General features: G+C 47.4%; 2 pseudogenes; both read right to left on the bottom strand.

The window, feature by feature from the left end:
* Positions 1-32,650: 32,650 nt before the first annotated feature.
* On the bottom strand, positions 32,651-40,555 carry LOC132237641 (small ribosomal subunit protein eS10-like; annotated as a pseudogene).
* Positions 40,556-49,820: 9,265 nt separating this feature from the next.
* Positions 49,821-57,725, bottom strand: LOC132237640 (small ribosomal subunit protein eS10-like; annotated as a pseudogene).
* Positions 57,726-72,089: the final 14,364 nt, after the last annotated feature.

The following is a 72,089-nucleotide window of genomic DNA, read 5'->3' as shown; positions in this document are numbered from 1 at the left end:
TTCATAGACTGGATTGTGTTTCATAGACAGGTTTGTTACTTCATAGACAGGGATGTTACATCATAGACAGGACTGTTACTTCATAGACTGGATTTGGACTTCATACACTGGTTTGTTACTTCATAGCCTGTATTGTGACATCATAGACAGGATTTTGAACTCCTTGAGTGGATTCTTACTTCATAGACTGGATTGTGACTTAATACACAGGATTTTGGCTTCATAAAAAGGATTGTTACTTCATCGATTGGATTGTTACTTCATAGATAGTGTTGTTACATCATAGACAGGACTGTTACCTCGTAGACTGGATTACTTCATAGACTGTATTGTTACATCATAGAGAGGATTGTGACTTCATAGAGGCGATGGTTACTTCATAGACTGGATTTTGACTCCATAAGGAGGATTGTTACTTCATAGACTGCATTTTGACTCCATAGGGAGGATTGTTACTTCATAGACTGGATTGTGACTTCACAGACAGGTTTGTTACCTCATAGACTTTATTGATATAACATAGAAAAGATTAAGACTTAATAGAAAGTATTGTTACTTCATAGACAGCATTGTTACACCTTAGACTGGATTGTTACTTCATAGACAGGATTGTTACATCATAGACAGGATTGTCACTTCATAGCCAGTTTTGTTACTTCATAGACAGAGAGGTTACATCATAGACAGGACTGTTACTTCATAGACTGGATTTGTACTTCATAGACTGGTTTGTTACTTCATAGCCTGTATTGTGACATCATAGACAGGATTGTGAATTCATTGAGAGGATTCTTACTTCATAGACTGGATTATGACTTAATACACAGGATTGTGGCTTCATAGAGAGGATTGTTACTTCATAGATTGGATTTTTACTTCATAGACAGGGTTGTTACATCATAGACAGGACTGTTACCTCATAGACTGGATTGTTACTTCAGAGACTGTATTGTGACATCATAGAGAGGATTGTGACTTCATAGAGATGATTGTTACTTCATAGACTGGATTTTGAATCCATAGGCTGGATTGTCACTTCATAGAATGCATTGTTACTTCATAGACAGTTTAGTTACTTCATACACTGGATTGTTCCCTCATAGAATGTATTGTCACACCATTGACAGTATTGTGCTTTCAGAGAGGATTCTTTCTTCATAGACTTGATTGTGACTTCATAGACAGGATTGTGACTTCATAAACAGGATTGTTACTTCATAGACGGGATTGTTACGTCACAGACAGGCTTCTTACATCATAGACAGGACTGTTACCTCATAGACTGGATTGTTACTTCATAAACTGTATTGTTACATCATAGAGAGTATTGTGACTTCATAGACACGATTGTTACTTCATAGTCTGGATTCTGACTCGATTGGGAGGATTGTTACTTCATAGAATGCATTGTTACTTCATAGACACTTTAGTTACTTCATAGACAGGATTGTTCCCTCATAGAATGTATTGTTACACCATTGACAGTATTGTGATCTCATAGAGTGGATTCTTACTTCATAGACTGGATTGTTACTTCATAGACAGGGTTGTCACATCATAGACAGGATTGTCACTTCATAGCCAGTTTTGTTACTTCATACACAGAGTTGTTACATCATTGATAGGATTCTTACTTCATAGACTGGATTGTGACTTCATAGACTGGTTTGTTACTTCATAGCCTGTATTGTGACATCATAGACAGGATTGTGACATCAATGAGAGGATTCTTACTTCATAGACTGGATTGTGACTTAATACACAGGATTGTGGCTTCATAAAGAAGATTGTTACTTCATCGATTGGATTGTTACTTCATACAAAGGGTTGTTAAATCATAGACAGGACTGTTGCCTCATAGACTGGATTGTTACTTCATAGACTGTATTGTTACATCATAGAGAGGATTGTGACTTCATGGAGGCGATTATTACTTCATAGACTGGATTTTGACTCCATAGGGAGGATTGTTACTTCATAGACTGGATTGTGACTTCACAGACAGGATTGTTACCTCATAGACTTTATTGATACAACCTAGAAAAGATTAAGAGTTAACAGAAAGTATTGTTACTTCATAGACAGCATTGTTACACCTTAGACTGGATTGTTACTTCATAGACAGGATTGTTACATCATAGACGGGATTGTCACTTCATACCCAGTTTTGTTACTTCATACGCAGGGTTGTTATATCATAGATAGGATTCTTACTTCATAGACTGGATTGTGACTTCATAGACAAGTTTGTTACTTCATAGACAGGGATGATACATCATAGACAGGACTGTTACTTCATAGTCAGTTTTGTTACTTCATAGACAGGGATGTTACATCATAGACAGGACTGTTACTTCATAGACTCGATTTGGACTTCATAGACTGGTTTGTTACTTCATAGCCTGTATTGTGACATCATAGACAGGATTGTGAATTCATTGATAGAATTCTTACTTCATAGACTGGATTGTGACTTAATACACAGGATTGTGGCTACATAGAGAGGATTGTTACTTCATAGATTGGATTTTTACTTCATAGACAGGGTTTTTACATCATAGACAGGACTGTTACCTCATAGACTGGATTGTTACTTCAGAGACTGTATTGTTACATCATAGAGAGGATTGTGACTTCATAGAGGCGATGGTTACTTCATAGACTGGATTTGGACTTCATAGACTGGTTTGTTACTTCATACCTGTATTGTGACATCATAGACAGGATTGTGAACTCATTGAGTGGATTCTTACTTCATAGACTGGATTATGACTTAATACACAGGATTGTGGCTTCATAAAAAGGATTGTTACTTCATCGATTGGATTGTTACTTCATAGATAGGGTATTTACATCATAGACAGGACTGTTACCTCGTAGACTGGATTACTTCATAGACTGTATTGTTACATCATAGAGAGGATTGTGACTCCATAGGGAGGATTGTTACTTCATAGACTGCATTTTGACTCCATAGGGAGGATTGTTACTTCATAGACGATTGTGATTTCACAGACAGGATTGTTACCTCATAGACTTAATTGATACAACATAGAAAAGATTAAGACTTAATAGAAAGTATTGTTACTTCATAGACAGCATTGTTACACCTTAGACTGGATTGTTACTTCATAGACAGGGTTGTTACATCATAGACAGGATTGTCACTTCATAGCCAGTTTCGTTACTTCATAGACATGGAGGTTACATCATATACAGGACTGTTACTTCATAGACTGGATTTGGACTTCATAGACTGGTTTGTTACTTCATAGCCTGTATTGTGACATCATAGACGGGATTGTGAATTCATTGAGAGGATTCTTACTTCATAGACTGGATTGTGAATACACAGGATTGTGGCTTCATAGAGAGGGTTGTTACTTCATAGATTGGATTTTTACTTCATAGACAGGGTTGTTAAATCATAGACAGAACTGTTACCTCATAGACTGGATCGTTACTTCAGAGACTGTATTGTTACATCATAGAGAGGATTGTGACTTCATAGAGATGATTGTTACTTCATAGACTGGATTTTGACTCCATAGGCAGGATTGTTACTTCATGGAATGCATTGTTACTTCATAGACAGTTTAGTTACTTCATACACTGGATTGTTCACTCATAGAATGTATTGTCACACCATTCACAGTATTGTGATTTCAGAGAGGATTCTTTCTTCATAGGCTTGATTGTGACTTCATAGACAGGATTGTGACTTCATACACAGGATTGTTACTTCATAGATGGGATTGTTACGTCACAGACTGGCTTCTTACATCATAGACAGGACTGTTACCTCATAGACTGGATTGTTACTTCATAAACTGTATTGTTACATCATAGAGAGGATTGTGACTTCATAGACACGATTGTTACTTCATAGTCTGGATTTTGACTCGATTGGGAGGATTGTTACTTCATAGAATGCATTGTTACTTCATAGACACTTTACTTACTTCATGGACAGGGTTGTTCCCTCATAGAATGTATTGTTACACCATTGACAGTATTGTGATTTCATAGAGTGGATTCTTACTTCATAGACGTGATTGTGACTTCATAGACAGGATTGTGACTTCGTAAACAGGATTCTTACTTCATAGTCTGGATTGTTACATCATAGACAGAATTGTTACATCATAGAGAGGCTTGTTACCTCATAGACAGGTTTGTTACTTCATAGATAGGATTGTTACTTCATAGACTGGATTGTTAAGTCATAGACAGGATTACTTCATAGACTGTATTGATACATAATAGATAAGATTAAGACTTAATAGAAAGTATTGTTACTTAATAGAGAGTATTGTTCCTTCATCGAAAGGCTTGTAACATCAGAGACTGGATTGTTACTTCATAGACTGTATTGTTACATCATAGAGAGGATTGTGACTTCATAGAGATGATTGTTACTTCATAGACTGGATTTTGACTCCATAAGGAGTTTTGTTACTTCATAGACTGGATTGTGACTTCACAGACAGGATTGTTACCTCATAGACTTTATTGATACAGCAGAGAAAAGATTAAGACTTAATAGAAAGTATTGTTACTTCATAAAAAGTATTGTTACTTCATAGACAGCATTGTTACACCTTAGAATGGATTGTTCCTTCATAGAGAGGGTTGTTACATCATAGGATTGTCACTTCATAGCCAGTTTTGTTACTTCATACACAGGGTTGTTACATCATAGATAGGATTCTTACTTCATAGACTGGATTGTGACTTCATAGAGAGTTTTGTTACTTCATAGCCTGTATTGTGACATCATAGACAGGATTGTGACATCATTGAGAGGATTCTTACTTCATAGACTGGATTGTGACTTAATACACAGGATTGTGGCTTCATAAAGAAGATTGTTACTTCATTGATTGGATTGTTACTTCATACACAGGGTTGTTACATCATAGACAGGACTGTTACCTCATAGACTGGATTGTTACTTTATAGACTGTATTGTTGCATCATAGAGAGGATTGTGACTTCATAGAGGTGATTTTTACTTCATAGACTGGATTTTGACTCCATAGGGAGGATTGTTACTTCATAGACTGGATTGTGACTTCACAGACAGGATTGTTACCTCATAGACTTTATTGATACAACATAGAAAAGATTAAGACTTAATAGAAACTATTGTTACTTCATAGACAGCATTGTTACACCTTAGACTGGTTTGTTACTTCATAGACAGGGTTGTTACATCATAGACAGGATTGTCACTTCATAGCCAGTTTTGTTACTTCATACGCAGGGATGTTACATCATAGATAGGGTTCTTACTTCATAGACTGGATTGTGACTTCATAGCCTGGTTTGTTACTTCATAGCCTGTATTGTGACATCATAGACAGGATTGTGAACTCATTGAGTGGATTCTTACTTCATAGACTGGATTGTGACTTAATACACAGGATTGTGGCTTCATAAAAAGGACTGTTACTTCATCGATTGGATTGGTACTTCATAGATAGGGTATTTACATCATAGACAGGACTGTTACCTCGTAGACTGGATTGTTACTTCATAGACAGGATTACTTCATAGACTGTATTGATACATAATAGATAAGATTAAGACTTAATAGAAAGTATTGTTACTTAATGGACAGTATTGTTCCTTCATAGAAAGGATTGTAACATCAGAGACTGGATTGTTACTTCATAGACTGTATTGTTACATCATAGAGAGGATTGTGACTTCATAGAGATGATTGTTACTTCATAGACTGGATTTTGACTCCATAAGGAGTTTTGTTACTTCATAGACTGGATTGTGACTTCACAGACAGGATTGTTACCTCATAGATTTTATTGATACAGCAGAGAAAAGATTAAGACTTAATAGAAAGTATTGTTACTTCATAAAAAGTATTGTTACTTCATAGACAGCATTGTTACACCTTAGAATGTATCGTTACTTCATAGAGCGGGTTGTTACATCATAGACAGGATTGTCACTTCATAGCCAGTTTTGTTACTTCATACACAGGGTTGTTACATCATAGATAGGATTCTTACTTCATAGACTGGATTGTGACTTCATAGAGAGTTTTGTTACTTCATAGCTTGTATTGTGACATCATAGACAGGATTGTGACATCAATGAGAGGATTCTTACTTCATAGACTGGATTGTGACTTAATACACAGGATTGTGGCTTCATAAAGAGGATTGTTACTTCATCGATTGGATTGTTACTTCATACATAGGGTTGTTACATCATAGACAGGACTGTTACCTCCTAGACTGGATTACTTCATAGACTGTATTGTTACATCATAGAGAGGATTGTGACTTCATAGAGGCGATGGTTACTTCATAGACTGGATTTTGACTCCATAGGGAGGATTGTTACTTCATAGACTGGATTGTGACTTCACAGACAGGATTGTTACCTCATAGACTATTTTTATACAAAATAGAAAAGATTAAGACTTAATAGAAAGTATTGTTACTCATAGACAGCATTGTTACACCTTAGACTGGATTGTCACTTCATAGCCAGTTTTGTTACTTCATACTCAGGGTTGTTACATCATAGATAGGATTCTTACTTCATAGACTGGATTGTGTTTCATAGACAGGTTTGTTACTTCATAGACAGGGATGTTACATCATAGACAGGACTGTTACTTCATAGACTGGATTTGGACTTCATACACTGGTTTGTTACTTCATAGCCTGTATTGTGACATCATAGACAGGATTTTGAACTCCTTGAGTGGATTCTTACTTCATAGACTGGATTGTGACTTAATACACAGGATTTTGGCTTCATAAAAAGGATTGTTACTTCATCGATTGGATTGTTACTTCATAGATAGTGTTGTTACATCATAGACAGGACTGTTACCTCGTAGACTGGATTACTTCATAGACTGTATTGTTACATCATAGAGAGGATTGTGACTTCATAGAGGCGATGGTTACTTCATAGACTGGATTTTGACTCCATAAGGAGGATTGTTACTTCATAGACTGCATTTTGACTCCATAGGGAGGATTGTTACTTCATAGACTGGATTGTGACTTCACAGACAGGTTTGTTACCTCATAGACTTTATTGATATAACATAGAAAAGATTAAGACTTAATAGAAAGTATTGTTACTTCATAGACAGCATTGTTACACCTTAGACTGGATTGTTACTTCATAGACAGGATTGTTACATCATAGACAGGATTGTCACTTCATAGCCAGTTTTGTTACTTCATAGACAGAGAGGTTACATCATAGACAGGACTGTTACTTCATAGACTGGATTTGTACTTCATAGACTGGTTTGTTACTTCATAGCCTGTATTGTGACATCATAGACAGGATTGTGAATTCATTGAGAGGATTCTTACTTCATAGACTGGATTATGACTTAATACACAGGATTGTGGCTTCATAGAGAGGATTGTTACTTCATAGATTGGATTTTTACTTCATAGACAGGGTTGTTACATCATAGACAGGACTGTTACCTCATAGACTGGATTGTTACTTCAGAGACTGTATTGTTACATCATAGAGAGGATTGTGACTTCATAGAGATGATTGTTACTTCATAGACTGGATTTTGACTCCATAGGCAGGATTGTCACTTCATAGAATGCATTGTTACTTCATAGACAGTTTAGTTACTTCATACACTGGATTGTTCCCTCATAGAATGTATTGTCACACCATTGACAGTATTGTGCTTTCAGAGAGGATTCTTTCTTCATAGACTTGATTGTGACTTCATAGACAGGATTGTGACTTCATAAACAGGATTGTTACTTCATAGACGGGATTGTTACGTCACAGACAGGCTTCTTACATCATAGACAGGACTGTTACCTCATAGACTGGATTGTTACTTCATAAACTGTATTGTTACATCATAGAGAGTATTGTGACTTCATAGACACGATTGTTACTTCATAGTCTGGATTCTGACTCGATTGGGAGGATTGTTACTTCATAGAATGCATTGTTACTTCATAGACACTTTAGTTACTTCATAGACAGGATTGTTCCCTCATAGAATGTATTGTTACACCATTGACAGTATTGTGATCTCATAGAGTGGATTCTTACTTCATAGACTGGATTGTTACTTCATAGACAGGGTTGTCACATCATAGACAGGATTGTCACTTCATAGCCAGTTTTGTTACTTCATACACAGAGTTGTTACATCATTGATAGGATTCTTACTTCATAGACTGGATTGTGACTTCATAGACTGGTTTGTTACTTCATAGCCTGTATTGTGACATCATAGACAGGATTGTGACATCAATGAGAGGATTCTTACTTCATAGACTGGATTGTGACTTAATACACAGGATTGTGGCTTCATAAAGAAGATTGTTACTTCATCGATTGGATTGTTACTTCATACAAAGGGTTGTTAAATCATAGACAGGACTGTTGCCTCATAGACTGGATTGTTACTTCATAGACTGTATTGTTACATCATAGAGAGGATTGTGACTTCATGGAGGCGATTATTACTTCATAGACTGGATTTTGACTCCATAGGGAGGATTGTTACTTCATAGACTGGATTGTGACTTCACAGACAGGATTGTTACCTCATAGACTTTATTGATACAACCTAGAAAAGATTAAGAGTTAACAGAAAGTATTGTTACTTCATAGACAGCATTGTTACACCTTAGACTGGATTGTTACTTCATAGACAGGGTTGTTACATCATAGACGGGATTGTCACTTCATACCCAGTTTTGTTACTTCATACGCAGGGTTGTTATATCATAGATAGGATTCTTACTTCATAGACTGGATTGTGTTTCATAGACAGGTTTGTTACTTCATAGACAGGGATGTTACATCATAGACAGGACTGTTACTTCATAGACTGGATTTGGACTTCATACACTGGTTTGTTACTTCATAGCCTGTATTGTGACATCATAGACAGGATTGTAACTTCATTGAGAGGATTCTTACTTCATAGACTGGATTGTGACTTAATACACAGGATTGTGGCTTCATAGAGAGGATTGTTACTTCATAGATTGGATTTTTACTTCATAGACAGGGTTGTTACATCATAGACAGGACTGTTACCTCATAGACTGGATTGTTACTTCATAAACTGTATTGTTACATCATAGAGAGGATTGTGACTTCATAGAGATGATTGTTACTTCATAGACTGGATTTTGACTCCATAGGGAGGATTGTTACTTCATAGAATGCATTGTTACTTCATAGACAGTTTAGTTACTTCATACACTGGATTGTTCACTCATAGAATGTATTATCACACCATTGACAGTATTGTGATATCAGAGAGGATTCTTTCTTCATAGACTTGATTGTGACTTCATAGACAGGATTGTGACTTCATAAACAGGATTGTTCCTTCATAGACGGTATTGTTACGTCACAGACAGGCTTCTTCATCATAGCCAGGACTGTTACATCATCGACTGGATTGTTACCTCATAAACTGTATTGTTACATCATAGAGAGGATTGTGACTTCATAGACACGATTGTTACTTCATAGTCTGGATTTTGACTCCATAGGGAGGATTGTTACTTCATAGACTGGATTGTGACTTCACAGACAGGATTGTTACCTCATAGATTTTATTAATACAACATAGAAAAGATTAAGACTTAATAGAAAGTATTGTGACATCATAAACAGTATTGATACTTCATAGACAGCATTGTTACACCTTAGACTGGATTGTTACTTCATAGACAGTATTGTCACTTCATAGCCAGTTTTGTTACTTCATATGCAGGGTTGTTACATCATAGGATTCTTACTTCATAGACTGGATTGTGACTTCATAGACAGGTTTGTTACTTCATAGCCTGTATTTTGACATCATAGACAGGATTGTGAATTCATTGAGTGGATTCTTACTTCATAGACTGGATTGTGACTTAATACACAGGATTGTGGCTTCATAAAAAGGATTGTTACTTCATAGATTGGATTGTTACTTCATACATAAGGTTTTTACATCATAGACAGGACTGTTACCTCATAGACTGGATTATAACTTCATAGACAGGGTTGTTACATCATAGACAGGATTGTCACTTCATAGCCAGTTTTGTTACTTCATACGCAGGGTTGTTACATCATAGACAGGAGTGGTACCTCTTAGACTGGATTATTACTTCATAGACAGGGCTGTTACATCATAGACAGGATTGTCACTTCATAGCCAGTTTTGTTACTTCATACTCAGGGTTGTTACATCATAGATAGGATTCTTACTTCATAGACTGGATTTCGACTTCATAGACTGGTTTGTTACTTCATAGCCTGTATTGTGACATCATAGACAGGGTTGTGAATTCATTGAGAGGATTCTTACGTCATAGACTGGATTGTGACTTAATACACAGGATTGTGGCTTCATAAAGAGGACTGTTACTTCATTGATTGGATTTTTACTTCATAGATAGGGTTGTTACATCATAGACAGGACTGTTACCTCGTTGACTGGATTGTTACTTCATAGACTGTATTGTGACTTCACAGAAAGGATTGTTACCTCATAGACTTTATTGATAAAACAGAGAAAAGATTAAGACTTATTCGAAAGTATTGTTACTTCATAAACAGTATTGTTACTTCATAGACAGCACTGTTACATCTTAGACTGCATTGTGACTTCATAGACACTGTTTTACTTCATAGACAGGGTTTTTACATCATAGACAGGACTGTTACTTCATAGACTGGATTTGTACTTCATAGACTGGTTTGTTACTTCATAGCCTGTATTGTGACATCATAGACTGGATTGTGACTTAATATACAGGATTGTGGCTTCATAAAGAGGATTGTTACTTCATCGATTGGATTGTTACTTCATGCATAGGGTTGTTACATCATAGACAGGACTGTTACCTCATAGACTGGATTGTTACTTCAGAGACTGTATTGTTACATCATAGAGAGGATTGTGACTTCATAGAGATGATTGTTACTTCATAGACTGGATTTTGACTCCATAGGGAGGATTGTTACTTCATAGAATGCATTGTTACTTCATAGACAGTTTAGTTACTTCATACACTGGATTGTTCACTCATAGAATGTATTGTTACACCATTGACAGTATTGTGATTTCATAGAGTGGATTCTTACTTCATAGACTTGATTGTGACTTCATAGACAGGATTGTGACTTCATAAAAAGGATTCTTACTTCATAGTCTGGATTGTTACGTCATAGACAGAATTGTTACATCATAGAGAGGCTTGTTACCTCCTAGACAGGTTTGTTACTTCATAGATAGGATTGTTACTTCATAGACAGGATTGTTACTTCATAGACAGGATTACTTCATAGACTGTATTGATGCATAATAGATAAGATTTAGACTTAATAGAAAGTATTGTTACTTAATAGACAGTAATGTTCCTTCATAAAGAGGGTTGTAACATCAGAGACAGGATTGTTACTTCATAGACTGTATTGTTACATCATAGAGAGGATTGTGACTTCATAGAGATGATTGTTACTTCATAGACTGGATTTTGACTCCATAAGGAGTTTTGTTACTTCATAGACTGGATTGTGACTTCACAGACAGGATTGTTACCTCATAGACTTTATTGATACAGCAGAGAAAAGATTAAGACTTAATAGAAAGTATTGTTACTTCAGAAAAAGTATTGTTACTTCATAGACAGCATTGTTACATCTTAGACTGGATCGTTACTTCATAGAGAGGGTTGTTTCATCATCGACAGGATTGTCACTTCATAGCCAGTTTTGTTACTTCATACACAGGGTTGTTACATCATAGGATTCTTACTTCATAGACTGGATTGTGACTTCATAGAGAGTTTTGTTACTTCATAGCCTGTATTGTGACATCATAGACAGGATTGTGACATCAATGAGAGGATTCTTACTTCATGGACTGGATTGTGACTTAATACACAGGATTGTGGCTTCATAAAGAGGATTGTTACTTAAACGATTCGATTGTTACTTCATACATAAGGTTTTTACATCATAGACAGGACTGTTACCTCATAGACTTGATTGTTACGTCAGAGACTGTATTGTTACATCATAGAGAGGATTGTGACTTCATAGCCAGTTTTGTTACTTCATACGCAGGGTTGACACATCATAGACAGGACTGGTACCTCATAGACTGGATTATTACTTCATAGACAGGGTTGTTACATCATAGACAGGATTGTCACTTCATAGCCAGTTTTGTTACTTCATACGCAGGGTTGTTACATCATAGATAGGATTCTCACTTCATAGACTGGATTTGGACTTCATAGACTGGTTTGTTACTTCATAGCCTGTATTGTGACATCATAGACAGGATTGTGACTTCATTGAGAGGATTCTTACGTCATAGACTGGATTGTGACTTAATACACAGGATTTTGGCTTCATAGGGAGGATTGTTACTTCATCGATTGTATCGTTACTTCATAGATTGGGTTGTTACATCATAGACAGGACTGTTATCTCATAGATTGGATTGTTACATCATCGACTGTATTGTTACCTCATAGAGAGGATTGTGACTTCATAGAGGCGATTGTGACTTCATAGACTGGATTTTGAATCCATAGGGAGGATTGCTACGTCATAGACTGGATTGTGACTTCACAGACAGGATTGTTACCTCATAGACTTTATTGATACAACAGAGAAAAGATTAAGACTCAATCGAAAGTATTGTTACTTCATAAACAGTATTGCTACTTCATAGACAGCATTGTTACACCTTAGACTGGATTGTAACTTCATAGACAGGGTTGTTACATCTTAGACAGGATTGTCACTTCATAGCCAGTTTTGTTACTTCATAGGGTTGTTACATCATAGACAGGACTGTTACTTCATAGACTGGATTTGGACTTCATAGACTGGTTTGTTACTTCATAGCCTGTATTGTGACATCATGGACAGGATTGTGAATTCATTGAGAGGATTCTTACTTCATAGACTGGATTGTGACTTAATACACAGGATTGTGGCTTCATAGAGAGGATTGTTACTTCATAGATTGGATTTTTACTTCATAGACAGGGTTTTTACATCATAGACAGGACTGTTACCTCATAGACTGGATTGTTACTTCAGAGACTGTATTGTTACATCATAGAGAGGATTGTGACTTCATAGAGATGATTGTTACTTCATAGACTGGATTTTGACTCCATTGGGAGGATTGTTACTTCATAGAATACATTGTTACTTCATAGACAGTTTAGTTACTTCATAGACAGGATTGTTCCCTCATAGAATGTATTGTTACACCATTGACAGTATTGTGATTTCATAGAGTGGATTCTTACTTCATAGACTTGATTGTGACTTCATAGACAGGATTGTGACTTCATAAACAGGATTCTTACTTCATAGACTGGATTGTTACGTCATAGACAGAATTGTTACATCATAGAGAGGCTTGTTACCTGATAGATAGGTTTGTTACTTCATAGATAGGATTGTTACTTCATAGACAGGATTGTTACTTCATAAACAGGATTACTTCATAGACTGTATTGATACATAATAGGTAAGATTAAGGCTTAATAGAAAGTATTGTTACTTAATAGATAGTATTGTTCCTTCATAGAAAGGGTTTTAACATCAGAGACTGGATTGTTACTTCATAGACTGTATTTTTACATCATAGAGAGGATTGTGACTTCATAGAGATGATTGTTACTTCATAGACTGGATTTTGACTCCGTAAGGAGTTTTGTTACTTCATAGACTGGATTTTGACTTCACAGACAGGATTGTTACCTCATAGACTTTATTGATACAACAGAGAAAAGATTAAGACTTAATAGAAAGTATTGTTACTTCATAAAAAGTATTGTTACTTCATAGACAGCATTGTTACACCTTAGAATGGATTGTGACATCATACACAGTATTGTGGCTTCATAAAGAGGATTGTTACTTCACCGATTGGATTGTTACTTCATAGACAGGACTGATACCTCATAGACTGGATTGTGACTTCATAGACAGGATTGTGATTTCATAAACAGGATTCTTACTTCATAGACTGGATTGTTATGTCATAGACAGAATTCTTACATCATAGAGAGGCTTGTTACCTCATAGAAAGGTTTGTTACTTCATAGATAGGATTGTTACTTCATAGACAGGATTGTTACTTCATAGACAGGATTACTTCATAGACTGTATTGATACATAATATATAAGATTAAGACTTAATAGAAAGTATTGTTATTTAATAGACAGTATTGTTCCTTCTTTGACAGGGTTGTAACATCAGAGACAGGATTGTTACTTCATAGACTGTATTGTTACATCATAGAGAGGATTGTGACTTCATAGAGACTATTGTTACTTCATAGACTGGATTGTGACTTCACAGAATTGTTACCTCATAGACTTTTAATACAGTAGAGAAAAGATTAAGACTTAATAGAAAGTATTGTTACTTCATAGACAGGATTGTCACTTCATTTCCAGTTTTCTTACTTCATAGACAGGGTTGTTACATCATAGACAGCATTGTCACTTCATAGACTGGATTTTGACTTCATAGGTTTGTTACTTCATAGCCTGTATTGTGACATCTTGACAGGATTGTGACTTCATTGAGAGCATTCTTACTTCATAGACTGGATTGTGACTTAATACACAGGATTGTGGCTTCATAAAGAGGATTGTTACTTCATCGATTGGATTGTTACTTCATAGGTAGGGTTGTTACATCATAGACAGGACTGTTACCTCATAGACTGGATTGTTTCTTCATAAACTGTATTGTTACATCATAGAGAGGATTGTGACTTCATAGAGATGATTGTTACTTCATAGACTGGATTTTGACTCCATAGGGAGGATTGTTACTTCATAGAATGCATTGTTACTTCATAGAAACTTTAGTTACTTCATAGACAGGTTTGTTCCCTCATAGAATGTTTTGTTACACCATTGACAGTATTGTGATTTCATAGAGAGGATTCTTACTTCATAGACTTGATTGTGACTTCATAGACAGGATTGTGACTTCACAGACAGTATTGTTGCATCGTGGACAGGATTGCAATTTCATAGAGCGTATTGTTACTTCATAGACTGGATTGTGACTTCACAGACAGGATTGTTACCTCATAGACGGATTGGTACTTCATAGACTTTATTGATAAATCATAGAAAACTTTAAGACTTAATAGAAAGTATTGTTACTTCATAAACAGTATTGTTACTTCATCAACAGCATTGTTACATCAGACTGGATTGCTACTTCATAGACAGGGTTGTTACATCATAGACAGGATTGTCACTTCATAGCCAGTTTTGTTACTTCATAGGGTTGTTACATCATAGACAGGATTCTTACTTCATAAACTGGATTTTGACTTCATAGACAGGTTTGTTACATCATAGCCTGTATTGTGACATCATAGACAGGATTGTGACTTCATTGAGAGGATTCTTACTTCATAGACTGGATTTTGACTTAATACACAGGATTGTGGCTTCATAGAGAGGATTGTTACTTCATAGATTGGATTTTTACTTCATAGATAGGGTTGTTACATCATAGACAGTACTGTTACCTCATAGACTGGATTGTTACTTCATAAACTGCATTGTTACATCATACAGAGGATTGTGACTTCATAGAATGCATTGTTACTTCATAGACTGTTTAGTTACTTCATAGACAGGATTGTTCACTCATAGAATGTATTGTTACACCATTGACAGTATTGTGATTTCATAGAGAGGATTCTTACTTCATAGTCTTGATTGTGACTTCATAGACTGGATTGTTACGTTATAGACAGGGTTGTTACATCATAGACAGGATTGTTACCTCATAGACAGGATTGTTACCTCCTAGACAGAATTCTTACATCCTAGACAGAATTGTTACATCATATAGAGGGTTGTTACCTCATAGACAGTATTGTGACTTCATAGAGAGGAGTATTACTTCATTGACTGGATTTTGACTTCATAGAGAGGATGCATACTTAATAGACAGAATTGTTATTTCATAGACTGGATTGTAACGTCATGGACAGGTTTGTTTCCTCATGAACAACATTGTGACTCCGAGGCAGGATTGTTAAATCAGTGGGGATTGTTTTTACATGAACAGGTTTGTTAATTCATACATAGGATTGTTACATCATAGACAGGATTGTTATGTCATAGGTTTGTTACTTCATAGAGAGGATTGTTACTTCATAGACTGGATTGTTACTTCATAGAATGCATTGTTACTTCATAGACAGTTTAGTTTTTTCATAGACAGGATTGTTCACTCATAGAATGTATTGTTACACCATTGACAGTATTGTGATTTCATAGAGAGAATTCTTACTTCATAGACTGGATTGTTACATCACAGACAGGGTTGTTACATCATAGACAGGACTGTTACCTCATAGACTGGATTGTTACATTATAGACTCTATGGTTACATCATAGAGAGGATTGTGCCTTCATAGAGACGATTGTTACTTCATAGACTGGATTTTGACCCCATAGGGAGGATTGTTACTTCATAGAATGCATTGTGACATCATAGAAAGTTTAGTTACTTCATAGACAGGATTGTTCCCTCATAGAATGTATTCTTACACCATTGACAGTATTGTGATTTCATAGAGAGGATTCTTACTTCATAGACTTGATTGTGACTACTTAGACAAGATTGTTACTTCATAAACAGGATTCTTACTTCATCGACTGGATTGTTACATCACAGACAGGGTTTTTACATCATAGACAGGACTGTTACCTCATAGACTGGATTGTTACTTCATAGACTGTATTGTTACATCGTAGACAGAATTTTTACATCATAGAGAGGGTTGTTACCTCATAGACAGTATTGTGACTTCATAGAGAGGATTATTACTTCATTTACTGGATTTTGACTTCATAGAGAGGATTTATACTTCATAGACAGAATTGTTACTTCATAGACTGGATTGTAACTTCATGGACATGTTTGTTTCCTCATGAACAGGATTGTGACTTCGAGGCAGGATTGTTAAATCAGTGGGGATTGTCTTTTCATGCACAGGTTTGTTACTTCATAGACAGGATTGTTACTTCATAGACAGGATTGTTACTTCATAGACAGGATTGTTACATCATAGAGTTGTTACCTCATATACAGGATTGTTATTTTATAGACAGGATTGTTACTTCATAGACTGTATTGATACATCATAAAAACATTAAGACTTAATAGAAAGTATTGTTACTTCATAGACAGTATTGTTACTTCCTGGACAGTTTTGTTACTTCGTAGACAGGATTGTGACTTCCTAGACAGCTTTGTGACTTCATAGAGAGAATGGTTACTTCATACACTGAATTGTGACTTCACAGACAGGGTTGTTACTTCATAGACTGTATTCATACATCATAGATAAGATTAAGACTTAATAGAAAATATTGTTACTTAATAGGCCGTATTGTTACTTCATAGACAGCATTGTCACATCAAAGACTGGATTGTTCCTTCATAGACAGGGTTGTAACATCATAGACAGGATTGTTACTTCATAGCAAGTTTTATTTCATGGACAGGATTGTTACATCATAGACAAGATTGTTTCTTCATAAACTGGATTTTCACTTCATAGACAGGATTGTTACTTCATAGACTGGATTGTTACATCATAGGGTTGTTACCTCATATACAGGATTGTTACTTTATAGACTGTATTGTTACTTCATTGACTGGATTGTTATGTCATAGACGGGGTTGTTACATCATAGACAGGATTGTTACCTCATAGACTGGATTGTTACTTCATAGACTGTATTGTTACATCATAGAGAGGATTGTGACTTCATAGAGACGTTTGTTACTTCATAGACTGGATTTTGACTCCATAGGGAGGATTGTTACTTCACAGACTGGATTGTTACCTCATAGACAGGATTGTTACTTCATAGACTTTATAGATACAACATAGAAAAGAGTAAGACTTAATAGAAAGTATTGTTACTTCATAAACAGTATTGTTAATTACTAGACAGGGTTGTTACATCTTAGACAGGATTGTCCCTTCATAGCCAGTTTTGTTACTTCATAGACAGGGTTGTTACATCATAGATAGGATTCTTACTTCATAGACTGGATTTTGACTTCATAGACAGGTTTGTTACTTCATAGCCTGTATTGTGACATCATAGACAGGATTGTGACTTCATTGAAAGTATTCTTACGTCATAGACTGGATTGTGACTTAATACACAGGATTGTAGCTTCATAGACTGGATTGTTACTTCATAGATAGGGTTGTTACATCATAGACAGGACTGTTACCTCATAGACTGTATTGTTACATCATAGAGAGGATTGTGACTTCATAGAGACGATTGTTACTTCATAGACTGGATTTTGACCCCATAGGGAGGATTGTTACTTCATAGACTGGATTGTTACTTCATAGACTGGATTTTGACTCCATAGGGCGGATTGTTACTACATAGAATGCATTGTTACTTCATAGACTGTTTAGTTACTTCATAGACAGGATTGTTCCCTCATAGAATGTATTGTTACACCATTGACAGTATTGTGATTTCATAGAGAGGATTCTTACTTCATAGACTTGATTGTGACTTCATAGACAGGATTGTGACTTCATAAACAGGATTCTTACTTCATAGACTGGATTATTACGTCATAGACAGGGTTGTTACATCATAGACAGTATTGTTACCTCATAGACAGGATTGTTACTTCATAGACTGTATTGTTACATCATAGACAGAATTGTTACATCATAGAGAGGGTTGTTACCTCATAGATAGTATTGTGACTTCATAGAGAGGATTGTTACTTCATAGACTGGATTGTAACTTCATGGACAGGTTTGTTTCCTCATGAACAGGATTGTGACTTGGAGGCAGGATTGTTAAATCAGTTGGGATTGTTTTTTCATAGACAGGTTTGTTACTTCATACATAGGATTGTTACTTCATAGACAGGTTTGTGACTTCACAGACAGCATTGTTACATCGTGGACAGTATTGCGACTTCATACCGCCTCACACCCCCAATGGCCTGGGGGTGGAACTGGGAAGGGAGCTTGGCTCTGATCAGCACACCCTGCCAGGGGCTCAGCACCAGCCATGGTTCTCTACCCTCACCACATGTCTTGGCCCTGAGCCCACAGCTTTCTGGCCTGGGTTTGGCCCCTAGAAGGTGGGGACGGGGCCCTGGAGCCTCCTGCCAGCCGCACCTTGTCCAGCAGATCAGCCACCGGCACCGGTAGAGAAGAGCACCTTCTGGGGGCACTCGCTTCCCTTCCCCCAGTTCCCTAACTCCTGCCACCCCCACCCCACCCCCAGGTCTATCCTGCTCTCCCTACTTCCCCTGCGTGCCTCTCCTCACCTTCAAGTTCTCTTGTTCCTGGTCAGAAGGGACCAGCCCCCAGCATCTGGAGCCCAAGCCTCCTCCCGCCCCAAAGCCCATTCTCTCTACCTTGGAGCAGAATTCTGTGGCCTGACCCCTCTCCAGGCTCCCCCCCAACCCCCAGCCACACACACACACACACACACACACACACACACACACACACACACGGTGCTTCCACCGCTGACTCCTTCCTGGGCTCTCATCCCCTCAATCCTTCAGCCCTGCTGCCAATCACCCTCCCTCAACCCCCCAGCCCCCCACTTGTTCCAAAGGCAGCCTCCATAGACATTGCCCAGCTGCCTGAGCAGGCAGCAGCTCTGCCAGCTCTCCTGGCTGCCAGGGCCTGCAGTCTCAGGAAAGGGTAGAACGGCCCCTCCAAGGGCCCTGCCTGGCTCTCCCGGCCCTGCCCCAAGCCGTCCTGGCATCATCTGTTCCACCCCCAGGCAGCTCAGAGCCAGGCCCCATCTGCCCGGTGCACTGGCCTTTGTGGCTGGCGGGTAGGACTCTGGATCTGGGCCCAGGGCCCCAGGCTCCGAGGTGCCAACCCTGCGGGGGAGTTGCTTAATGACCTTGTGAGCAGTAATTACACCCCAGGGCCCGCTCTTAATAACCACGTATTCTCCCTGTCAATGTGCCTTAATTGAAAATGAGTAGGCGATACAAGTTGCTGTGAAGTTGGCTGGCAAGGCCTTAACGTGATATTAATTGCAGTAATTAGTAGTCACTTTGTGTTGGAGTCATCTATAAATAGGGCCCCATTAGTTTAGCAAAAGAGCATGATTTAAAATGCAAATAAAAGCCCAATTATACAGATAAATCACCCGTCTTCCCCAGCAATGAAGGGGAGGGGGCACTGCAGCCACTTTGAGGATACCTTGGTCAGTTCAGGGGCTCTGGACTCAGCACCATCTGAGCAGCCCATCTGGGATGCTGTCCCTTTAAATAGGTTTGCCAGGCTCCCTCAGGAGGCTGTCACTCTTGGGGAGTCCCACTGACTCTTTCTGGGCACAACTGGTGGTCAGGCCCCCAAGTAGCTCCTCCTCCTGCCTGCTGATTGGTTCCTTTAGTAACACAGAGCAGTTTTTAAAGAGACAGTAGTGCAAGGTATCTCTGAGCCCTGGAAGAATGGGCTGTGGTGTGTAGGGGGGGCTCCCCTTTTTGAAGGCAGCTCTTCATAGTCCAGACAGATGAACCGTGGACGCCACGTACTGTCCTGTGCTCCACGTGAGCTTGAAAACAGACCCACAACATTGTCCTGGGGTGAACAACCTAATCTCCACTCCTGCCTCCCACAAAAGCATTCATGGCAGTTACTGGAGGGACAGAGGGCGGGGTGGGGGGGCAGGGTCGGGATTTCTCTCAGGCTTTGGGCAAACATTGGGGGTGGGAATGACTGAAAAGAAGAGGTGCAGCTGGGAGGTGTAAGAGGGCTCAGCTTCAGGGCGGGGGGGGGGGGGGGCGGGGGACACTGTCCGTTCAGCCTTTCTCTGAGGAAGCTGCGCTGCTCCCAGCCCCTTCTCCCCACCCCTCCCCTGCCCCCACTTCCAACCTCACCTGAGATGCCCTGGAGGCATGGGTGCTCACCCTGCCCTCCCAGGTCAGTGGAGCTGCTGGAGACCTGGTGCTCGGAGTCCGATCTGAGCTCTTCCCGGGCCCCTGCCACCTGCCACCAGCCCCTCCGCTGCCCAGAGCCATCGCCCCCTCAGGGGCAGCTGAGGTTGGTGTTCTCCTGGGATTGCATGTTAAGCAGTCAGAGCCTACGCTAAAGCAGCCATCCCCAAGAACAGCAGCTGTCCGGTCCAACAGGACGTTCCACCATTGCCCGAGAAATGAGGGGCAAGCAGGCAATCTGAGAGTCCGACCTTTTCCTTTACCCTCTATCTGATTACCCTTTGATAACACAATGCTTATCACAGGTAGAAGTGCTTGTGATTTTTAATGTCCTATTTGACAAAGTAAAATATTGGCAATCCTATGAGGCCCTAAAAATAGTTTTTAGAAATATTGCCAGAATATAAAATCCAAATGTCTGAGAGCTGCTGAGCTAAAAGACTGACTCAGGGACTTGAGGCTGATGAGTCAGCAGTGTGTGGGGAGAGCGGGAGGGGACGGTGAAATAGGGACGTGACGGGCAGAAGTTCCTCTCTCGGAAACAGCACCGGAGACGGCTAGATCCTGGCCAAGGGCCTGGAAGGAGGCCCAGGCCCGGTCCCATCGGATCTGCCTATATTACAGACGAGGCCCATTTCCTAATCTGTAAGTGACCAGGCCCAACCACGGTGAGGTGGGGCCCAGGCTCTGGCCATCACACGCTGAGGGCGCCTCTTACCTTTCCCCACCAGCCCTTCGTCTGTGTCGGCCCTAAAGCAAGAACCAGAGTAGATGTCCCAGGATAGGCGCGGTCGGTCTTGGCCCGCTGTTTCTGCTTTTTCTGCAACAGAGCTGATTTGTTTCCTCCCGAAGTGCAGAAAACAGCCCTGCTGACGATCAGACCAAGAAGTTCCCCGAGGAGCAGAGACCACGCACAGAAGAGCACACACAAGGCCACTCCAGGCCAGTCTCTGAGCGATGGCGCGTCCCTACCAGCGACAGTTCACCACTGTTTTAACCCTCCCACCTCCTCGATAGAAATGAAGGTCCCTGTGACTGAATTGCTCTCCTTCTTAAAGGCACCCAACCCCAGACTGGCCTCTGCTTCCCCACCCTCATTTACCAATCACTGAGCACCACCCCAAACCCTCCAGGCGGCCCCTCTCAGAACCTCCTCCTGAGATGCTCCAGAGCCTTCCGGGTGTGCTCTCTGCGCTGCAGCTAAATAAACCAAACTTTTTCTTTTTAATTCTCACCTGAGGGTGTTTTTCCCCATTGCTTTTCAGAGAATGGAAGAGAGAGAGAAAAACATCTACGTGAGAGACACACATTGACTGGTTGCTTCCTACATGCACCCCGACTGGGGGCGGGGAGTGAACCTGTGACCCTTCAGTCCACCGGCTGATGGTCTATGGACTGAGCAACCGGCCAGGCTAAACCGAACTTTTTTTTATTGTACATGTGTTTCTGGTGGCATTTGGCTGTTGGGCTTTGAACATCCAACAGTTACTTGAACTACACTGTTCCAGGCAATGTGGTGGTGAAGAAAAGCCATGAATATCAAAACTGTGTGGCTTAGGATAGACATACAATATGATCAGTGGAATAGAATTGAGAGTCCAGAAATAAAATGTGTCCATGATCAATTGATTTTCCCACAAGGGTGCCAAGACCATTCAATGGAGAGAAAGCATCACCTTTCAACAGATGGTGATGGAACAACTAGATAGCCACATATGAAAGAATGAAGTTGGACCCTTACCTCACATCATATACAAAAATTCACTCAAAATAGATTGAATACCTAAATCTAAAAGCTAAAGCTATAAAATTCTTGCCCTAACCAGTTTGGCTCAGTGGATAGAGCGCCGGCCTGTGGACTGAAAGGTCCCAGGTTCAATTCCGGTCAAGGGCATGTACCTTTGTTGTGGGCACATCCCCAGTAGGGTGTGTGCAGGAGGCAGCTGATCAATGTTTCTCTCTCATTGATGTTTCTAACTCTCTATCCCTCTCCCTTCCTCTCTGTAAAAAAAAAAAAAAAAATCAATAAAATATATTTTTTTTAAAAGCTATAAAATTCTTAAAAGGAAACATAGGGATTACTCTGCAGAAGCTCAGATTTGACAATAGATTGGTTGCACAAGCAACAAAAGAAAAATAAATTGAACTTAATGAAAATTAAAAACGTATGTTTCAGAGGACACTATCAAGGAAGTGAAAAGACAACCCATACAATAAGAGAAAACATTTGCAGATCAGATATCCAATAGGGGACTTGTATCTCATTAAAGAACTTCTACAACTCAATAAAAAGACAACTTTAAAATGGGCAAAATGTCTTCATAGATCTTTTTCCAAGGAAGATATACAGATGGCCAATAAGCACAAAAAAAGATGCTTGACATCATTAGTCTGCAGGAAATGCAAACCAAAACCACAATGAGATATCATTTCACACCCACTAGATGGCTATGATCAAAAGTCAGATAACAAGGGTTGATGATCATATGGAGAGATCGGAACACTCAAATACTTGTAGTGGGAATGTAAAATAGTGCAGCCACTTGGAAAGTAGTCTGGCATCAAAAGTTAAACATAGCCCTCGCCGATTTGGCTCAGTGGATAGATCATGGGCCTGCAGACTGAAGGGTCAAGATTTGATTCCGGTCAAGGACATGTACCTTGGTTGCAGGCTCCTCCCTGGCCCAGGCCCTGTTCAGGCATGTGCAGGAGGTAACCAATCAATGTGTTTCTCTCACACATCTGTCTGTCTTTCCCTCTCTCTTCCACTCTCTAAAAATCAATGGAAAAATATCCGTGGGTGAGGATTAAAAAAAAAAAGTCAAACAGAGTTGTCATTTGACCCAGCAATTTCACTCTTACATATTGTGAGCCCTGAGAAAGAAGATACCTGCTAAGAAGGGCTCCTGGTGGCTAACTGGGCCAAACTTAAAAACAAACAAACAAAAACGAGCCTAGCAGTCATTTCCATGCAGGGGCCTGTCACGCAAACTGCACTTCAGGATAAAGCCTGCCCTGACGATCTGCCTCTGCACTGAACTGCCTGCCTGCACGTGTTCCTGCCGCCTGAGCCAGCCATTATGGAAGAGTTCCTGGGATCCTATTTCAACCAACAGGATTGAGACTCTTCCTGTCCAATTGGGGCTGTGCAGCTATATCCCTGCATCTTCACTGACCAATCAGAAACACTCCATTCTGACCAATCAGAGTAGTACCTTTGGACCAATCAAGCTGCAAGGATTTGGAATCCTCATTTGCATAAGGATGCACAAATCACAACCAGGGGTGAGGGCTTCTGCCTAAGATGTCTTGCCAAAGTAAAGCAGACTAGCACAAGAGCAGAGCAGACTGCCACAGAGCAGAGCTGTCTAGTCAGAGAGCGGCCTTGCCCCAGGATCACCCAGCCCCAGAGCTGCTTCACAACCATGCTGTACCACAAATGAGGTGTTTGCACTAAATAAAGTCTCTTTCACCACACCTCAAATTGAGGACCCTGGTTGGCATTGAATTGATTAACAGTATATATCCAAGAGAAATGAACACATATCCTATATAATGAAAGCCTAATATTCTAAGTGTCTGATCAACCAGTCAGCCATTTAACCAATCAAAGTATAATATGCTAATGATATGCTAAGGCTGCTCAACCATTCACTATGATGTGCACTGACCACAAGGGGGCAGACACTTCGACCTGTAGGTTAGCATGCACCTGGGGTTCAGCCAATTGGGACTGAGCAAGACGGGTTGGACATGCCCTGGAGCCCTCTCATGGCCCCTCCCCAGCTGGCCAACCTCCCACATCCCTCTCCAGCCCTAATTGTGCACTGGAGGGGTCCGTCAGCATGGCCTGTGCCTTCTCGCAATCCCAGACCCCTCAAGGGATGTTGAAGAGCCAGTTTTGGCCTGATCCTGCAGGTCAGGCCGAGGGACCCCACTTGTGCACGAATTTGTGCACCGGGCCTCTAGTGTCCACATAAAAACTTGTACACAAATACTTACGGCAGTGTTATTTGCAATAGCCAAAGGTAGAAACAACCCAAATGCCTAACTGATAAAGGGATAAAGAAATTGTGGTAGAGGATTCCAAGATGGCAGTGGATTAAGTGGAAGCTACATTGACACTCCCCCAGGACCAAATTGGAATTACAACTATAGAAAAATCATCCTTAATAATCAACTGAAGACTGGCTGGAGAGAACCCTGACAACCAAGGATGTAAAGTGGAGACCACATAGAAACTGGTAGGAAGTGCAGACACAAGAGAGCTGGCCAGGCTCCCACAGAGAGCAGCTGAAGTCCTGGAGGGATATCTCAGCTTGGGGTGGGGGGGGTCCCACTGAGAACTCTGGGGTCTAATCCTGAAACTGGATTCCCCAGCTCAGAGCACCAGAACTGAGAAAATTGTCCATGTAACATCTGGCTGTGAAAAGCAATGGGGTTTCTGTCTGCCAGGGATAGATAGCTGGAAATTCAGGCACCCTCTTAAAATGCCAACACACAAAATTTCATGTGCAGCCATTCACCTTGGGCTGTGGCAGGGGGAGGGCAGAGTGGACTATAGCTGTGTGAGGAGAATCCAGGATTGGGGGCTCTGGAGGTAGAGCTTGGAGGGCCGCCTCCTGGATTCCTGTGCTGAGTCATTCCCCATACTGCAGAGGACATCTTTCTCAGGCAGACCTTAACCATCCAGGCAGCTTGTGCCTGGGGGTGAGCAGTTGCCCCACCCATTGGAAAACCTCTCACCCTACCCTGCGGAGTTTACGCCTTGCTATGATCTACAGCCTGATACTCATTAAGAGACTGAGCATAACAGTCAGCCTGCAGGCAAAGGCAGTTTTCTGGTTGTTTTGAGTCTTTGCCTGATCTGCTTCTGGACCAGGGTCCAGGAAAAACAAACCTTGGTGCGCATCTTGGTCCTTTCCAAATGCACCCAGTCCCAGCAGAGGGAGCCACAAGCTGTAGATTGCTGAGAGCTCCAAACGGGGCACTCAGGGGCAGTCACAAACAACGTCTGACATTGTCCTGCACCAGAGACCCTCCAAAAGACTGGGAGTTGTAGCAGATCTAATACATAGAAACAAACCCAAACAGGCAGTCAAAGTGGAGAGACAAAAAACAAGCCCCAATGAAAGAACAAGAGGATTCTCCCGAAGAAAAAGCTAAATGAAATGGAGTTAAGCAATTTTTCAGATATAGTGTTCAGAATCATGATTACAAGAATACTCAACAGCATGCAAAAAGATATAGAAACTATGAAAAATGACCAGTCGAATATAAAAATTGACATAGCAGTAATAAAGAATACATTGGCCCTAGCTAGTTTGGCTCAGTGGATAGAGCGTTGGCCTGCAGGCTGGAGGGTCCTGGCTTCAATTCCAGTCAAGGGCACATGCTCAGATTACAGGCTTAATCCCCAGTAGGGCGTGTGCAGGAGGCAGCCAATCAATGGTTCTCTCTCATCATTGATGTTTCTATCTCTCTCTCTCCCTCTCCCTTCCTCTCTGAAATCAATAAAAATATTTTTTAAAAAAGAATACATTGGAAAGAATAAACAGCAGATTAGAGGAAGCCGAGGATCAGATCAGCAAATTAGAGGACAGGGTAGAAAAAAAATCAGTCAGAGAAGCAAAAAGAAAAAGCAAAGAACATGAGGAAAGTTTAAGGCAGTGGTTCTCAACCTGTGGGTCGCGACCCCTTTGGGGGTCAAACAACCCTTTCACAGGGGTCGCCTAAGACCATCGGAAAACACATATTTTTGATGGTCTTGGGAACCGAGACACCGCTCCTCTATCCGTCTCCAGGCAGGTCCGCCCACATGCAGATACGCCCACATACGAGTACCCGGCGTGATGACATCGTCGCACCAACCCCATCACATACACCCCTCACAAATACAGGTGTATGTGACAGGGTTGGCGCCATAATGTGCTTATGCGGACCAGTCACACATGTGTAGAGAGCAGCTACTGTGTAGAAAGCAGCTGCTGTGTTGAAAGCAGCTACTCTGTTAAAAGCAGCTACTGTGTTAAAAGCAGCAGTACTGGAGGTAAAATGACACTTCATGAATTATAATTACTGGGTAAATGTAAAATCATGTACTGTAAAATCATCAACTACTGCAAAAACAAATTATCTGTACCATGGGAACTTAATCTGGATGCTGATTGGTCTTTTTATATTCAGTTGTGGTTGATGTGAATACTGCCCCCTTGTGATAGTAACAGGTAAGTAAAAAAAAAAAAAAAACACAGAATGGTAAATCATAGGAAACTTTAATGAACTGTATTGACTGAACTATGCCATGTATCATCTTTTGTATTATTAAAGCTATTGTTATATATTATTTTCATTAGCAAACCATCCCATGACAATGGATCGTGTAGAGAAGAACATTAAGAAAAGAAAATATAGTGAGGATTTTTTACAGTATGGTTTTACCTCAATAATTACAGCCGGAATTGAGAAACCGCAATGTGTTATTTGTTGTGAAGTTCTATCAGCCAAATCTATGGATCCAAACAAACTAAAACACAATTTTGATAGCAAGCATCTGAGCTTTGCCGGCAAGGATACCAACTATTTTAGAAGCAAGGCTGATCGACTCAAGAAAGCCAGACTTGACACTGGTGGCAAGTACCACAAACAAAACATAGCAGCTGTTGAAGCTTCATATTTGGTGGCACTCAGAATCGCCAGAGCTATGAAATCTCACACCATTGCTGAGGATTTACTGTTGCCAGCAGCCAAAGACATTGTTTGAGTTATGATCGGAGACGAATTTGTTACAAAATTGAGTGCAATTTCCTTATCTAACGACACTGTACGCAGAAGAATAGATGACATGTCTGCTGATATTCTTGATCAGGTAATCCAGGAAATTAAATCTGCTCCACTTCCAATATTTAGTCTCCAGCTTGATGAATCTACAGACGTTGCAAACTGTTCACAGTTACTGGTTTACGTGAGGTATATTATGATGGCAACTATAAGATGAGTTTCTTTTTTGCAAACCTCTTGAAATGACAACTACTGCACATGATGTATTTGACACCATTGGTTCTTTTCTGAAAGAGCACAAGATCTCTTGGGAAAAGGTTTGTGGTGTTTGCACAGATGGTGCTCCAGCTATGCTAGGATGTCGATTTGGATTTCGATGTTTGGTACTGAATGAGTCACCAAAAGTCATAGGAACTCACTGTATGATTCATCGGCAAATATTAGCAATGAAGACGCTGCCACAAGAGTTAAAAGAAGTAATGAAAAGCGTCATAAGTTGTGTCAATTTTGTAAAGGTGAGCACTTTAAACAGTCGACTGTTTTTGCAACTGTGCAACGAGTTGGATGCTCTGAACAATGCTCTGCTTTTTCACACTGAAGTGAGATGGTTGTCAAGAGGGAAAATTTTAAAACGTGTTTTTGAGCTTCGTGATGAACTCAAAACGTTTTTTTTAATATACATTTTATTGATTTTTTACAGAGAGAAAGGGAGAGAGAGAGAGAGTTAGAAACATCTATGAGAGAGAAGCATCGATCAGCTGCCTCCTACATACCCCCTACTGGGGATGTGCCCGCAACCAAGGTGCATGCCCTTGACCAGAATTGAACCTGGGACCCTTCAGTCCCCAGGCCAACGCTTTATCCACTGAGCCAAACTGGCTAGGGCTCAAAACGTTTTTTAATCAGAAAGCAAGACCGCAGTTCGAGGCACTTTTTGGCGATAAAAGTGAACTGCAGAAAATAGTTTACTTGGTTGACATCTTTGCCATCTTGAATGAATTAAATTTATCACTGCAAGGATGAAATGCAACATGCCTCGATTTGTCTGAAAAGATCCGATCTCTCCAAATAAAACTTCAGCTTTGGCAAAAAATATTGATGAAAATAAAATTTACATGTTGCCTACCTTATCTGTTTTCTTTGAGGAACATGACATTGAACCAGACAAAAGGATTATGATGATAATTTCTGTGAAAGAACACTTGCACATTCTTGCAGATGAAATTTCATCGTACTTTCCAAATCTACCTGACACCCCATTTGCACTTGCCAGAAGCCCATTCACAGTCACAGTTGTAGATGTTCCTGAGACAGCACAAGAGGAATTCATTGAACTTATTAACAACGATGCAGTGAGAACTGATTTCTCTACAATGCCAGTTACAAAATTCTGGATCAAGTGTTTGCAATCATATCCTGTTCTGTCTGAGACTGTGTTGCACCTTCTTCTTCCATTTCCAACAACATATCTTTGTGAAACAGGTTTTCCAGCTTGTTGGGTATCAAGTCTAAATACAGAAGTAGACTTGTTGTGGAAGATGACCTTTGTTATGCTCTTGCAAAGACTGCCCCAAGAATTTCTGATTTGGAGAGAAAGAAGCAATCTCAACCTTCGCACTGACGTTGACTTTTTACGCATACTGTCGCAAAATGTAGCAATGTAATTTACTGTTGTTATATTAAGACTGTTACCCATGCTACACCATGCTTCAAGACAAAATTTCATTTATTTGTAATTAGAAATAAATATTTCACAATATATAATTACATATTGTTTTTGTGATTAATCACTATGCTTTAATTATGTTCAATTGTAACAATGAAAATACATCCTGCATATCAGATATCTACATTACGATTCATAACAGTAGCAACATTATAGTTATGAAGTAGCAACGAAAATAATTTTATGGTTGGGGGTCACCACAACATGAGGAACTATATTAAAGGGTCACACAGCTTTAGGAAGGATGAGAACCACTGGTTTAAGGGAGCTATGTGACAAATGTAATGATATCCACATCATAGGAGTACCAGAAGGTAAAGAAACTGAGCAAGGTATAGAGAACCTATTTGAAGAAATTATAACAGAAAACTTCCCTGACCTGGTGAAGGAAAAAGGCACACAAATTCAGGAGGCACAGAGAGTGCTAAGCAAGAAGAACCAAAAAAGGCCTATGCCCAAACACATCATAATTAAAATGCCAAAGAGAGTATCTTAAAGGAAGCAGGAGAAAAGCAACCTGTTACCTACAAAGGAGCTCCCATAAGGCTTTCAGCTGATTTCTCATCAGAAACTACAGGCCAGAAGGGAAGGGCATGAAGTATTCAAGGTAATGAAAAGCAAGGATCTGAAACCAAGACTGCTCTATCCAGAAAGTCTATCATTCATTCAAAATAGATGGTGAAGTGAAGTTTCCCAGACAAAAAAAAAAAAAAAAAAAAAAAAGGCTAAAGGAGTGACCAAACCAACATTGCAAGAAATGCTAGATCAAACATTTCTGTGCCTTACTCATCAGTAGTGTTGTCTGCCCAGGGTATCCTATATAATAAAAGCCTACTATGCTAAGTGTCTGGTTGTCCAGTTGGCCATTCAACCAATCAAAGCATACTATGCTAATGATATGCTAAGGCAGCTCAACCGCTCACTGTGACGTGCACTTACCACCAGGGGGCAGACAGTTGGCCAGTTGACCAGTCGCTATGACATGCACTGACCCCCAGGGGGCCGACACTCTAACCAGTAGGTTAGCTTGCTGCTGGGGTCCAGCCAATCGGGACTGAGTGAGATGGGCTGGACATGCCCTGGAGTCTTCCTGCGGTCCCTCCCTAGCTGTCCAACCTCCCGCGTCCTTTCCCAGCCCCAATTGTGCACTGGTGGGGTCCCTCGGCCTGACCTGTGCCCTCTCGCAATCCAGGCTATGGGACCCCTTCTCTGAGTGCATGAATTTCATGCACCGGGCCTCCAATTAAGTATAAGAGCCTCTCTCACGAAATGGACCGAGAATGTGAATGGGCAATCAGAATACAAAATTCTAATCCTGGCTCTGTCATTAACAAGTTACATAATCTAGAACAAGTCATTTTTGTTTGTTTGTTTTTATTTTTTTGTGCTTTTTTATTGTTGTTGTTAATCTGCACCCGAGAATATTTTTCTATTGATTTTTAGAGAGAGAGGAAGAGAGGGGAAGAGACAGAGAGAGAAACATTTATTGGTTGCCTCCTGCACGCACCCCAACCAGGCCAGGGATCGAGCCTGCAACCAAGGTAAGTGCCCTTGGTTGCAGGAATCAGGATCCTACAGTCCATGGGCCAATGCTCAATCCACTGAGCCAAGACTGCTAGGCTTTTTTGGAGGGGAAGGGGGTTAAGTCATTTTTAAGAATTACTTTTACAGACTCAATTTTTATATCCTTTTAATAGGAGTGTTGGGCTGTAATAGTTTTGAAAGGCACTTGTCAATTCTCCAGGAATAAAGAGCTTTCTGTGCCCCAAGTATCACGCTGGGCACTTGGAATGTGCTGCTGGATGGCAGACTAGGAATCTGCCCTCATGGAGCTTACATTGCAACGGGGATGACACATTTATTTAAAATTGACATGAATTTATAGGCACAACAGATGGACCAAGAAAAAGAACAATGTGCTTTGGAGCATGTGACCAAAACTCCTTCCATGTTGTAAATACTGAGGATGATGTTTTATTTTCTCTGGGGAAAAATCCAGAATTCACTGGTTGTGGGTGAAGCTTGACAATGGGTGAAAAGCTGGTTGGCATCGCCTCCCTGACTCTCGGCTTTCCAAGGATGTAAGGTCAGATGAAGGCGCACAGACACCTGGCTAGCCCACACTGATACCCAACCGAAGCAAAAGGTGGTTAACATGGAAAGGGTCGTGGTAGGTAGGGTGGCAATTTATTCTTCTACATTCCTCCTAACACAGTGTGATTTGGGTTGAATATGAGTCAAAACTTCCTGCCTGGTGTGTACTGAGCAAGACCTGGTCCTTGGACATTCACAATAATGATGGACCATACACAGCTGGTCATCTGCTCAGAGAGTTTAGCTAGAGATGAAAAGGTGTGCTACATAACTTCTGAGGTTCTCATACACCCTCCAGGCCTATGAAAATGACTGTATATGAAATAAGAATAAATGTAGGCAATTAAAACCCCCCTGATTTATAAATGTGAAAAAAATAAAATATGGTATATTGTACAATGGAATAGGATTCAGCCCTAAAAAGGAATGAAGTATTGCTCCACGCTACAACATGGATGGACCTTGAAAACATGCTCATGAAGGAAGCCAACCAGAAAGACCACATGTTATGTGACTTACATGAAATTTCCAGACTAGGCAGGTCTGCAGAAACAAGGTCGGTTAGTGGTTGCTTATGGCTGAGGGGAGTGAGGGATGGGCGAGAGCTGACAAGACAGGGCTTCTTTTCGAGGTGATGAAAATGTTCTGAAATTGATTGTGGTGAAGGCTGCGCCTTTCTATGAATATTCTAATTCAATACTATTGGATTTTACACTTTAAGTGGATAAATCGTACGGCATGTAAATTACATCTCAATAAAACTGCTTCAAAGAAAGCAGAGCCAGGCCCTTCCCCCCGGGGGCTCCATGCTGGAGGAGAAGGTCTCAGGAATCAGATCACAAACACGGTTCCCATGGGCACGGGGCGTGGCAAAGCCCGGGGCCAGGAGACCGCACGGAGGGCGCCCTCGCAGGGGCTGGGGAGCCGGTCAGCAAGGCTGCTCTGGGGACGTGATTCTTTCAATACTGGTTTTTATTTTACAGCTTTAATGAGCTGGTTTTGTAATGTTTTGGCCATAAGTTTATTTAACATAAAATAACCCCTCCAACTTTACTAAGGGGTTGACCACGTCCATGACCAAACCCACCTGTGTGCGGAATTTGGTTGTTGACCCAGCCCCAGCCCCAGCCCCGGCCTGGGCATGCTCCTCGGCAGGTGAGGGGAGGGGCGTCACTCTCCCTCTGTGAGTATCTCTGTCAGCTTCCCCTCCTGTGAATCGCAGGTCACTCCCCTCCAGATCTTTGGGCGGCCAGTCTCAGGGCGGCTGCGGCGCAAGGTGGCGGGCACGATCTCCGGGGGCAGGTGCAGGTAATCGCGGAGATACTGGATGCCCTCGTTGGTGAGGTACCAGTAGAAGTGTCTCCAGGCAAACTGTTCCTTCACGTAGCCCCGGGACTTGAGAGACTGCAAGACAGAAAACTGCGGCTGAGACCTAACCGGAGGCTTGACGCTAGGAACAGCGGTGCAAAGGGGAGCTGGCTGCGCAGTAGGCAGGTGTTCAGGTGCATCTACCTCACGGCCCGTCAAGGCAGCAAGCAGCGCAGGCTGTCCTGACCTCCTGGGCATTGGCCTTGGGCAGCCGCCGCAAACCCCTCCATCGGCACCCACTCCAGCAGCGCCCGGCCGGCTACCTGCCTGGCCTTCATGACGTGGAGATTGGGCACGTTCTTGTCCGCCAGCTCGGGGTGCTTGGGCATGTGCACGTCCTTCTTGGCCACCATCACCCCCTCCTTGAAGAGGAGCTCATAAACGGCAACTGGTTCTTCCGGGGCATCTGGGGCAGGAGCTGCAAAGCAACAAGTTATATTTTATAGACCATAACACTCACCATCTCACATGGACAATATTTGGTGAATTTACTGTGTGCTGCCACCATCAACCACAACACAGTTTAGAACATTTTCCTCACCCCAAAAAGACTCCTTAAGCTCAAATACAGCCAATGCCATTCCCCGAGACTGCTAATCTACTTTCTGCTTCTGCTCTGCCTTTTCTGGAAATTTCATATAAACGGATTACAACACGGCGTCGGCTGTCCAGCTTTGGAGGCCCGTGTTGCCGAGGTGCCCGCGCCCAGCCTCTCTGTGGCTGACTAGCTGCCCCCTGAACGGACAGACCGCATTGTTCATCAGCCCCAGCGGGGCACTCGGGCTGCCTCCAGCTTGGGGCTCATGAATAAGCTGCTGTGAGCGTTTCACACACGTCTTTGTGCGTGTTCCTCTCTTGGGGAGATGCCTAGGAGTGGAATTGCTGAGTCATACGGGAAATTTAACTTTTTTAAAGACTTTCTTTCCATCCTGGCTGGTGTGGCTCGGTTGGTTGAGCATCGTCCCGGCCACCAAAAGGTCACTGGTTCAATTCCACATCAGGGCACATGCTCGGGTTTTGAGTTCAATCCCCAGTAGGGGGCATGCAGGAAGCGGCTGATCAATGATATTCTCTCTCTCTCCCTCTCTCTCTCTCAAAAAATTTTAATTTAAAAATAAAAAAGACTTTATTTTCCAAAGTCCCAGCATTTCTACCTTCTCTGGGGACATGACATGTAAGCTGAGGCCTCACAGGGGAGAAGGAGCGGCCTTGCAGTGAGGAACGGCGTGTGAAGGCCCCAAGGCCCGGGAGGGTAAAGGCTTACCTGGATAGAGGAGCTGGGTCCCTTGGGAAAAACGGGTGAGGTCCTTTACATTGAACTCGAAAATACGGAACTGTGAGGACACAAAAACGAGTGCGAGGACTAGCGAGAATGTGTCACAGCGGAACCTGTGGGAAGGGACCAGCAGCCACAGGCAGGGGTGGGGCTCCCAGAAGCTGAGAGCAGCTGAGGTGAGGAGCGGGGCGGCTCCTGGGGCCTGTGTCTTGGGGCTGCAACTTTACTTGCCCTGGAGGCAGTGAGAACCCCTGGGGGCCTCGCGCTGCCAGGGCTGGAGGCCCTGGGGACCGTGCAGAGACTGGGTTAGAGCAGGGAGAGACAGGGACAGTCATTCTGCTGTGACCGCAGTCATCCAGGCAAGATGCCAGGAGCTGGAGATGGTGAGGGGCGGGGCGTGGTGACGGATTGGGGGGCAGAGAGATGGAGGAGTCCAGCATGTCTCCAGGTGTCTGGCTTGGGCTGAACCCGGGGGAAGCCTGCAGACGGGACAGCACTGTCGGGGAGGAGGGGAGGTGCCGAGGTGTCCATTACAGACATGCTGGGTTCGAGAGCCTGTGCGCAGGGCCTGCCCCTGGGAGAGCAGGGTGTGGACTCCGTGTCCTCCGTAGCGGCCCCTCCTTGTGAAATACGCCCCTGACGTTGGGAACCTCCCATCTGTCTTGTTTCAAGTACGGGACAGCCCCTGAGAGCTGTGCCTTTCAACAAGCCCCTGAGGTTTGGGAAGGACCGTATCACATGACACACCAAAGGGTGTCTTCTGAGGCTGGCTCTCTGCCTCATCCCGGCTCTGCCTTCCTCCCCCTCTGGTGTCTGGGCCCAGAGATCCCCGCATCCAGAGAACAAGGGTTTCCCCCGCCCCAGAGTCTGCTAGCCCCCCACTCTCCACTGTCCTCTGCGAACTCCCGATCTGCAGCTGGGCATGTCATGCCTTCCCAACTTTGCTTGCAGCTGGATGTGGTCATAGGACTGAGTCTGGACCCTAAGTGGCAGTGTCTTTCCAAGAAGTGAAGGGGGGAGATGTGGCCTCATCGCTCCTCCTTCCTGGCAGTGGGATGCAGGTGTAATGTCTGAGCTCCAGCAGCAACCCTGGATCCTGAAGTGGGAGTGACCTCGGGAATGGAAGCCGCACACGATGGAGCAAGAAGAGAGAAGAAGCCCGACAGGACCTGCATTGCCCAACTTCACGTTCCATTCTGCGGTGAGCAGAACGCAGAACACAAAGCGAAAGGCACCCCAGCGTGTGCGAGCAGTGCCTGAGCCTGCACCGAGCGCCATGCCAGCCTCTGCCCACCTCTGGACGTCACACAGACAAGGACATGCTTCCATTGTGAGCAACCCCCTGAGGGCTTTCTGCTCCCTGCCGCTGGGTCTGCCCTAACACCCGGGTCTGAAACCCAGTCCCACCTGCTCCTCCTTTCCTTTCAGGTCCCTGTGTGGCCAGGACGGGTGAGTGTTGGTTCCCAACCCCACCCCCCACCCACCCTGAGAGTGGCCCCACAGGCAACCCACAGACATGGCAGAGCCGGGATTGCAAGCCCAGGCCATTCTGCCTTACGTCTCACCAGCTCATACTGTCCGATTGTCTATGGCCAACCCCAAACCGAGTGCTTCACACTGTGCTCTGTTTCTCATGGGCTCGCCGGGCTCACCAGGCATTTCTAACTGCGGGTCCCTCATGAGGCTGCGGTCAGATGGCGCTGGGGCAGGCGTCATCTGGAGGCTCAACGGGGCTGGACGTCCAAGGCGACTTCCTCCCCCGGCAGGTGGTTCGGGCTGGGAGCTCAGCAGGAGCCCCTATCGGCCCCTCACAGCATGGAGGCCACATTCCCAGAAGTCTCCGGGAGTGAGCACCCGGAGACCCTGCAGAAGCCGCAAGGCTTCTAAGGCACCAGCTGCTAAGCCACGCGCATGGCTGCTGCCATGTGGCCTGGGCCAGCGCAGGCCCAGGGAGGACGACACGGGCGACTACCAGGAAGCAGGGCTCACCGGGCCACCTGATCGGATAGGAGCCCAGCGCTGCGTTCAGAGGCGCAGACGGGCAGCAGCGGCGTCCACACGCTGACTGGGAGCCCGGGGATGGGTGAGCTCCATGCGCACCGAGTGTGTGTGCGGCATGCGTGGGCCTGTGCGGTGCGTGTTGCGCGTTAGGGGGATGTCTATGTGGTGTGTGCTGTGTGCAGGAGCAGTGTGGGAGTGGGGTGACATGTGTCTGCACGTGGTTGGGAGCTGGAGCTGGCAGAGAATGTGGGACTCGGGAGGGTGTGTCTAAATCAGTCTTCAGCGGTCTGGGTCCCTTGCCGGCTGCTTCCCACTTTCCTCCGGCGGAGCCTCTGCCAGCGCCAGGCAGGGAGGAAGTCACCAGAGGCCCCACGGGGGAGGGGCTGGGCTGGGGCCTCCTCGCTGCCCACTCACAGGGCAGCAGGTCTGGGTGGGGGTCCTGGTGAGGAAGACGGGGCTTCTGAACGCCCTCCTCCCCTGCAGCTCCCAGAGGCAGCTCTTGTCCCACCTCCGCCCCAAGCAGGAGGCCTCTGAGGAGGGAGTGTGGGCCCTGGGGTCCCAGATGCAGAGAGCACGGGGTTCCACTCCTGCCACACGACTGTGGGCAGGTCCCTTGCATGCTCTGAGCCCACCAGAAGGGCTGGATTGGACCCCTTAGATTTCATGCCGCCCAGCACCGAGCGGGCTCCACATGCCTCCCTTGCACTCGCTCTCATTCATGTTCTACCTGTGAACCCCGGAAGGGCCCACAGAGATAGGGCAGCACCTACGCCCAGAGGTGACCTCAGGCAGACTCCTGAGCCAGAGGCCCCCCTCCGTCAGGCAGGGCCCAGCGGTGGCAGGGGAGGGAGCAGAGGGGAGCTCATCTTCCTGGAATATTAATGGCCCATCAGGCGTGCTGGGCCGAGCTGAGCAGCAATCTGCCTTTATTAAGGAGGCAGGCAGCAGCTGGAGCCCGTGGGCCGGACAGGAGGGAGGAAGGCAGCAGCAGCTGGCAGGGCCCGGAGGGGGGGCGGGGCAGCAGGCAGACAGCTGAAGAGGTGCCTCCCCACCCCCTCCCCGCCCCTGCCACCTGCCCTCCCACCTATGCCTCAGAGCCCCCTCCCACCTCAGCCTCTGTGCCTACCCCTACCCCACACCCTCACCTCTTCTGCCCCTCGTCCTGGTAGCCATGCCTGGCTGGGAATCCACATGGCCTCCATTGAGCCGGGCTGTCACCTGCTCATCCTTCTCTAGCCTGGAGGTTCTCAGCCTACAGCGCGAGGTCACATCGGTGCCTGAGAGTCATGGTTCTGATGCCACCCCCTCGGGACCCCCCCCCCCCCGCACCCGAAGGCCTTGTCGGGATGTTAGGGTTCATTTCCCAGGTGCTCCCACATGCAGCGCTGAGACACCTGCCTGGCCGAGGGGACCCCCTGCCCGGGACCCCCTGCCCATCACCCACTGCTGCTCCTGAGTGCTGGCACTTCGCGTGCTCACGGGAAGCACAGCGCCCCCTCATCACACACTCACTTCCCAGGCACAGCGCCCCCTCATCACACACTCACTTCCCAGGCACAGCACCCCCCATCACACACTCACTGAACCTCACAACCACCCAGGGGCCCAACTGTGATGCCCAGTTCACAGATGGGGAAACTGGGGCACAGAGAGGTGCCCTAATGGGCCCAAGATCGCACCAACGCAGCAGTGCGCTCTGAGCCGGCTCTTAACCCCTCGGCCAGGTGCCTGCGGGCGGGGCCTGTGAGGAGAGAGACTCCAGCAGGTCCTCTCAGGGAGGACAGAGGCAACGGACTGGAGGCAGCGCCAGGGAGTGCAGGTCCCGGGAGAGAGCGAGAGAGCCAAGCGCTCAAGCCCCACCAAAGGCCGGGCCGCCAAGAGCTGGCCCGGGTTCCTGAGGCCCAGAGGCTGCTCCTGTGCCCACATTTCTGAGGGGCCTGCGGCTGGGCGTGGGATGGGAAGGGGCCGGGCAGCTTCTCAGGCCAGTGTGGGTAGAGGATGGGGAGGGTCCCCGGGGCTGGGTGGGAGGGCTTCCTGCTTGACGGATGCCCTGGACACTTGGGGTGCGCGGGGTGTCGCAGGTGTGGGGGCCGCCTGTGAGCTTGAGCCCACGGTGCCTGGCCACGCTGTCCCGGGCCCCCAAGGGCCTCTGCTCATGGGGAGCAGCGCGCACCGGCCGCACAGCTGTGGTTCCTCCGTTGGCTCGGGGGGCGCACCCACAGCCAGGCCAATTGCACTCATTTATTTTATTTTATTTTTTCATATTTTCATTGATTTCAGAGAGGAAGGAAGAGGGTGAGGGAGATAGAAACATCACTGATAAGAGAGAATCACTGATTGGCTGCCTTCTGCATCCCCCTATTGGGGATTGAACCCGCAACCCAGGCATGTGCCCTTGACCAGAATCGAACCTGGGACCCTTCAGTCCGAAGGCCAACACTCCATCCACTGAGCCAAACCAGCCGGGGCTGCACTCATTTATTTAAGCCGCCGCCGGACAGGGTTATGAGCCAAGATGAGCCACTGGCCTCTGGCTGGAAGCAATACATACTCCCTCCCTCTGCCTCTTTTGTTCATCAAATTGAATCAGTTTATTAAAGTTGCTCACAATCGATTGTCCTGATTCCCCAACAGCGGAGAAGAGCAATGAGTCACTGGGCCTCAGGCCAAATTCCACTCCCCACAATGAAGCCGCCAGCCAGAGGGCCCAGCCAGCCGGTCACCTGCCACCTTCACCCTCCCACCGAGCGGCCCCAGCCCCCAAGCCAAAGGCTGCCTGGCCCCACCCCAGGGCCTGGGGACACAGCCACACTCAGCTGCATCCCCACATCCTGGCCCCTGTCTCTGACCCCAAACACCTCACACTGAACCAAGCCCTGGCCCCCCTGCCTCCCCAGGGCACGTCCCACACTCCTCGGTGAGCTGTGCATCCGTCCGCCCGTCCGTCCATCCGAGGCAGAGCCCGGCAGGTCGGCGCCTCCCCCAGATGCCGCCAGTCAGGTGCCGCCACAGGGGTCATGAGCATCAGTCCTCACGAGCCGGCTAACATTCGCTGCGAATTTCCCATGTACCAGGGGCTGTGGTGTGAACTCGCCTAACGGTGTAGACCAGTGGTTCTCAACCTTCTGGCCCTTTAAATACAGTTCCTCATGTTGTGACTCAATCATAAAATTATTTTCGTTGCTACTTCATAACTGTAATGTTGCTACTGTTGTGAATCATCATGTAAATATCTGATATGCAGGATGGTCTTAGGAGACCCCTGTGAAAGGGTCATCAACCGCCAAAGGGGTCGTGACCCACAGGTTGAGGACGCTGGTATAGACGCTATGGTTATCTCCTCTTTCTCGCCAGGGACACGAGGTTAAGTGGCTTGCCCAAGGTCACGCAGCAGTAGGTGGCAGCGGCACACACAGTGGGTGAGCCATCGGAACGTTACCCCAAGCCCCTGTCCCTCCCTTCCCTGACCCTGCGGCTAGAAGGCCGAAAGGCGCCTTCCCGGCCCCTCTTGCTGCTAAGCAGCCTGGGGCACAACTGTGACCAATGAGCAGGAGGTGGGAGCCTGGGAGCAGCCGTTTCTTTCCGAGTGAAGTGGCCGCTGCAGGAGCCTTTGCCCTCCTCTTTCCCTCTCCTTTCTGGGTCCCTCCCCCTTCGCCTGGTTCGAGGGGAGCACAGATGTGGTGGCCAGAGGTGCAGCCGCCACCGTGTGACGATGAGGATGAGGTCAACATGCTAAATGTGACAGAGCCCATCCCCAGCGATACCTTTAGCCACCGCACCAGCTCAGGGCCCGTCTCCAGACTTGCTCTGGGACGAGGCAGACGCAGCCTCACCCTCCTTCCTGTCCTCACTCGGACGCTTTCCTGGGCTCGCCAGCCCTGCTCCGAGCCGGGGCCCAGCCATCTCGTCCGCCTGTCCCTGAACTTGCAGGGCCACGTTGGAGGCTCCCCTGCACCTCTTTGGGGTCCCTCCCATCGCAGGCTGGAGGGCTGTTTGTCCCAAGTGACTTGGCAGCTGCCTGAGCGCAGCCCGTTGGCTTTGGGGGGACACAGACTCTTTCTCAGGAACTTGAACAAGCCTGGGCGTGGTCTCGAGCGCTGCCCGGACCCTCCTTTGGAATGAAGGACCTGATCCTCTCCCCCCCCACCCATCTCCCTCTCCCTGCCCCACCCCACCCCGCTGCAGGAAGTGCCCACTGGAGACTTGCCCTGTCGCCCCTTGAAGGGCTGCTTCTACTGAAGAGAGCTGTCTTGCCAAAGCCACGCCCCCTTCTGGGCAGCAGAACCCGATGAGCAGGTTAAAGCCTGGTCCCCTCACATTCCAGGTCCAAGCTCCCCATAAGATGGGCGGAGGATGTTTTGGGGATCGTGTAGAACCCGACCCCTCCCTCTGTCCACTCCTGTGTCCTCCCCTCTCCCTCTGCAGGTGTTGATCCTGAGAACATTCCTGATAAACACGCTAAACTCATCTCAGTCTGCCTCCCGGGAGCCTGACAGAGACACACAGGCTGAAGAGACAGGCCGCTGGCATCCATGAACAGACGAGAAGCGGGGACCTGGAGCGCAAGGGGCAGGCAGGAGAGACCACCTGGCCCCCGGGGAGCAGGGAAGCAGGTGTCTGTGCTGAGCTCACAATCCAGCGAGACAGACGGACAAGTAAGCAGACAGTTAGCCTACAGGGAGAGAAGCTGTAAAATCACTCAGGAAGGGGGCTCACACAGGCTGGGGGCCTCCTGCAAGCTCCCAGGGGAGGTGACACCCCCGCAAGGCCCACAGGAGAGCAGAGGCCCCAGGAAGAGGGGACGGGGCGTGGAAAGGCTCAGGACTGGAAGGACGAGGTGTGTGGATCACATTCTGGTTTTGTCTGTTAGCATCGTTTCCTTGCAGGGGGTGGGGCCACAGCTCCCCTGGCAACCGTATTCTTCTGGGCCAATCACTATGCCTGTGTCCCTCGCCAGAGGGCTTGGTCCATGACCCCGTCCAGCCCAGTCAGAATCTCTCAAGAATCTGCATCGCTGGTGGAGATGGGGGGATGGGAGGTGGCAAGAACGGAGGCATCTTGTGGCAGAGCCGTGCTACTCAGGTCCCGGAGCCGCCGGGTCCTGCCCATCCTGAGGCCGCTGTCTAACTTCCCTCCATCCTGTGACCTGCTGCACTGTCCCGTCAGAGAAGCCCTGCTGCCCTGGCAGGCTGGGCGTCATCCTATGCACCAGGATGTTGCCGGTTCGATTCCCAGTCAAGGGCTGTGGGTTGGATCCCGGTGGCTGGGGGGAGGGGTCTTGCAGTAGGAAGCCGACCCATGTTGCACTCTCACATCGATGTTTCTCCCTCTCCCTCTCTCTCTCTCTCTCTCTCTCTCTACAAATGAGGTGTTTGCACTAAATAAAGTCTCTTTCACCACACCTCAAATTGAGGACCCTGGTTGGCATTGAATTGATTAACAGTATATATCCAAGAGAAATGAACACATATCCTATATAATGAAAGCCTAATATTCTAAGTGTCTGATCAACCAGTCAGCCATTTAACCAATCAAAGTATAATATGCTAATGATATGCTAAGGCTGCTCAACCATTCACTATGATGTGCACTGACCACAAGGGGGCAGACACTTCGACCTGTAGGTTAGCATGCAGCTGGGGTTCAGCCAATTGGGACTGAGCAAGACGGGTTGGACATGCCCTGGAGCCCTCTCATGGCCCCTCCCCAGCTGGCCAACCTCCCACATCCCTCTCCAGCCCTAATTGTGCACTGGAGGGGTCCGTCAGCATGGCCTGTGCCTTCTCGCAATCCCAGACCCCTCAAGGGATGTTGAAGAGCCAGTTTTGGCCTGATCCTGCAGGTCAGGCCGAGGGACCCCACTTGTGCACGAATTTGTGCACCGGGCCTCTAGTGTCCACATAAAAACTTGTACACAAATACTTACGGCAGTGTTATTTGCAATAGCCAAAGGTAGAAACAACCCAAATGCCTAACTGATAAAGGGATAAAGAAATTGTGGTAGAGGATTCCAAGATGGCAGTGGATTAAGTGGAAGCTACATTGACACTCCCCCAGGACCAAATTGGAATTACAACTATAGAAAAATCATCCTTAATAATCAACTGAAGACTGGCTGGAGAGAACCCTGACAACCAAGGATGTAAAGTGGAGACCACATAGAAACTGGTAGGAAGTGCAGACACAAGAGAGCTGGCCAGGCTCCCACAGAGAGCAGCTGAAGTCCTGGAGGGATATCTCAGCTTGGGGTGGGGGGGGTCCCACTGAGAACTCTGGGGTCTAATCCTGAAACTGGATTCCCCAGCTCAGAGCACCAGAACTGAGAAAATTGTCCATGTAACATCTGGCTGTGAAAAGCAATGGGGTTTCTGTCTGCCAGGGATAGATAGCTGGAAATTCAGGCACCCTCTTAAAATGCCAACACACAAAATTTCATGTGCAGCCATTCACCTTGGGCTGTGGCAGGGGGAGGGCAGAGTGGACTATAGCTGTGTGAGGAGAATCCAGGATTGGGGGCTCTGGAGGTAGAGCTTGGAGGGCCGCCTCCTGGATTCCTGTGCTGAGTCATTCCCCATACTGCAGAGGACATCTTTCTCAGGCAGACCTTAACCATCCAGGCAGCTTGTGCCTGGGGGTGAGCAGTTGCCCCACCCATTGGAAAACCTCTCACCCTACCCTGCGGAGTTTACGCCTTGCTATGATCTACAGCCTGATACTCATTAAGAGACTGAGCATAACAGTCAGCCTGCAGGCAAAGGCAGTTTTCTGGTTGTTTTGAGTCTTTGCCTGATCTGCTTCTGGACCAGGGTCCAGGAAAAACAAACCTTGGTGCGCATCTTGGTCCTTTCCAAATGCACCCAGTCCCAGCAGAGGGAGCCACAAGCTGTAGATTGCTGAGAGCTCCAAACGGGGCACTCAGGGGCAGTCACAAACAACGTCTGACATTGTCCTGCACCAGAGACCCTCCAAAAGACTGGGAGTTGTAGCAGATCTAATACATAGAAACAAACCCAAACAGGCAGTCAAAGTGGAGAGACAAAAAACAAGCCCCAATGAAAGAACAAGAGGATTCTCCCGAAGAAAAAGCTAAATGAAATGGAGTTAAGCAATTTTTCAGATATAGTGTTCAGAATCATGATTACAAGAATACTCAACAGCATGCAAAAAGATATAGAAACTATGAAAAATGACCAGTCGAATATAAAAATTGACATAGCAGTAATAAAGAATACATTGGCCCTAGCTAGTTTGGCTCAGTGGATAGAGCGTTGGCCTGCAGGCTGGAGGGTCCTGGCTTCAATTCCAGTCAAGGGCACATGCTCAGATTACAGGCTTAATCCCCAGTAGGGCGTGTGCAGGAGGCAGCCAATCAATGGTTCTCTCTCATCATTGATGTTTCTATCTCTCTCTCTCCCTCTCCCTTCCTCTCTGAAATCAATAAAAATATTTTTTAAAAAAGAATACATTGGAAAGAATAAACAGCAGATTAGAGGAAGCCGAGGATCAGATCAGCAAATTAGAGGACAGGGTAGAAAAAAAATCAGTCAGAGAAGCAAAAAGAAAAAGCAAAGAACATGAGGAAAGTTTAAGGCAGTGGTTCTCAACCTGTGGGTCGCGACCCCTTTGGGGGTCAAACAACCCTTTCACAGGGGTCGCCTAAGACCATCGGAAAACACATATTTTTGATGGTCTTGGGAACCGAGACACCGCTCCTCTATCCGTCTCCAGGCAGGTCCGCCCACATGCAGATACGCCCACATACGAGTACCCGGCGTGATGACATCGTCGCACCAACCCCATCACATACACCCCTCACAAATACAGGTGTATGTGACAGGGTTGGCGCCATAATGTGCTTATGCGGACCAGTCACACATGTGTAGAGAGCAGCTACTGTGTAGAAAGCAGCTGCTGTGTTGAAAGCAGCTACTCTGTTAAAAGCAGCTACTGTGTTAAAAGCAGCAGTACTGGAGGTAAAATGACACTTCATGAATTATAATTACTGGGTAAATGTAAAATCATGTACTGTAAAATCATCAACTACTGCAAAAACAAATTATCTGTACCATGGGAACTTAATCTGGATGCTGATTGGTCTTTTTATATTCAGTTGTGGTTGATGTGAATACTGCCCCCTTGTGATAGTAACAGGTAAGTAAAAAAAAAAAAAAAACACAGAATGGTAAATCATAGGACACTTTAATGAACTGTATTGACTGAACTATGCCATGTATCATCTTTTGTATTATTAAAGCTATTGTTATATATTATTTTCATTAGCAAACCATCCCATGACAATGGATCGTGTAGAGAAGAACATTAAGAAAAGAAAATATAGTGAGGATTTTTTACAGTATGGTTTTACCTCAATAATTACAGCCGGAATTGAGAAACCGCAATGTGTTATTTGTTGTGAAGTTCTATCAGCCAAATCTATGGATCCAAACAAACTAAAACACAATTTTGATAGCAAGCATCTGAGCTTTGCCGGCAAGGATACCAACTATTTTAGAAGCAAGGCTGATCGACTCAAGAAAGCCAGACTTGACACTGGTGGCAAGTACCACAAACAAAACATAGCAGCTGTTGAAGCTTCATATTTGGTGGCACTCAGAATCGCCAGAGCTATGAAATCTCACACCATTGCTGAGGATTTACTGTTGCCAGCAGCCAAAGACATTGTTTGAGTTATGATCGGAGACGAATTTGTTACAAAATTGAGTGCAATTTCCTTATCTAACGACACTGTACGCAGAAGAATAGATGACATGTCTGCTGATATTCTTGATCAGGTAATCCAGGAAATTAAATCTGCTCCACTTCCAATATTTAGTCTCCAGCTTGATGAATCTACAGACGTTGCAAACTGTTCACAGTTACTGGTTTACGTGAGGTATATTATGATGGCAACTATAAGATGAGTTTCTTTTTTGCAAACCTCTTGAAATGACAACTACTGCACATGATGTATTTGACACCATTGGTTCTTTTCTGAAAGAGCACAAGATCTCTTGGGAAAAGGTTTGTGGTGTTTGCACAGATGGTGCTCCAGCTATGCTAGGATGTCGATTTGGATTTCGATGTTTGGTACTGAATGAGTCACCAAAAGTCATAGGAACTCACTGTATGATTCATCGGCAAATATTAGCAATGAAGACGCTGCCACAAGAGTTAAAAGAAGTAATGAAAAGCGTCATAAGTTGTGTCAATTTTGTAAAGGTGAGCACTTTAAACAGTCGACTGTTTTTGCAACTGTGCAACGAGTTGGATGCTCTGAACAATGCTCTGCTTTTTCACACTGAAGTGAGATGGTTGTCAAGAGGGAAAATTTTAAAACGTGTTTTTGAGCTTCGTGATGAACTCAAAACGTTTTTTTTAATATACATTTTATTGATTTTTTACAGAGAGAAAGGGAGAGAGAGAGAGAGTTAGAAACATCTATGAGAGAGAAGCATCGATCAGCTGCCTCCTACATACCCCCTACTGGGGATGTGCCCGCAACCAAGGTGCATGCCCTTGACCAGAATTGAACCTGGGACCCTTCAGTCCCCAGGCCAACGCTTTATCCACTGAGCCAAACTGGCTAGGGCTCAAAACGTTTTTTAATCAGAAAGCAAGACCGCAGTTCGAGGCACTTTTTGGCGATAAAAGTGAACTGCAGAAAATAGTTTACTTGGTTGACATCTTTGCCATCTTGAATGAATTAAATTTATCACTGCAAGGATGAAATGCAACATGCCTCGATTTGTCTGAAAAGATCCGATCTCTCCAAATAAAACTTCAGCTTTGGCAAAAAATATTGATGAAAATAAAATTTACATGTTGCCTACCTTATCTGTTTTCTTTGAGGAACATGACATTGAACCAGACAAAAGGATTATGATGATAATTTCTGTGAAAGAACACTTGCACATTCTTGCAGATGAAATTTCATCGTACTTTCCAAATCTACCTGACACCCCATTTGCACTTGCCAGAAGCCCATTCACAGTCACAGTTGTAGATGTTCCTGAGACAGCACAAGAGGAATTCATTGAACTTATTAACAACGATGCAGTGAGAACTGATTTCTCTACAATGCCAGTTACAAAATTCTGGATCAAGTGTTTGCAATCATATCCTGTTCTGTCTGAGACTGTGTTGCACCTTCTTCTTCCATTTCCAACAACATATCTTTGTGAAACAGGTTTTCCAGCTTGTTGGGTATCAAGTCTAAATACAGAAGTAGACTTGTTGTGGAAGATGACCTTTGTTATGCTCTTGCAAAGACTGCCCCAAGAATTTCTGATTTGGAGAGAAAGAAGCAATCTCAACCTTCGCACTGACGTTGACTTTTTACGCATACTGTCGCAAAATGTAGCAATGTAATTTACTGTTGTTATATTAAGACTGTTACCCATGCTACACCATGCTTCAAGACAAAATTTCATTTATTTGTAATTAGAAATAAATATTTCACAATATATAATTACATATTGTTTTTGTGATTAATCACTATGCTTTAATTATGTTCAATTGTAACAATGAAAATACATCCTGCATATCAGATATCTACATTACGATTCATAACAGTAGCAACATTATAGTTATGAAGTAGCAACGAAAATAATTTTATGGTTGGGGGTCACCACAACATGAGGAACTATATTAAAGGGTCACACAGCTTTAGGAAGGATGAGAACCACTGGTTTAAGGGAGCTATGTGACAAATGTAATGATATCCACATCATAGGAGTACCAGAAGGTAAAGAAACTGAGCAAGGTATAGAGAACCTATTTGAAGAAATTATAACAGAAAACTTCCCTGACCTGGTGAAGGAAAAAGGCACACAAATTCAGGAGGCACAGAGAGTGCTAAGCAAGAAGAACCAAAAAAGGCCTATGCCCAAACACATCATAATTAAAATGCCAAAGAGAGTATCTTAAAGGAAGCAGGAGAAAAGCAACCTGTTACCTACAAAGGAGCTCCCATAAGGCTTTCAGCTGATTTCTCATCAGAAACTACAGGCCAGAAGGGAAGGGCATGAAGTATTCAAGGTAATGAAAAGCAAGGATCTGAAACCAAGACTGCTCTATCCAGAAAGTCTATCATTCATTCAAAATAGATGGTGAAGTGAAGTTTCCCAGACAAAAAAAAAAAAAAAAAAAAAAAAAGGCTAAAGGAGTGACCAAACCAACATTGCAAGAAATGCTAGATCAAACATTTCTGTGCCTTACTCATCAGTAGTGTTGTCTGCCCAGGGTATCCTATATAATAAAAGCCTACTATGCTAAGTGTCTGGTTGTCCAGTTGGCCATTCAACCAATCAAAGCATACTATGCTAATGATATGCTAAGGCAGCTCAACCGCTCACTGTGACGTGCACTTACCACCAGGGGGCAGACAGTTGGCCAGTTGACCAGTCGCTATGACATGCACTGACCCCCAGGGGGCCGACACTCTAACCAGTAGGTTAGCTTGCTGCTGGGGTCCAGCCAATCGGGACTGAGTGAGATGGGCTGGACATGCCCTGGAGTCTTCCTGCGGTCCCTCCCTAGCTGTCCAACCTCCCGCGTCCTTTCCCAGCCCCAATTGTGCACTGGTGGGGTCCCTCGGCCTGACCTGTGCCCTCTCGCAATCCAGGCTATGGGACCCCTTCTCTGAGTGCATGAATTTCATGCACCGGGCCTCCAATTAAGTATAAGAGCCTCTCTCACGAAATGGACCGAGAATGTGAATGGGCAATCAGAATACAAAATTCTAATCCTGGCTCTGTCATTAACAAGTTACATAATCTAGAACAAGTCATTTTTGTTTGTTTGTTTTTATTTTTTTGTGCTTTTTTATTGTTGTTGTTAATCTGCACCCGAGAATATTTTTCTATTGATTTTTAGAGAGAGAGGAAGAGAGGGGAAGAGACAGAGAGAGAAACATTTATTGGTTGCCTCCTGCACGCACCCCAACCAGGCCAGGGATCGAGCCTGCAACCAAGGTAAGTGCCCTTGGTTGCAGGAATCAGGATCCTACAGTCCATGGGCCAATGCTCAATCCACTGAGCCAAGACTGCTAGGCTTTTTTGGAGGGGAAGGGGGTTAAGTCATTTTTAAGAATTACTTTTACAGACTCAATTTTTATATCCTTTTAATAGGAGTGTTGGGCTGTAATAGTTTTGAAAGGCACTTGTCAATTCTCCAGGAATAAAGAGCTTTCTGTGCCCCAAGTATCACGCTGGGCACTTGGAATGTGCTGCTGGATGGCAGACTAGGAATCTGCCCTCATGGAGCTTACATTGCAACGGGGATGACACATTTATTTAAAATTGACATGAATTTATAGGCACAACAGATGGACCAAGAAAAAGAACAATGTGCTTTGGAGCATGTGACCAAAACTCCTTCCATGTTGTAAATACTGAGGATGATGTTTTATTTTCTCTGGGGAAAAATCCAGAATTCACTGGTTGTGGGTGAAGCTTGACAATGGGTGAAAAGCTGGTTGGCATCGCCTCCCTGACTCTCGGCTTTCCAAGGATGTAAGGTCAGATGAAGGCGCACAGACACCTGGCTAGCCCACACTGATACCCAACCGAAGCAAAAGGTGGTTAACATGGAAAGGGTCGTGGTAGGTAGGGTGGCAATTTATTCTTCTACATTCCTCCTAACACAGTGTGATTTGGGTTGAATATGAGTCAAAACTTCCTGCCTGGTGTGTACTGAGCAAGACCTGGTCCTTGGACATTCACAATAATGATGGACCATACACAGCTGGTCATCTGCTCAGAGAGTTTAGCTAGAGATGAAAAGGTGTGCTACATAACTTCTGAGGTTCTCATACACCCTCCAGGCCTATGAAAATGACTGTATATGAAATAAGAATAAATGTAGGCAATTAAAACCCCCCTGATTTATAAATGTGAAAAAAATAAAATATGGTATATTGTACAATGGAATAGGATTCAGCCCTAAAAAGGAATGAAGTATTGCTCCACGCTACAACATGGATGGACCTTGAAAACATGCTCATGAAGGAAGCCAACCAGAAAGACCACATGTTATGTGACTTACATGAAATTTCCAGACTAGGCAGGTCTGCAGAAACAAGGTCGGTTAGTGGTTGCTTATGGCTGAGGGGAGTGAGGGATGGGCGAGAGCTGACAAGACAGGGCTTCTTTTCGAGGTGATGAAAATGTTCTGAAATTGATTGTGGTGAAGGCTGCGCCTTTCTATGAATATTCTAATTCAATACTATTGGATTTTACACTTTAAGTGGATAAATCGTACGGCATGTAAATTACATCTCAATAAAACTGCTTCAAAGAAAGCAGAGCCAGGCCCTTCCCCCCGGGGGCTCCATGCTGGAGGAGAAGGTCTCAGGAATCAGATCACAAACACGGTTCCCATGGGCACGGGGCGTGGCAAAGCCCGGGGCCAGGAGACCGCACGGAGGGCGCCCTCGCAGGGGCTGGGGAGCCGGTCAGCAAGGCTGCTCTGGGGACGTGATTCTTTCAATACTGGTTTTTATTTTACAGCTTTAATGAGCTGGTTTTGTAATGTTTTGGCCATAAGTTTATTTAACATAAAATAACCCCTCCAACTTTACTAAGGGGTTGACCACGTCCATGACCAAACCCACCTGTGTGCGGAATTTGGTTGTTGACCCAGCCCCAGCCCCAGCCCCGGCCTGGGCATGCTCCTCGGCAGGTGAGGGGAGGGGCGTCACTCTCCCTCTGTGAGTATCTCTGTCAGCTTCCCCTCCTGTGAATCGCAGGTCACTCCCCTCCAGATCTTTGGGCGGCCAGTCTCAGGGCGGCTGCGGCGCAAGGTGGCGGGCACGATCTCCGGGGGCAGGTGCAGGTAATCGCGGAGATACTGGATGCCCTCGTTGGTGAGGTACCAGTAGAAGTGTCTCCAGGCAAACTGTTCCTTCACGTAGCCCCGGGACTTGAGAGACTGCAAGACAGAAAACTGCGGCTGAGACCTAACCGGAGGCTTGACGCTAGGAACAGCGGTGCAAAGGGGAGCTGGCTGCGCAGTAGGCAGGTGTTCAGGTGCATCTACCTCACGGCCCGTCAAGGCAGCAAGCAGCGCAGGCTGTCCTGACCTCCTGGGCATTGGCCTTGGGCAGCCGCCGCAAACCCCTCCATCGGCACCCACTCCAGCAGCGCCCGGCCGGCTACCTGCCTGGCCTTCATGACGTGGAGATTGGGCACGTTCTTGTCCGCCAGCTCGGGGTGCTTGGGCATGTGCACGTCCTTCTTGGCCACCATCACCCCCTCCTTGAAGAGGAGCTCATAAACGGCAACTGGTTCTTCCGGGGCATCTGGGGCAGGAGCTGCAAAGCAACAAGTTATATTTTATAGACCATAACACTCACCATCTCACATGGACAATATTTGGTGAATTTACTGTGTGCTGCCACCATCAACCACAACACAGTTTAGAACATTTTCCTCACCCCAAAAAGACTCCTTAAGCTCAAATACAGCCAATGCCATTCCCCGAGACTGCTAATCTACTTTCTGCTTCTGCTCTGCCTTTTCTGGAAATTTCATATAAACGGATTACAACACGGCGTCGGCTGTCCAGCTTTGGAGGCCCGTGTTGCCGAGGTGCCCGCGCCCAGCCTCTCTGTGGCTGACTAGCTGCCCCCTGAACGGACAGACCGCATTGTTCATCAGCCCCAGCGGGGCACTCGGGCTGCCTCCAGCTTGGGGCTCATGAATAAGCTGCTGTGAGCGTTTCACACACGTCTTTGTGCGTGTTCCTCTCTTGGGGAGATGCCTAGGAGTGGAATTGCTGAGTCATACGGGAAATTTAACTTTTTTAAAGACTTTCTTTCCATCCTGGCTGGTGTGGCTCGGTTGGTTGAGCATCGTCCCGGCCACCAAAAGGTCACCGGTTCAATTCCACATCAGGGCACATGCTCGGGTTTTGAGTTCAATCCCCAGTAGGGGGCATGCAGGAAGCGGCTGATCAATGATATTCTCTCTCTCTCCCTCTCTCTCTCTCAAAAAATTTTAATTTAAAAATAAAAAAGACTTTATTTTCCAAAGTCCCAGCATTTCTACCTTCTCTGGGGACATGACATGTAAGCTGAGGCCTCACAGGGGAGAAGGAGCGGCCTTGCAGTGAGGAACGGCGTGTGAAGGCCCCAAGGCCCGGGAGGGTAAAGGCTTACCTGGATAGAGGAGCTGGGTCCCTTGGGAAAAACGGGTGAGGTCCTTTACATTGAACTCGAAAATACGGAACTGTGAGGACACAAAAACGAGTGCGAGGACTAGCGAGAATGTGTCACAGCGGAACCTGTGGGAAGGGACCAGCAGCCACAGGCAGGGGTGGGGCTCCCAGAAGCTGAGAGCAGCTGAGGTGAGGAGCGGGGCGGCTCCTGGGGCCTGTGTCTTGGGGCTGCAACTTTACTTGCCCTGGAGGCAGTGAGAACCCCTGGGGGCCTCGCGCTGCCAGGGCTGGAGGCCCTGGGGACCGTGCAGAGACTGGGTTAGAGCAGGGAGAGACAGGGACAGTCATTCTGCTGTGACCGCAGTCATCCAGGCAAGATGCCAGGAGCTGGAGATGGTGAGGGGCGGGGCGTGGTGACGGATTGGGGGGCAGAGAGATGGAGGAGTCCAGCATGTCTCCAGGTGTCTGGCTTGGGCTGAACCCGGGGGAAGCCTGCAGACGGGACAGCACTGTCGGGGAGGAGGGGAGGTGCCGAGGTGTCCATTACAGACATGCTGGGTTCGAGAGCCTGTGCGCAGGGCCTGCCCCTGGGAGAGCAGGGTGTGGACTCCGTGTCCTCCGTAGCGGCCCCTCCTTGTGAAATACGCCCCTGACGTTGGGAACCTCCCATCTGTCTTGTTTCAAGTACGGGACAGCCCCTGAGAGCTGTGCCTTTCAACAAGCCCCTGAGGTTTGGGAAGGACCGTATCACATGACACACCAAAGGGTGTCTTCTGAGGCTGGCTCTCTGCCTCATCCCGGCTCTGCCTTCCTCCCCCTCTGGTGTCTGGGCCCAGAGATCCCCGCATCCAGAGAACAAGGGTTTCCCCCGCCCCAGAGTCTGCTAGCCCCCCACTCTCCACTGTCCTCTGCGAACTCCCGATCTGCAGCTGGGCATGTCATGCCTTCCCAACTTTGCTTGCAGCTGGATGTGGTCATAGGACTGAGTCTGGACCCTAAGTGGCAGTGTCTTTCCAAGAAGTGAAGGGGGGAGATGTGGCCTCATCGCTCCTCCTTCCTGGCAGTGGGATGCAGGTGTAATGTCTGAGCTCCAGCAGCAACCCTGGATCCTGAAGTGGGAGTGACCTCGGGAATGGAAGCCGCACACGATGGAGCAAGAAGAGAGAAGAAGCCCGACAGGACCTGCATTGCCCAACTTCACGTTCCATTCTGCGGTGAGCAGAACGCAGAACACAAAGCGAAAGGCACCCCAGCGTGTGCGAGCAGTGCCTGAGCCTGCACCGAGCGCCATGCCAGCCTCTGCCCACCTCTGGACGTCACACAGACAAGGACATGCTTCCATTGTGAGCAACCCCCTGAGGGCTTTCTGCTCCCTGCCGCTGGGTCTGCCCTAACACCCGGGTCTGAAACCCAGTCCCACCTGCTCCTCCTTTCCTTTCAGGTCCCTGTGTGGCCAGGACGGGTGAGTGTTGGTTCCCAACCCCACCCCCCACCCACCCTGAGAGTGGCCCCACAGGCAACCCACAGACATGGCAGAGCCGGGATTGCAAGCCCAGGCCATTCTGCCTTACGTCTCACCAGCTCATACTGTCCGATTGTCTATGGCCAACCCCAAACCGAGTGCTTCACACTGTGCTCTGTTTCTCATGGGCTCGCCGGGCTCACCAGGCATTTCTAACTGCGGGTCCCTCATGAGGCTGCGGTCAGATGGCGCTGGGGCAGGCGTCATCTGGAGGCTCAACGGGGCTGGACGTCCAAGGCGACTTCCTCCCCCGGCAGGTGGTTCGGGCTGGGAGCTCAGCAGGAGCCCCTATCGGCCCCTCACAGCATGGAGGCCACATTCCCAGAAGTCTCCGGGAGTGAGCACCCGGAGACCCTGCAGAAGCCGCAAGGCTTCTAAGGCACCAGCTGCTAAGCCACGCGCATGGCTGCTGCCATGTGGCCTGGGCCAGCGCAGGCCCAGGGAGGACGACACGGGCGACTACCAGGAAGCAGGGCTCACCGGGCCACCTGATCGGATAGGAGCCCAGCGCTGCGTTCAGAGGCGCAGACGGGCAGCAGCGGCGTCCACACGCTGACTGGGAGCCCGGGGATGGGTGAGCTCCATGCGCACCGAGTGTGTGTGCGGCATGCGTGGGCCTGTGCGGTGCGTGTTGCGCGTTAGGGGGATGTCTATGTGGTGTGTGCTGTGTGCAGGAGCAGTGTGGGAGTGGGGTGACATGTGTCTGCACGTGGTTGGGAGCTGGAGCTGGCAGAGAATGTGGGACTCGGGAGGGTGTGTCTAAATCAGTCTTCAGCGGTCTGGGTCCCTTGCCGGCTGCTTCCCACTTTCCTCCGGCGGAGCCTCTGCCAGCGCCAGGCAGGGAGGAAGTCACCAGAGGCCCCACGGGGGAGGGGCTGGGCTGGGGCCTCCTCGCTGCCCACTCACAGGGCAGCAGGTCTGGGTGGGGGTCCTGGTGAGGAAGACGGGGCTTCTGAACGCCCTCCTCCCCTGCAGCTCCCAGAGGCAGCTCTTGTCCCACCTCCGCCCCAAGCAGGAGGCCTCTGAGGAGGGAGTGTGGGCCCTGGGGTCCCAGATGCAGAGAGCACGGGGTTCCACTCCTGCCACACGACTGTGGGCAGGTCCCTTGCATGCTCTGAGCCCACCAGAAGGGCTGGATTGGACCCCTTAGATTTCATGCCGCCCAGCACCGAGCGGGCTCCACATGCCTCCCTTGCACTCGCTCTCATTCATGTTCTACCTGTGAACCCCGGAAGGGCCCACAGAGATAGGGCAGCACCTACGCCCAGAGGTGACCTCAGGCAGACTCCTGAGCCAGAGGCCCCCCTCCGTCAGGCAGGGCCCAGCGGTGGCAGGGGAGGGAGCAGAGGGGAGCTCATCTTCCTGGAATATTAATGGCCCATCAGGCGTGCTGGGCCGAGCTGAGCAGCAATCTGCCTTTATTAAGGAGGCAGGCAGCAGCTGGAGCCCGTGGGCCGGACAGGAGGGAGGAAGGCAGCAGCAGCTGGCAGGGCCCGGAGGGGGGGCGGGGCAGCAGGCAGACAGCTGAAGAGGTGCCTCCCCACCCCCTCCCCGCCCCTGCCACCTGCCCTCCCACCTATGCCTCAGAGCCCCCTCCCACCTCAGCCTCTGTGCCTACCCCTACCCCACACCCTCACCTCTTCTGCCCCTCGTCCTGGTAGCCATGCCTGGCTGGGAATCCACATGGCCTCCATTGAGCCGGGCTGTCACCTGCTCATCCTTCTCTAGCCTGGAGGTTCTCAGCCTACAGCGCGAGGTCACATCGGTGCCTGAGAGTCATGGTTCTGATGCCACCCCCTCGGGACCCCCCCCCCCCCGCACCCGAAGGCCTTGTCGGGATGTTAGGGTTCATTTCCCAGGTGCTCCCACATGCAGCGCTGAGACACCTGCCTGGCCGAGGGGACCCCCTGCCCGGGACCCCCTGCCCATCACCCACTGCTGCTCCTGAGTGCTGGCACTTCGCGTGCTCACGGGAAGCACAGCGCCCCCTCATCACACACTCACTTCCCAGGCACAGCGCCCCCTCATCACACACTCACTTCCCAGGCACAGCACCCCCCATCACACACTCACTGAACCTCACAACCACCCAGGGGCCCAACTGTGATGCCCAGTTCACAGATGGGGAAACTGGGGCACAGAGAGGTGCCCTAATGGGCCCAAGATCGCACCAACGCAGCAGTGCGCTCTGAGCCGGCTCTTAACCCCTCGGCCAGGTGCCTGCGGGCGGGGCCTGTGAGGAGAGAGACTCCAGCAGGTCCTCTCAGGGAGGACAGAGGCAACGGACTGGAGGCAGCGCCAGGGAGTGCAGGTCCCGGGAGAGAGCGAGAGAGCCAAGCGCTCAAGCCCCACCAAAGGCCGGGCCGCCAAGAGCTGGCCCGGGTTCCTGAGGCCCAGAGGCTGCTCCTGTGCCCACATTTCTGAGGGGCCTGCGGCTGGGCGTGGGATGGGAAGGGGCCGGGCAGCTTCTCAGGCCAGTGTGGGTAGAGGATGGGGAGGGTCCCCGGGGCTGGGTGGGAGGGCTTCCTGCTTGACGGATGCCCTGGACACTTGGGGTGCGCGGGGTGTCGCAGGTGTGGGGGCCGCCTGTGAGCTTGAGCCCACGGTGCCTGGCCACGCTGTCCCGGGCCCCCAAGGGCCTCTGCTCATGGGGAGCAGCGCGCACCGGCCGCACAGCTGTGGTTCCTCCGTTGGCTCGGGGGGCGCACCCACAGCCAGGCCAATTGCACTCATTTATTTTATTTTATTTTTTCATATTTTCATTGATTTCAGAGAGGAAGGAAGAGGGTGAGGGAGATAGAAACATCACTGATAAGAGAGAATCACTGATTGGCTGCCTTCTGCATCCCCCTATTGGGGATTGAACCCGCAACCCAGGCATGTGCCCTTGACCAGAATCGAACCTGGGACCCTTCAGTCCGAAGGCCAACACTCCATCCACTGAGCCAAACCAGCCGGGGCTGCACTCATTTATTTAAGCCGCCGCCGGACAGGGTTATGAGCCAAGATGAGCCACTGGCCTCTGGCTGGAAGCAATACATACTCCCTCCCTCTGCCTCTTTTGTTCATCAAATTGAATCAGTTTATTAAAGTTGCTCACAATCGATTGTCCTGATTCCCCAACAGCGGAGAAGAGCAATGAGTCACTGGGCCTCAGGCCAAATTCCACTCCCCACAATGAAGCCGCCAGCCAGAGGGCCCAGCCAGCCGGTCACCTGCCACCTTCACCCTCCCACCGAGCGGCCCCAGCCCCCAAGCCAAAGGCTGCCTGGCCCCACCCCAGGGCCTGGGGACACAGCCACACTCAGCTGCATCCCCACATCCTGGCCCCTGTCTCTGACCCCAAACACCTCACACTGAACCAAGCCCTGGCCCCCCTGCCTCCCCAGGGCACGTCCCACACTCCTCGGTGAGCTGTGCATCCGTCCGCCCGTCCGTCCATCCGAGGCAGAGCCCGGCAGGTCGGCGCCTCCCCCAGATGCCGCCAGTCAGGTGCCGCCACAGGGGTCATGAGCATCAGTCCTCACGAGCCGGCTAACATTCGCTGCGAATTTCCCATGTACCAGGGGCTGTGGTGTGAACTCGCCTAACGGTGTAGACCAGTGGTTCTCAACCTTCTGGCCCTTTAAATACAGTTCCTCATGTTGTGACTCAATCATAAAATTATTTTCGTTGCTACTTCATAACTGTAATGTTGCTACTGTTGTGAATCATCATGTAAATATCTGATATGCAGGATGGTCTTAGGAGACCCCTGTGAAAGGGTCATCAACCGCCAAAGGGGTCGTGACCCACAGGTTGAGGACGCTGGTATAGACGCTATGGTTATCTCCTCTTTCTCGCCAGGGACACGAGGTTAAGTGGCTTGCCCAAGGTCACGCAGCAGTAGGTGGCAGCGGCACACACAGTGGGTGAGCCATCGGAACGTTACCCCAAGCCCCTGTCCCTCCCTTCCCTGACCCTGCGGCTAGAAGGCCGAAAGGCGCCTTCCCGGCCCCTCTTGCTGCTAAGCAGCCTGGGGCACAACTGTGACCAATGAGCAGGAGGTGGGAGCCTGGGAGCAGCCGTTTCTTTCCGAGTGAAGTGGCCGCTGCAGGAGCCTTTGCCCTCCTCTTTCCCTCTCCTTTCTGGGTCCCTCCCCCTTCGCCTGGTTCGAGGGGAGCACAGATGTGGTGGCCAGAGGTGCAGCCGCCACCGTGTGACGATGAGGATGAGGTCAACATGCTAAATGTGACAGAGCCCATCCCCAGCGATACCTTTAGCCACCGCACCAGCTCAGGGCCCGTCTCCAGACTTGCTCTGGGACGAGGCAGACGCAGCCTCACCCTCCTTCCTGTCCTCACTCGGACGCTTTCCTGGGCTCGCCAGCCCTGCTCCGAGCCGGGGCCCAGCCATCTCGTCCGCCTGTCCCTGAACTTGCAGGGCCACGTTGGAGGCTCCCCTGCACCTCTTTGGGGTCCCTCCCATCGCAGGCTGGAGGGCTGTTTGTCCCAAGTGACTTGGCAGCTGCCTGAGCGCAGCCCGTTGGCTTTGGGGGGACACAGACTCTTTCTCAGGAACTTGAACAAGCCTGGGCGTGGTCTCGAGCGCTGCCCGGACCCTCCTTTGGAATGAAGGACCTGATCCTCTCCCCCCCCACCCATCTCCCTCTCCCTGCCCCACCCCACCCCGCTGCAGGAAGTGCCCACTGGAGACTTGCCCTGTCGCCCCTTGAAGGGCTGCTTCTACTGAAGAGAGCTGTCTTGCCAAAGCCACGCCCCCTTCTGGGCAGCAGAACCCGATGAGCAGGTTAAAGCCTGGTCCCCTCACATTCCAGGTCCAAGCTCCCCATAAGATGGGCGGAGGATGTTTTGGGGATCGTGTAGAACCCGACCCCTCCCTCTGTCCACTCCTGTGTCCTCCCCTCTCCCTCTGCAGGTGTTGATCCTGAGAACATTCCTGATAAACACGCTAAACTCATCTCAGTCTGCCTCCCGGGAGCCTGACAGAGACACACAGGCTGAAGAGACAGGCCGCTGGCATCCATGAACAGACGAGAAGCGGGGACCTGGAGCGCAAGGGGCAGGCAGGAGAGACCACCTGGCCCCCGGGGAGCAGGGAAGCAGGTGTCTGTGCTGAGCTCACAATCCAGCGAGACAGACGGACAAGTAAGCAGACAGTTAGCCTACAGGGAGAGAAGCTGTAAAATCACTCAGGAAGGGGGCTCACACAGGCTGGGGGCCTCCTGCAAGCTCCCAGGGGAGGTGACACCCCCGCAAGGCCCACAGGAGAGCAGAGGCCCCAGGAAGAGGGGACGGGGCGTGGAAAGGCTCAGGACTGGAAGGACGAGGTGTGTGGATCACATTCTGGTTTTGTCTGTTAGCATCGTTTCCTTGCAGGGGGTGGGGCCACAGCTCCCCTGGCAACCGTATTCTTCTGGGCCAATCACTATGCCTGTGTCCCTCGCCAGAGGGCTTGGTCCATGACCCCGTCCAGCCCAGTCAGAATCTCTCAAGAATCTGCATCGCTGGTGGAGATGGGGGGATGGGAGGTGGCAAGAACGGAGGCATCTTGTGGCAGAGCCGTGCTACTCAGGTCCCGGAGCCGCCGGGTCCTGCCCATCCTGAGGCCGCTGTCTAACTTCCCTCCATCCTGTGACCTGCTGCACTGTCCCGTCAGAGAAGCCCTGCTGCCCTGGCAGGCTGGGCGTCATCCTATGCACCAGGATGTTGCCGGTTCGATTCCCAGTCAAGGGCTGTGGGTTGGATCCCGGTGGCTGGGGGGAGGGGTCTTGCAGTAGGAAGCCGACCCATGTTGCACTCTCACATCGATGTTTCTCCCTCTCCCTCTCTCTCTCTCTCTCTCTCTCTCTACAAATGAGGTGTTTGCACTAAATAAAGTCTCTTTCACCACACCTCAAATTGAGGACCCTGGTTGGCATTGAATTGATTAACAGTATATATCCAAGAGAAATGAACACATATCCTATATAATGAAAGCCTAATATTCTAAGTGTCTGATCAACCAGTCAGCCATTTAACCAATCAAAGTATAATATGCTAATGATATGCTAAGGCTGCTCAACCATTCACTATGATGTGCACTGACCACAAGGGGGCAGACACTTCGACCTGTAGGTTAGCATGCAGCTGGGGTTCAGCCAATTGGGACTGAGCAAGACGGGTTGGACATGCCCTGGAGCCCTCTCATGGCCCCTCCCCAGCTGGCCAACCTCCCACATCCCTCTCCAGCCCTAATTGTGCACTGGAGGGGTCCGTCAGCATGGCCTGTGCCTTCTCGCAATCCCAGACCCCTCAAGGGATGTTGAAGAGCCAGTTTTGGCCTGATCCTGCAGGTCAGGCCGAGGGACCCCACTTGTGCACGAATTTGTGCACCGGGCCTCTAGTGTCCACATAAAAACTTGTACACAAATACTTACGGCAGTGTTATTTGCAATAGCCAAAGGTAGAAACAACCCAAATGCCTAACTGATAAAGGGATAAAGAAATTGTGGTAGAGGATTCCAAGATGGCAGTGGATTAAGTGGAAGCTACATTGACACTCCCCCAGGACCAAATTGGAATTACAACTATAGAAAAATCATCCTTAATAATCAACTGAAGACTGGCTGGAGAGAACCCTGACAACCAAGGATGTAAAGTGGAGACCACATAGAAACTGGTAGGAAGTGCAGACACAAGAGAGCTGGCCAGGCTCCCACAGAGAGCAGCTGAAGTCCTGGAGGGATATCTCAGCTTGGGGTGGGGGGGGTCCCACTGAGAACTCTGGGGTCTAATCCTGAAACTGGATTCCCCAGCTCAGAGCACCAGAACTGAGAAAATTGTCCATGTAACATCTGGCTGTGAAAAGCAATGGGGTTTCTGTCTGCCAGGGATAGATAGCTGGAAATTCAGGCACCCTCTTAAAATGCCAACACACAAAATTTCATGTGCAGCCATTCACCTTGGGCTGTGGCAGGGGGAGGGCAGAGTGGACTATAGCTGTGTGAGGAGAATCCAGGATTGGGGGCTCTGGAGGTAGAGCTTGGAGGGCCGCCTCCTGGATTCCTGTGCTGAGTCATTCCCCATACTGCAGAGGACATCTTTCTCAGGCAGACCTTAACCATCCAGGCAGCTTGTGCCTGGGGGTGAGCAGTTGCCCCACCCATTGGAAAACCTCTCACCCTACCCTGCGGAGTTTACGCCTTGCTATGATCTACAGCCTGATACTCATTAAGAGACTGAGCATAACAGTCAGCCTGCAGGCAAAGGCAGTTTTCTGGTTGTTTTGAGTCTTTGCCTGATCTGCTTCTGGACCAGGGTCCAGGAAAAACAAACCTTGGTGCGCATCTTGGTCCTTTCCAAATGCACCCAGTCCCAGCAGAGGGAGCCACAAGCTGTAGATTGCTGAGAGCTCCAAACGGGGCACTCAGGGGCAGTCACAAACAACGTCTGACATTGTCCTGCACCAGAGACCCTCCAAAAGACTGGGAGTTGTAGCAGATCTAATACATAGAAACAAACCCAAACAGGCAGTCAAAGTGGAGAGACAAAAAACAAGCCCCAATGAAAGAACAAGAGGATTCTCCCGAAGAAAAAGCTAAATGAAATGGAGTTAAGCAATTTTTCAGATATAGTGTTCAGAATCATGATTACAAGAATACTCAACAGCATGCAAAAAGATATAGAAACTATGAAAAATGACCAGTCGAATATAAAAATTGACATAGCAGTAATAAAGAATACATTGGCCCTAGCTAGTTTGGCTCAGTGGATAGAGCGTTGGCCTGCAGGCTGGAGGGTCCTGGCTTCAATTCCAGTCAAGGGCACATGCTCAGATTACAGGCTTAATCCCCAGTAGGGCGTGTGCAGGAGGCAGCCAATCAATGGTTCTCTCTCATCATTGATGTTTCTATCTCTCTCTCTCCCTCTCCCTTCCTCTCTGAAATCAATAAAAATATTTTTTAAAAAAGAATACATTGGAAAGAATAAACAGCAGATTAGAGGAAGCCGAGGATCAGATCAGCAAATTAGAGGACAGGGTAGAAAAAAAATCAGTCAGAGAAGCAAAAAGAAAAAGCAAAGAACATGAGGAAAGTTTAAGGCAGTGGTTCTCAACCTGTGGGTCGCGACCCCTTTGGGGGTCAAACAACCCTTTCACAGGGGTCGCCTAAGACCATCGGAAAACACATATTTTTGATGGTCTTGGGAACCGAGACACCGCTCCTCTATCCGTCTCCAGGCAGGTCCGCCCACATGCAGATACGCCCACATACGAGTACCCGGCGTGATGACATCGTCGCACCAACCCCATCACATACACCCCTCACAAATACAGGTGTATGTGACAGGGTTGGCGCCATAATGTGCTTATGCGGACCAGTCACACATGTGTAGAGAGCAGCTACTGTGTAGAAAGCAGCTGCTGTGTTGAAAGCAGCTACTCTGTTAAAAGCAGCTACTGTGTTAAAAGCAGCAGTACTGGAGGTAAAATGACACTTCATGAATTATAATTACTGGGTAAATGTAAAATCATGTACTGTAAAATCATCAACTACTGCAAAAACAAATTATCTGTACCATGGGAACTTAATCTGGATGCTGATTGGTCTTTTTATATTCAGTTGTGGTTGATGTGAATACTGCCCCCTTGTGATAGTAACAGGTAAGTAAAAAAAAAAAAAAAACACAGAATGGTAAATCATAGGACACTTTAATGAACTGTATTGACTGAACTATGCCATGTATCATCTTTTGTATTATTAAAGCTATTGTTATATATTATTTTCATTAGCAAACCATCCCATGACAATGGATCGTGTAGAGAAGAACATTAAGAAAAGAAAATATAGTGAGGATTTTTTACAGTATGGTTTTACCTCAATAATTACAGCCGGAATTGAGAAACCGCAATGTGTTATTTGTTGTGAAGTTCTATCAGCCAAATCTATGGATCCAAACAAACTAAAACACAATTTTGATAGCAAGCATCTGAGCTTTGCCGGCAAGGATACCAACTATTTTAGAAGCAAGGCTGATCGACTCAAGAAAGCCAGACTTGACACTGGTGGCAAGTACCACAAACAAAACATAGCAGCTGTTGAAGCTTCATATTTGGTGGCACTCAGAATCGCCAGAGCTATGAAATCTCACACCATTGCTGAGGATTTACTGTTGCCAGCAGCCAAAGACATTGTTTGAGTTATGATCGGAGACGAATTTGTTACAAAATTGAGTGCAATTTCCTTATCTAACGACACTGTACGCAGAAGAATAGATGACATGTCTGCTGATATTCTTGATCAGGTAATCCAGGAAATTAAATCTGCTCCACTTCCAATATTTAGTCTCCAGCTTGATGAATCTACAGACGTTGCAAACTGTTCACAGTTACTGGTTTACGTGAGGTATATTATGATGGCAACTATAAGATGAGTTTCTTTTTTGCAAACCTCTTGAAATGACAACTACTGCACATGATGTATTTGACACCATTGGTTCTTTTCTGAAAGAGCACAAGATCTCTTGGGAAAAGGTTTGTGGTGTTTGCACAGATGGTGCTCCAGCTATGCTAGGATGTCGATTTGGATTTCGATGTTTGGTACTGAATGAGTCACCAAAAGTCATAGGAACTCACTGTATGATTCATCGGCAAATATTAGCAATGAAGACGCTGCCACAAGAGTTAAAAGAAGTAATGAAAAGCGTCATAAGTTGTGTCAATTTTGTAAAGGTGAGCACTTTAAACAGTCGACTGTTTTTGCAACTGTGCAACGAGTTGGATGCTCTGAACAATGCTCTGCTTTTTCACACTGAAGTGAGATGGTTGTCAAGAGGGAAAATTTTAAAACGTGTTTTTGAGCTTCGTGATGAACTCAAAACGTTTTTTTTAATATACATTTTATTGATTTTTTACAGAGAGAAAGGGAGAGAGAGAGAGAGTTAGAAACATCTATGAGAGAGAAGCATCGATCAGCTGCCTCCTACATACCCCCTACTGGGGATGTGCCCGCAACCAAGGTGCATGCCCTTGACCAGAATTGAACCTGGGACCCTTCAGTCCCCAGGCCAACGCTTTATCCACTGAGCCAAACTGGCTAGGGCTCAAAACGTTTTTTAATCAGAAAGCAAGACCGCAGTTCGAGGCACTTTTTGGCGATAAAAGTGAACTGCAGAAAATAGTTTACTTGGTTGACATCTTTGCCATCTTGAATGAATTAAATTTATCACTGCAAGGATGAAATGCAACATGCCTCGATTTGTCTGAAAAGATCCGATCTCTCCAAATAAAACTTCAGCTTTGGCAAAAAATATTGATGAAAATAAAATTTACATGTTGCCTACCTTATCTGTTTTCTTTGAGGAACATGACATTGAACCAGACAAAAGGATTATGATGATAATTTCTGTGAAAGAACACTTGCACATTCTTGCAGATGAAATTTCATCGTACTTTCCAAATCTACCTGACACCCCATTTGCACTTGCCAGAAGCCCATTCACAGTCACAGTTGTAGATGTTCCTGAGACAGCACAAGAGGAATTCATTGAACTTATTAACAACGATGCAGTGAGAACTGATTTCTCTACAATGCCAGTTACAAAATTCTGGATCAAGTGTTTGCAATCATATCCTGTTCTGTCTGAGACTGTGTTGCACCTTCTTCTTCCATTTCCAACAACATATCTTTGTGAAACAGGTTTTCCAGCTTGTTGGGTATCAAGTCTAAATACAGAAGTAGACTTGTTGTGGAAGATGACCTTTGTTATGCTCTTGCAAAGACTGCCCCAAGAATTTCTGATTTGGAGAGAAAGAAGCAATCTCAACCTTCGCACTGACGTTGACTTTTTACGCATACTGTCGCAAAATGTAGCAATGTAATTTACTGTTGTTATATTAAGACTGTTACCCATGCTACACCATGCTTCAAGACAAAATTTCATTTATTTGTAATTAGAAATAAATATTTCACAATATATAATTACATATTGTTTTTGTGATTAATCACTATGCTTTAATTATGTTCAATTGTAACAATGAAAATACATCCTGCATATCAGATATCTACATTACGATTCATAACAGTAGCAACATTATAGTTATGAAGTAGCAACGAAAATAATTTTATGGTTGGGGGTCACCACAACATGAGGAACTATATTAAAGGGTCACACAGCTTTAGGAAGGATGAGAACCACTGGTTTAAGGGAGCTATGTGACAAATGTAATGATATCCACATCATAGGAGTACCAGAAGGTAAAGAAACTGAGCAAGGTATAGAGAACCTATTTGAAGAAATTATAACAGAAAACTTCCCTGACCTGGTGAAGGAAAAAGGCACACAAATTCAGGAGGCACAGAGAGTGCTAAGCAAGAAGAACCAAAAAAGGCCTATGCCCAAACACATCATAATTAAAATGCCAAAGAGAGTATCTTAAAGGAAGCAGGAGAAAAGCAACCTGTTACCTACAAAGGAGCTCCCATAAGGCTTTCAGCTGATTTCTCATCAGAAACTACAGGCCAGAAGGGAAGGGCATGAAGTATTCAAGGTAATGAAAAGCAAGGATCTGAAACCAAGACTGCTCTATCCAGAAAGTCTATCATTCATTCAAAATAGATGGTGAAGTGAAGTTTCCCAGACAAAAAAAAAAAAAAAAAAAAAAAAAGGCTAAAGGAGTGACCAAACCAACATTGCAAGAAATGCTAGATCAAACATTTCTGTGCCTTACTCATCAGTAGTGTTGTCTGCCCAGGGTATCCTATATAATAAAAGCCTACTATGCTAAGTGTCTGGTTGTCCAGTTGGCCATTCAACCAATCAAAGCATACTATGCTAATGATATGCTAAGGCAGCTCAACCGCTCACTGTGACGTGCACTTACCACCAGGGGGCAGACAGTTGGCCAGTTGACCAGTCGCTATGACATGCACTGACCCCCAGGGGGCCGACACTCTAACCAGTAGGTTAGCTTGCTGCTGGGGTCCAGCCAATCGGGACTGAGTGAGATGGGCTGGACATGCCCTGGAGTCTTCCTGCGGTCCCTCCCTAGCTGTCCAACCTCCCGCGTCCTTTCCCAGCCCCAATTGTGCACTGGTGGGGTCCCTCGGCCTGACCTGTGCCCTCTCGCAATCCAGGCTATGGGACCCCTTCTCTGAGTGCATGAATTTCATGCACCGGGCCTCCAATTAAGTATAAGAGCCTCTCTCACGAAATGGACCGAGAATGTGAATGGGCAATCAGAATACAAAATTCTAATCCTGGCTCTGTCATTAACAAGTTACATAATCTAGAACAAGTCATTTTTGTTTGTTTGTTTTTATTTTTTTGTGCTTTTTTATTGTTGTTGTTAATCTGCACCCGAGAATATTTTTCTATTGATTTTTAGAGAGAGAGGAAGAGAGGGGAAGAGACAGAGAGAGAAACATTTATTGGTTGCCTCCTGCACGCACCCCAACCAGGCCAGGGATCGAGCCTGCAACCAAGGTAAGTGCCCTTGGTTGCAGGAATCAGGATCCTACAGTCCATGGGCCAATGCTCAATCCACTGAGCCAAGACTGCTAGGCTTTTTTGGAGGGGAAGGGGGTTAAGTCATTTTTAAGAATTACTTTTACAGACTCAATTTTTATATCCTTTTAATAGGAGTGTTGGGCTGTAATAGTTTTGAAAGGCACTTGTCAATTCTCCAGGAATAAAGAGCTTTCTGTGCCCCAAGTATCACGCTGGGCACTTGGAATGTGCTGCTGGATGGCAGACTAGGAATCTGCCCTCATGGAGCTTACATTGCAACGGGGATGACACATTTATTTAAAATTGACATGAATTTATAGGCACAACAGATGGACCAAGAAAAAGAACAATGTGCTTTGGAGCATGTGACCAAAACTCCTTCCATGTTGTAAATACTGAGGATGATGTTTTATTTTCTCTGGGGAAAAATCCAGAATTCACTGGTTGTGGGTGAAGCTTGACAATGGGTGAAAAGCTGGTTGGCATCGCCTCCCTGACTCTCGGCTTTCCAAGGATGTAAGGTCAGATGAAGGCGCACAGACACCTGGCTAGCCCACACTGATACCCAACCGAAGCAAAAGGTGGTTAACATGGAAAGGGTCGTGGTAGGTAGGGTGGCAATTTATTCTTCTACATTCCTCCTAACACAGTGTGATTTGGGTTGAATATGAGTCAAAACTTCCTGCCTGGTGTGTACTGAGCAAGACCTGGTCCTTGGACATTCACAATAATGATGGACCATACACAGCTGGTCATCTGCTCAGAGAGTTTAGCTAGAGATGAAAAGGTGTGCTACATAACTTCTGAGGTTCTCATACACCCTCCAGGCCTATGAAAATGACTGTATATGAAATAAGAATAAATGTAGGCAATTAAAACCCCCCTGATTTATAAATGTGAAAAAAATAAAATATGGTATATTGTACAATGGAATAGGATTCAGCCCTAAAAAGGAATGAAGTATTGCTCCACGCTACAACATGGATGGACCTTGAAAACATGCTCATGAAGGAAGCCAACCAGAAAGACCACATGTTATGTGACTTACATGAAATTTCCAGACTAGGCAGGTCTGCAGAAACAAGGTCGGTTAGTGGTTGCTTATGGCTGAGGGGAGTGAGGGATGGGCGAGAGCTGACAAGACAGGGCTTCTTTTCGAGGTGATGAAAATGTTCTGAAATTGATTGTGGTGAAGGCTGCGCCTTTCTATGAATATTCTAATTCAATACTATTGGATTTTACACTTTAAGTGGATAAATCGTACGGCATGTAAATTACATCTCAATAAAACTGCTTCAAAGAAAGCAGAGCCAGGCCCTTCCCCCCGGGGGCTCCATGCTGGAGGAGAAGGTCTCAGGAATCAGATCACAAACACGGTTCCCATGGGCACGGGGCGTGGCAAAGCCCGGGGCCAGGAGACCGCACGGAGGGCGCCCTCGCAGGGGCTGGGGAGCCGGTCAGCAAGGCTGCTCTGGGGACGTGATTCTTTCAATACTGGTTTTTATTTTACAGCTTTAATGAGCTGGTTTTGTAATGTTTTGGCCATAAGTTTATTTAACATAAAATAACCCCTCCAACTTTACTAAGGGGTTGACCACGTCCATGACCAAACCCACCTGTGTGCGGAATTTGGTTGTTGACCCAGCCCCAGCCCCAGCCCCGGCCTGGGCATGCTCCTCGGCAGGTGAGGGGAGGGGCGTCACTCTCCCTCTGTGAGTATCTCTGTCAGCTTCCCCTCCTGTGAATCGCAGGTCACTCCCCTCCAGATCTTTGGGCGGCCAGTCTCAGGGCGGCTGCGGCGCAAGGTGGCGGGCACGATCTCCGGGGGCAGGTGCAGGTAATCGCGGAGATACTGGATGCCCTCGTTGGTGAGGTACCAGTAGAAGTGTCTCCAGGCAAACTGTTCCTTCACGTAGCCCCGGGACTTGAGAGACTGCAAGACAGAAAACTGCGGCTGAGACCTAACCGGAGGCTTGACGCTAGGAACAGCGGTGCAAAGGGGAGCTGGCTGCGCAGTAGGCAGGTGTTCAGGTGCATCTACCTCACGGCCCGTCAAGGCAGCAAGCAGCGCAGGCTGTCCTGACCTCCTGGGCATTGGCCTTGGGCAGCCGCCGCAAACCCCTCCATCGGCACCCACTCCAGCAGCGCCCGGCCGGCTACCTGCCTGGCCTTCATGACGTGGAGATTGGGCACGTTCTTGTCCGCCAGCTCGGGGTGCTTGGGCATGTGCACGTCCTTCTTGGCCACCATCACCCCCTCCTTGAAGAGGAGCTCATAAACGGCAACTGGTTCTTCCGGGGCATCTGGGGCAGGAGCTGCAAAGCAACAAGTTATATTTTATAGACCATAACACTCACCATCTCACATGGACAATATTTGGTGAATTTACTGTGTGCTGCCACCATCAACCACAACACAGTTTAGAACATTTTCCTCACCCCAAAAAGACTCCTTAAGCTCAAATACAGCCAATGCCATTCCCCGAGACTGCTAATCTACTTTCTGCTTCTGCTCTGCCTTTTCTGGAAATTTCATATAAACGGATTACAACACGGCGTCGGCTGTCCAGCTTTGGAGGCCCGTGTTGCCGAGGTGCCCGCGCCCAGCCTCTCTGTGGCTGACTAGCTGCCCCCTGAACGGACAGACAGCTTTGTTCATCAGCCCCAGCGGGGCACTCGGGCTGCCTCCAGCTTGGGGCTCATGAATAAGCTGCCGTGAGCGTTTCACACACGTCTTTGTGCGTGTTCCTCTCTTGGGGAGATGCCTAGGAGTGGAATTGCTGAGTCATACGGGAAATTTAACTTTTTTAAAGACTTTCTTTCCATCCTGGCTGGTGTGGCTCGGTTGGTTGAGCATCGTCCCGGCCACCAAAAGGTCACCGGTTCAATTCCACATCAGGGCACATGCTCGGGTTTTGAGTTCAATCCCCAGTAGGGGGCATGCAGGAGGCAGCCGATCAATGATATTCTCTCTCTCTCCCTCTCTCTCTCTCAAAAAATTTTAATTTAAAAATAAAAAAGACTTTATTTTCCAAAGTCCCAGCATTTCTACCTTCTCTGGGGACATGACATGTAAGCTGAGGCCTCACAGGGGAGAAGGAGCGGCCTTGCAGTGAGGAACAGCGTGTGAAGGCCCCAAGGCCCGGGAGGGTAAAGGCTTACCTGGATAGAGGAGCTGGGTCCCTTGGGAAAAACGGGTGAGGTCCTTTACATTGAACTCGAAAATACGGAACTGTGAGGACACAAAAATGAGTGCGAGGACTAGCGAGAATGTGTCACAGCGGAACCTGCGGGAAGGGACCAGCAGCCACAAGCAGGGGTGGGGCTCCCAGAAGCTGAGAGCAGCTGAGGTGAGGAGCGGGGCGGCTCCTGGGGCCTGTGTCTTGGGGCTGCAACTTTACTTGCCCTGGAGGCAGTGAGAACCCCTGGGGGCCTCGCGCTGCCAGGGCAGGAGGCCCTGGGGACCATGCAGAGACTGGGTTAGAGCAGGGAGAGACAGGGGACAGTCAGTCATTCTGCTGAAATCGCAATCATCGAGGCAAGATGCCAGGAGCTGGAGATGGTGAGGGGCGGGGCGTGGTGACGGATTGGGGGGCGGCGAGAAGGAGGAGTCCAGCATGTCTCCAGGTGTCTGGCTTGGGCTGAACCCGGGGGAAGCCTGCAGATGGGACAGCACTGTCAGGGAGGAGGGGAGGTGCCAAGGTGTCCATTATAGACACGCTGAGTTCGAGAGCCTGTGCGCAGGGCCTGCCCCTGGGAGAGCAGGGTGTGGACTCCATGTCCTCGGTAGCAGCCCCTCCTTGTGAAATACGCCCCTGATGTTGGGAACCTCCCATCTGTCTTGTTTCAAGTACGGGACAGCCCCTGAGAGCTGTGCCTTTCAACAAGCCCCTGAAGTTTGGGAAGGACCGTATCACATGACACACCAAAGGGTGTCTTCTGAGGCTGGCTCTCTGCCTCATCCCGGCTCTGCCTTCCTCCCCCTCTGGTGTCTGGGCCCAGAGATCCCCGCATCCAGAGAACAAGGGTTTCCCCCGCCCCAGAGTCTGCTAGCCCCCCACTCTCCACTGTCCTCTGCGAACTCCCGATTTGCAGCTGGGCATGTCATGCCTTCCCAACTTTGCTTGCAGCTGGATGTGGTCATAGGACTGAGTCTGGACCCTAAGTGGCAGTGTCTTTCCAAGAAGTGAAGGGGGTAGATGTGGCCTCATCGCTCCTCCTTCCTGGCAGTGGGATGCAGGTGTAATGTCTGAGCTCCAGCAGCAACCCTGGATCCTGAAGTGGGAGTGACCTCGGGAATGGAAGCCGCACAGGATGGAGCAAGAAGAGAGAAGAAGCCCAACAGGACCTGCATTGCCCAACTTCACGTTCCATTCTGCAGTGAGCAGAACGCAGAACACAAAGCGAAAGGCACCCCAGCGTGTGCGAGCAGTGCCTGAGCCTGCACCGAGCGCCATGCCAGCCTCTGCCCACCTCTGGATGTCACACGGACAAGGACATGCTTCCATTGTGAGCAACCCCCTGAGGGCTTTCTGCTCCCTGCCGCTGGGTCTGCCCTAATACCCAGCTCTGAAACCCAGTCCCACGTCCTCCTTTCCTTTCAGGTCCCTGTGTGGCCAGGACGGGTGAGTGTTGGTTCCCAACCCCACCTCCCACCCACCCTGAGAGTGGCCCCACAGGCAACCCACAGACATGGCAGAGCCGGGATTGCAAGCCCAGGCCATTCTGCCTTACGTCTCACCGGCTCATACTGTCCGATTGTCTATGGCCAACCCCAAACCGAGTGCTTCACACTGTGCTCTGTTTCTCATGGGCTCGCCGGGCTCACCAGGCATTTCTAACTGAGGTCCCTCATGAGGCTGCGATCAGATGGCGCTGGGGCAGGCGTCATCTGGAGGCTCGACGGGGCTGGACGTCCAAGGCGACTTCCTCCCCCGGCAGGTGGTTCGGGCTGGGAGCTCAGCAGGAGCCCCTATCGGCCCCTCACAGTGTGGAGGCCGCATTCCCAGAAGTCTCCGGGAGTGAGCACCCGGAGACCCTGCAGAAGCCGAGAGGCTTCTAAGGCACCAGCTCCTAAGCCACACGCATGGCTGCTGCCATGTGGCCTGGGCCAGCGCAGGCCCAGGGAGGACGACACGGGTGACTACCAGGAAGCAGGGCTCACCGGGCCACCTGATCGAATAGGAGCCCAGCGCTGCGTTCAGAGGCGCAGACGGGCAGCAGCGACGTCCACGCGCTGACTGGGAGCCCGGGAATGGGTGAGCTCCGTGCGCACCGAGTGTGTGTGCGGCATGCGTGGGCCTGTGCGGTGCGTGTTTCCCGTTAGGGGGATGTCTATGTGGTGTGTGCTGTGTGGCAGGAGCAGTGTGGGAGTGGGGTGACATGTGTCTGCACGTGGTTGGGAGCTGGAGCTGGCAGAGAATGTGGGACTCGGGAGGGTGTGTCTAAATAGGTCTTCAGCGGTCTGGGTCCCTTGCCGGCTGCTTCCCACTTTCCTCCGGCGGAGCCTCTGCCAGCGCCAGGCAGGGAGGAAGTCTCCAGAGGCCTCACGGGGGAGGGGCTGGGCTGGGGCCTCCTCGCTGCCCACTCACAGGGCAGCAGGTCCGGGTGGGGGTCCTGGTGAGGAAGACGGGGCTTCTGAACGCCTCCTCCCTGCAGCTCCCAGAGGCAGCTCTTGTCCCACCTCCGCCCCAAGCAGGAGGCCTCTGAGGAGGGAGTGTGGGCCCTGGGGTCCCAGATGCAGAGAGCACGGGGTTCCACTCCTGCCACACGACTGTGGGCAGGTCCCTTGCGTGCTCTGAGCCCACCAGAAGGGCTGGATTGGACCCCTTAGATTTCATGCCGCCCAGCACCGAGCGGGCTCCACATGCCTCCCTTGCACTCACTCTCATTCATGTTCTACCTGTGAACCCCGGAAGGGCCCACAGAGACAGGCAGCACCTACGCCCAGAGGTGACCTCAGGCAGACTCCTGAGCCAGAGGCCCCCCTCCGTCAGGCAGGGCCCAGCGGTGGCAGGGGAGGGAGCAGAGGGGAGCTCATCTTCCTGGAATATTAATGGCCCATCAGGCGTGCTGGGCCGAGCTGAGCAGCAATCTGCCTTTATTAAGGAGGCAGGCAGCAGCTGGAGCCCGTGGGCCGGACAGGAGGGAGGAAGGCAGCAGCAGCTGGCAGGGCCCGGAGGGGGGGCGGGGCAGCAGGCAGACAGCTGAAGAGGTGCCTCCCCACCCCCTCCCTGCCCCTGCCACCTGCCCTCCCACCTCAGCCTCTGTGCCTACCCCTACCCCACACCCTCACCTCTTCTGCCCCTCGTCCTGGTAGCCATGCCTGGCTGGGAATCCACATGGCCTCCATTGAGCCGGGCTGTCACCTGCTCATCCTTCTCTAGCCTGGAGGTTCTCAGCCTACAGCGCGAGGTCACATCGGTGCCTGAGAGTCATGGTTCTGATGCCACCCCCTCGGGACCCCCCCTCCCCCGCACCCGAAGGCCTTGTCGGGATGTTAGGGTTCATTTCCCAGGTGCTCCCACATGCAGCGCTGAGACACCTGCCTGGCCGAGGGGACCCCCTGCCCGGGACCCCCTGCCCATCACCCACTGCCGCTCCTGAGTGCTGGCACTTCGCGTGCTCACGGGAAGCACAGTGCCCCCTCATCAC

Source organism: Myotis daubentonii, chromosome 6 (assembly GCF_963259705.1).
Source record: "Myotis daubentonii chromosome 6, mMyoDau2.1, whole genome shotgun sequence".
In the NCBI taxonomy this organism is placed as follows: Eukaryota; Metazoa; Chordata; class Mammalia; order Chiroptera; family Vespertilionidae; genus Myotis; species Myotis daubentonii.
This window is presented reverse-complemented; position numbering and strand designations above follow the sequence as displayed.